We start from the raw sequence: 72,089 nt of genomic DNA on the forward strand, positions 1-72,089 counted from the left end.
GCTCACCAAAGAAAAAGTTTATTCTAAATTGTTTTCTTGTACACTATTTGGTAGTGAGAAATAAGTTATAAAAATGCTATGCTCAAATGTTGGACCCTGAAGTGATTTATTAAAGATCTAGTATGATAAATTATAAGACTTACTTAGTTTTAAATTATATGTACCAATTGATACATACCTTATTTGGAGGAAATTATTTTTTTCTAATTTATGGGCCAATATTGCCAACATTTTTCTCAGTAGTAAATACAAAAGAAAATGAACAGGAAAGACAACCAATCATAAAATTAATATTCAATCAAATTAACCCTATCTTATGATATTTACAGGTGATCCATGACAAAAAAATAACTATAAAATGCATAATATACTTTTGAAAATATTCTTCCAAGTAAATTAGAAATAAACCACTTGTCTTGGCCATGTCATTTGTTATGTTACATATTAGTACAGTTTTAAGTAACCCCTATACTAAAAAGGCAGAAATCATGGCATTTCTTTAGTAGTTGCCTTGATTTTTTTATTTTGGATTAATGGTTGGAATGAATATGTTGTTAGATGAGGGTTGTCTATGATGGACGGGCAAACTGGGGGCTGGTTAAGTCAACCGAATTTTAAAAGCCAGGAATGGGTTCTTTAGTGGGAATTGCCATACTAAATGCCGTGCCTATTTATGCCTTAACTGTATCCTCTCCCGCCTTGCTCAGAGGCTCAATTATTACTCCAGACTGGGGATCAGGCTCAAACTCAGGCTCGGGCTCAGGCTCAGGCTCAGGCTCTGTCTCAGTCTCCGGGTCCAGCTCTGGATGTGGATGAATCTCTGCCTCTGGTGCTGGCACTGGCACTGAACCCTCTGGTTCAGGGTCAGGCTGTGTGGCAGTTTCCAGTGGAGGATTAGGCTCATATTCTGGCTCCAAGACTGCAGTAGTAGTAGGTTCACTGTTGTGGCCAGCATGGATGGAAGATGGCAGAGTTCCTTCTAGCTGGATGCCATCAGCTGAAATTGCCTCATTTTGTTGGGGATGGTGTACCTTTGTCATTGGCCTATAAGAAAGAATCACCAGAAAAACATTAGGGAAGATTCACACTGGGAAATTTCACATGAAGCCATACCCTGTAGCTTTAGTATCGAATAGGCCCTAGACTACTGGTTCTCAACCTTCCTAATACTGCGACACTTTTAATACAGTTCCTCATTTTGTGGTGACCTGCAACCATGAAATTATTTTAGTTTCTACTTCATAATTATAATTTTACTACTGTTATGGATCATAATATAAAGAGTTTCAGTGATAGTCGAAACCCTTTAGTTTGCTAAAGGGGTCACAACCCACAGGTTGAGAACCATAAGTCTAGAACACCTTGTTCATTCTGATATTTTGACTTGCTGTCAGACCAGATGTGTCTGTTCTGGAGTTTAGAAAGGATTGATTTCAACATTATGAAAGTCCAAGAGAGATGCACCACTATTTTAAAAGTAGAAAACTAAAATAAAGAAAAGGTCTGAGAAATTAATAAGGTATTTGAGGGTCAAATCCATGGCTCAGTTGTATCTCTATCTCCAACTCCTTAGTACTTGGCTCCTGATTCCTTTTTTGGAATCAAGAAGATGGGAAATCCAGGGAAGGGCACGCCAATTGATTATCTAATACCTAGTGGCTTATCCATGAATATTTGCACACAGGTAACAGTATATGTACTTAGCAGGTTACATTTGGGAAGATATATGCATATAAATATACATATAGGCACACAATAACAATTCATGAAAGGAATAGGCCATGAATTTGAAAGAGAACAGGGAAGCATATATGGGAGGATTTGGTGGGAGAAAGGGAAGGGGAAAATGTTGCAATTATAATCTCACACAAATCAAAAGAAGTTTAAAAGGAAGAAGGAAGCGAGAGCAGGTAAATGAGCATCGCCTACACTGTGGAATAAATAGCAATGTAATAAGAGCCCAGGCTGTAGGCAAACCAAATTCTGACTTCCCTGTGCCCTATGTACTTCTGCTTTTGTAGGTCTCCTGTATATTAAAATATTCACAATTGTGTTTATTATTGTGTTGGTATAAAAATAAGCATGCTAATATTAGTTCCTAAAACATTGTCTCTGACCTAAAAGGACTTTTTGTGATGAGTATATTAGTTGATATCCATACTTAGAACAGAGTCCAGCACACAGGGTTCAATAAACAGGCACCATCATGCTTTAGGTACAAACAGTGAGAACAAGCAGAGAGTTAACCTTGATAGGTCATGCTGAAAGAGGCACTTAGGGGGAGGTTAGCGGAAGCTCCATCCCAGGAATGCTTGCATTCAGGTTAAGACAACAATGGAGATGTGGCTGGAAGTCAAAAAGGGCTTACTCAAGTTCTGTGCTGGAATTTAAATTCTTCTGCTGCTTGGATTTAACTTTGTTCCGGGCAAAGTACACCACACAGATGATAACAGCAGCTCCTATCAGGGCACCGACCAAAGCTCCGATGATGATCCCAACTTCTGGATCTGGAGGGCACAGATAGATAGTAGGGAAATCAGAACACATCTCCTTCTAACATGCATTCATTTGGGACTGGGGAGAACTACCTGGAAGATTCACAGAGCAAGAAAGTGACAGGTAGAGGTAGAGGGAAAAGAAATCCCCAGGATTCTGCTACTTAGGTTCCTAGTGATGGAAGAAGGGGCTGTGTAGTTTCACGTTGACATGTGTACAAGGGAAGAAAGCCATGCCCACTTGGCAGGCAGGTTTGTTTTTAGAGCAGTATTTAGGGAACAAAGTTTCCAGTGTACATTTATGTGACCAGAGATATGTCATGGCAATCTGGTAACCAGAAACATGGTCTGTTACGGGAAGGAACATTTAAATAATCAGCATTTCCAGGGCTAAGCAAAATCAAAGAGCTTCCCTACAAAGCTTCTCCACACACTCCTTGCTCCTGAAGGGGCTGCCTGGGAAATGATATGCCATCTGGACAAACAAGCATCTGCTCTACTACATCAGTCTATGGAAAAGTTTAATGAGTATAAGACAATCCAGCTGAGCACCAGACCTTCAAGCCCAGAGGTGTTGTCCCTGACAGAACATGTCTGGTTCACAGACCAGACCATCCCTGTCTATTTCCCCTTAAATAAGGGGCAGCAGTTTATATTTTGGAATAAAGAATAAAGTTTGTATTAAAAGTCCTTCAACTTCTTATAAATAAAGGAATCCATGTAGCCAGGCACAGCAGTGCAAGCTTGGGATCCTAGCATTCAAAAGACTGAGGCAGGAAAATCCTGAGTCCGAACCCAGCCTGGGCTATACACAGAAAAAGACCTGTCTCAGAAACGCTAAGTGGAACAGCTATGTCACCAACGCTCAGGGAACACTGCAGAAGAGGGGGGTGGGAAGAGTGTTAATAGACAGGACAGGGAGCTAAGCAGCAAAAAGATGTCTTCCAGATGTAACATAGCTACTACACTCATGAACTCCCTGCAGCTGTGGTTATCTGCACAATAATCAACCAAGATTGAACCCTTTACATTTCATCATGGGTGAATGAAAGACCCATGAGGCTCAACCCTTCCCTGGGAAACTACTGACAATCAGCAGTTGTTGGAGGAAAGAATGTCATTTGACTTCAGTGGTATACCCACTGATAAACTGAGGTTGCTCACGTAAATCATCTTCCACCAATGCTTAGGCAAGACACTCTAATTAAACTCAATAGGCCACACTCCTAAAGAAGACATCAAAGGAGAAGAGGGACGTGTTGGGAAAATGAATTCTAGTGGGAGAGAGAGTCGGTGAGAGAGGGGCACAGGGATGTGTGAAATTCATTATATAAATGGGTGAAAGTATAAGACAATAAAAATAAAACAAAAGGAACACACATGAATAATTTTAAATTTTAAATGACTCTAAACTTTTAATAAAAAAACATTCTCTTCACCCACTCCGGCCACTCTTGATATTTTCCAAAGCTGCTCTTGCCTCCATATTTCTATTATGCTTGCTCTCAGATGGCCTGCCTTTCTCCAATGTTCATTATTCCTTTCTGAATTTCTATGCTCTCTTCATCTCCCACTGCATTCTCCTAATACAATTACAGCACAATTTTAATTAAATATTCAATTTATGAAAATTAAATACTGTTCACAACTCGGGAAACACCCGTACTATGATTCTTTGTTGGACAACATTTTAAAATGTCTCCCCCATTTTACAGAAACAATAGCCTTTGTTAGTACCTTCAGGGGCCAGCTCAGCTGCTCCACATCTGTAACCCTAAGTGTTCCTTTTTTGGTGTCCTATATACTCTGTGTAGAACTACCCTCTAGCATTTAGTACATACAGACTTTGCCCTCTAGCTCAATGATGAGCTCCTGGAGTGAAAGATCCATTTTTTTCTTAACCTCAGGCTCTTCATCAATTATGACCATCTATAGTAGATATCTAACAGGTGACTGAGAAGGAAGAGAAGGAAGTGGGCAGAGAAAGGAAAGGAGGCAAGAAGGAAGAGAAAAGGGAGGGAGGGAGGGAGGGAGGCCAAGCAAATGCTGCAAAGAAGACTAGAGTACTAATCTTAAGTGGCCAAACATCTGCAAGGTGACTCTGGCTATAGAAGGGCAGACAACAAATTGAGTGATAAGTACTGAAAGACAACGGAGATGAAAGAGTTGAAAGTGAGAATGGAGGACAGACAATAAGGCTCTATGAGTTATCAAGTGATCCCAAGAAAGGAAAGGCTTGAGGCTTGACAAGACATCCCTCAGAAGGTTTTGTCCCAGAATTTGGCTTAATCTGTCAGTTCCAGGGCTTAAGAGCCTGGATATCAAAGAGTAAATGAGCACCTTTGAAGAGGAAGAGATTTAGAGGTATCTCAGCTGTACAAGTTAGTAACCGGATGAACTTGGGTAAGTCATTTACCTGTCTAAGGTTCAGTGTACCCTTTGGGAAAATAAGACTAACCATGTATTTATTCTGCTTCCATAAATAGGGTGGTAGGGATGGTGGGCGAGAGTTTGCTCATATAGCACGTGGTTAAGGATCTGGGAAGTAATTTAATACTAATTTTAGTAACAATAAACATTAGGGTTTTTTGACTATAGATGTGACTAGTTATTATTATAAACAGATATTTGTCTTTTATTTTTATTTGTTGTTGTTGTTGTTTTGAGCATCCTCTATGCCAATTTCCATTGTGGTTTCTCTACTTCACATCCCCACCAGCAGAGTGGGAAGCAGTTCCTTTTTCCTCCATAACCTTGCTTAAATTTGTTTGCTTTCTTGATGATAGTCATATAACTGGGGTGAAATAGAAGCTCGCCAGAATTCTGATGTGCATTTTCTGATGGTAAAAACACACTGAACATTTCTTTATACCTTGTTGCCTAGTTGTAATTCTTCTGAGACTTGTCTGTACAAAACATCTACCTATTTATTGATTGGATTATCCCTGGATTTTTTTTTAAAGTTCTTCTTATATTCTGGGTATCAATCCTCGTTGGGCTAAATGGCTGGACATTTCTTTCCATTCTATAGGCTGCATCTTATTTCAGTTCGTTATTTTCTGTACTGTACAAAAGCTTTTAAATTTTATACAAGAGCAAGTTCATTTATCTGTTCTTGCTATTATTTCCTGGGCTACCGAAATCCTTGTCAGAAAGTGCTGCTGTGCCTTATCTTCAAGTATTTCCCTGAGTTTTCTAGCAGCTGACCTTAAGCAGGAAGTCTGTAAGCTGTAAATTTGACAAAGATAACCAAAATGTTACATAAGAAAGAACATCCTAGACCGTTAATAACACCACTGTTTTTATTTATCACACAAGAATGCCTGCTTTCTAATGATTGTGATGCTTAAGTAAACTACTTAGTGAAGGATTTAGTGAATATATTATGTAGATATTAGAGACTGGGATGGCCATTCATCATACCACCTTACCACTAAAGCACAGAAATCCCCAGAGAGGCAAGAAAGACTAGAGAGAGCTCCTAGTAAATGTGCTTGACTGACTCAAGGATAAAGTACGGAAGCCATATGGTCAACTCACGTGAAGACGTTAAATCAATTTCACAGGAACTATTGCCAAGACTGTTGATGGCAGTACACTGGTAATAACCTTGTTCAAAATTTGTTAGATTTCCAATAACTAAAACTCCAGTGGCCGTGTCTGTCAAAACCAAGAAACAGATGTTTAAGATCTCTTGTCATCTCAGTTTACATTGCTTAATTCCAACCTCCTTTCTTACAGTGGGCCTCTCCTGATGGCTAAGATCCAACTAAGTCTCTTGACATACTCTAAAAGTAACCCAACAACACAGACCCTCCCCACTGACTACCTCTCAGATAAATTCCGCATTCAGGGAAATAGACATGCCACAATCATCATGTTAGGAGACAGGCATCATTTTAAGCACACTGCCAACCCACATACACACAAACACATACACACAGTGACATTAGGGGAAGAAATGTTTGAGCTCTTCAGATGAGCAATGGACAGCACACACTGTTAGGCAACCCAAACACCAGTCCAATCCAGAAGTTCTGAAAGAAACTACTCACTGAAGCTTTCTTTTACTGGCACAATGGTGTTCCCCTCAATCTTATACCAGTAATACAAAGGAGACGGTGTTCCAAAGGCAGAAAGGCAAGACAAGGAAATAGGATGGCCTGCTTCTGGTCTTCCTTGAATGGTACAAAAGGGCTTGGAAGGTTTGACTGTAAGGCAAAGTCAAAGATTAAGATTCCCTGCAAGAAAATGACAGTCCGTGACCATTGCAGTCACTTTCTCGCTTTTATGTCACAAACCAACAGAAGATACATTTATTTAGTTTGTTTAGTTTAGTCTTTAAAAAGGGTTTTTGGGGGTGACAGTTTTCTAATTGTACCACCAGATGGGAGTAGAGCACTTCAGCTGCAAGGGCCATCTAGTCAGGAGCCCATTAAGATTCAAATAGTGTCTCTTCTGTCTGCCTCTTCCCCGGATTTATAACCATGCATTTCCTCATTGTATCCTAAAATATGCCTTTATTAAAACAGCCAAATGTAAGCAAACTCTGAGTAGAAACATAGCTTATGTTTTAAAAGCAGTCTTAAATGAAAACAGAGCCCTTTTGAGAAAATAAATTTTGAAATATTCCATCAACATTATATTCTCTATTCCTTTGTGAGGCAGTTTTTCATGTATTCCTCTATAGGTGACCCAAACTTGCTGGGAGGTTTTGAATTTGTCTGTGTTTCTCCTCAGCAGAAATCCATTTTGCATATGTGCTATACGATGCTGCAATCTTTCTGTCACTCAGCAAGCACTTAGCTATGTGCCTCCTATCTGTCTAGAACTGAACTAGGCATTGAAGATTCTAAGACAACTTGATCACAGCTTTGAAATGGGGTTGAGGATCATGAGAGATGAGGTTACAGAACATTGCGGGCCTGCACCTAGGGGGGCTCTGTATTATATGTGTTTTGCACTGGGAACAGTGAGACCATAGAAGGAGTTTAAGAAAGGTAGGGATTATGATTTTTCTAATACCTCACATGGAGTTGTCAGATATTAAGGGTTCCTGAGCCAAGTGAAAAGCCCTTCAAGAGGTTTTAAGAAAATGGAGTCAAGAGAGGCTAGTGGCCAGCCAGTTACAGAGGATGACAAAGAAGGGAAGAGCTATGGTTAGTTCCAGGCTTCTGCCCCTGGGTCCATGATGAGTGCTGCCGCTGGAGATAAAGAATTCAAGTGGAAGAATAAGTTTTAGAGGAAGGGATGAGAAAGAAGAGTGACACTGCAGGCCGTTTGCTACATGCTGACTTTTCAGCTATTTATGACAGCACTTGGATCAAGATGTTCTGTAGATAGCTGGGAGTAACAAGCTTCACATACTCCTCACTTTGTGTCGCTCACTCTGTCCTAGATGACCTACACAGATAATGATCGTAAATTCTACACATTCCAATTAGCATTCATCCTTTTGTTTTATGTTTGGTCAGTTAGTTGGTTGGTTGGTTTATGGGTCTTTTGAGGCAAGGTCTCATGTAGCCTAAGATCACTTTGCTATGTGGCTGAAGATAAACCTTCAATTCATGATCATCTGGCCTCTACCTCTCAAGTGCTAGAATTGCAGACATATGTCCCCATACCTAGCTCTTCTTCCTTATCTTAAATTGGATTATAAAAACTATCCTTCTAACGGTTGGAAGGACTCAAACTTATGACATTTACATTTTAAATGCTTCAGACTATTCATGCCTTTTGTTCTCGTTGGACACAGGATCACAGAGCTAGATCCAATACCCACAGTTTATTGTTCAAATTTCTCTGTTCTGATACAGAGGCTATAACATTTGGACCATTTTAAAAAACATATTAAGCCTAGTCATAGTTAAATGATGTGGTTAAATGACCTACATTAATGCAGGTAAATCAAGTTTTTCCCATCTCAGAAAGCCAACTCTGCAACTTTACATGATAGATATTTGGACAAGTTGCTTAATTGAAACTAAACCTCAGTTTGACTCATCATAAAATATAAATAAGAAGCAGTCTAAGTTCTAGCTAGTGAAGTGCAAATACCACAAACAGGTACTTGTACATGGAATTGGTGATGGCTGTAGATTAGACTAGTTTTTGCTATTGAAATCAATCTTTTATAAGCTCCTGGTCTGGTAAGCTGTCTCAGACTCAAACCCTTGTTACACACAAAGAAGACAGATGTGTATAAGCACAACTCTTCACACTGCTTCACTAGTCTTCAAAAACTACTATCTTTTGTTTTAGAATATTTTCTATTTAGATTTCATTCCTCTCTTCCATAACAATGGCTTTCTGAGATAAGAAAACCTTGATTTACCTTAACCTAGGCCATTTAACCCTATCGTTCAACTATGATGAGGCTTAGTGTCTTAAAAAAAAAATAGCCCCTGTATTAGAACAAAGCAATCTGAACAATAAAATGTGGGTATTTCGACATTAAAAAGTCAGGCACTAGGACTAAATTATGGACAGCAACCTAGAATAACTGGCACTTGTTCATTGATCCTAAATTCAAACCCAGTTTAGGCCTCTTCTTTTCTCCTTCTATCTCTCTCTTTTTATTATTAACAAAACACTAGGTGACTCATTTTGAGGCAAGCTGTAAACCTATATATCTTCTAAAACTACTGAATCAGAATTGAGCTGACATTTCATCCAGTTAAAGTCCCCAAAAGAGCTAGAATGTTTTATTGACAAAGCCATTGATCTACCCTTTGGCTTTATTGCTTTCATCAGAATTGGGATGGAAGGAAAAGGTTCATCTCAAAAGAAAAATGAAAGTGCTTCCATGTGTTCACAAAGCTCCTCTAAATTAATAATTTTCACGTGGCAAACTGCAGAATGGAGATGGTGTTCATCCCAAATGTACACATAATAATTATTCTGAGTTGATCTGGGAATTTTTCAGAGATTGATTTTCCAAAGTTGTCATAACTAATGGAAATCTCTTAAATGAATGGCCAGCCACCAAACCACCTGCTTCTTTGTTCACGTCTGCTTTCTTTATGTGAATTGTAACCTGCCACTTCAGCCTGTGCTCTGCTGGACACTCTTGTGTCCTTCCTAGGCCAGCACAAAAGTCTCTTCCTCTGATAAGCTTTCTCTAGTTCCCCTTCTGAAGTTACTCCCCACCCCACCCCTGTGCCATCACAGCTCTACCTTCAAAACACCCATTGAAAGCTTTTTTGCAATCTGTCTCTTTCACTAGATTGAATTTCTGGAGGACGGCGACTCTATCTTTGACATCTTACTATTTCCATTGCTTAGAACAATAACTGAAACATGTTCTCAGGCTTTAAGAAATTCATGAATGCAAAGTAAATACACAGAATTGATAGCCATGTTGGGCAATAAATGTCCCTCAAAGATGCATTGCTACACTATACCTACCATCACAGCTGCTTACTAATAAACATATATACATTATGGGTATAGTCTAACATTTTGCATAACATACACAAGGGTGTAACATTTAGAAAGGAGACCACAAATGGCACTATTAGGTGACAAGAAGGGATGGAATGCAGGCAAAAGGACACATGAATCTCCAAAGAGAATATAAAGCTAACTGCTTTCCTAGGTTCAACTCTCCTAGATATTTTTCTTTTTTGTACCAAATCAAGTTCATAATAATATAAATGACAGAGATAGGAGAAAGGCCTAAGCAAAGTCCCCTGGGTTTAGCATGGTCGTTCTAACTTGAGTTTTCACTGGGTTTGGGCCTGGGCAAGTGTTTGTATGAATGGTGTCTTAGTCAGGGTTTCTATTCCTGCACAAACATCATGACCAAGAAGCAAGTTGGGGAGGAAAGGGTTTATTCGGCTTACACTTCCATGCTGCTGTTCATCACCAAAGGAAGTCAGGACTGGAACTCAGACAGGTCAGGGAGCAGGAGCTGATACAGAGGCCATGGAGGGATGTTCTTTACTGGCTTGCCTCCCCTGGCTTGCTCAGCCTGCTCTCTTATAGAACCCAAGACTACCAGCCCAGGGATGGTCCCACCCACAAGGGGCCTTTCCCCCTTGATCACTAATTGAGAAAATGCCTTACAGTTGGATCTCATGGAGGCATTTCCTCAACTGAAGCTCCTTTCTCTGTGATAACTCCAGCTGTGTCAAGTTGACACAAAAATAGCCAGTACAATTGACCCCTTGTCAACTTGACACACAAACACATCACTAGTAAGCCTCAACTCTTACATTCTTATTCATCCCCAAGATCTAAATAACTTTAAAAGTCCCACAGTCTTTACATATTCTTAAATTTTCAATCTCTTTAAAATATCCATCTCTTTTAAAATCCAAAGTCTCTTTACAATTAAAAGTCTCTTAACTGTGGGTTCCACTAAAACAGTTTCTTCCTTCAAGAGGGAAAATATCAGGGCACAGTCACAATCAAAGCAAAAATCAATCTCCAACCGTCCAACGTCTGGGATCCAACTCACGATCTTCTGGGCTCCTCCAAGGGCTTGGGTCACTTCTCCAGCCATGCCCTTTGTAGCACACACGTCGTCCTCTGGGCTCCAGATGCCTGTACTCCACTGCTGCTGCTGCTCTTGGTGGTCATCTCATGGTACTGGCATCTCCAAAACACTGCATGACCCCTTCAGTCCTGGGCCTTCAATTGCAACTGAGGCTGCACCTTCACCAATGGCCTTCCATGGCCTCTCACAGTGCCGAGCCTCAGCTCCTCTGCATGACCCCTTCATGCCTTCAAAACCAGTACCACCTGGGTGACCCTTACACATTACCAAGTCCCGCTGCAGAAGGAGTACAACCTTGCCTATCTCTGGAACACAGCCTCTTTGTGCTTTCAGAAAACACTTCCCAGAAGATGTCACCTCAACGATGCTGGTCTCTTCTTAATCACCGCTAATTTCTTAGCTCCAGCTAACCAGCATCAATAGTCCCAGTAATGCAAAGTGTTTGCTTTAGTAGTTCTGGTATCTTGTTAATCACAGCTGATTCTTCAGCCCCAGCTAACCAGAACTACAAAATCTTCACAATCAAAACAGCAATGGCCCTGAAAAGAGTCTTTAATTTTCCCTCTGAAATTTCACAAACCAGACCTCCATCTTCTGCACTGTTCTCAATATTATCTTCCAAGCTCCTACACAACATCTGACAGAGCTCTTAACAACAAATGGATCTTCAAGCCCAAAGTTCCAAAGTCCTTCCACAGTCCTCCCCAAAACATGGTCAGGTTGTCACAGGAATACCCCACTCCTGGTACCAATTTGTCTTAGTCAGGGTTTCTATTCCTGCACAAACATCATGACCAAGAAGCAAGTTGGGGAGGAAAGGGTTTATTCGGCTTACACTTCCATGCTGCTGTTCATCACCAAAGGAAGTCAGGACTGGAACTCAGACAGGTCAGGGAGCAGGAGCTGATACAGAGGCCATGGAGGGATGTTCTTTACTGGCTTGCCTCCCCTGGCTTGCTCAGCCTGCTCTCTTATAGAACCCAAGACTACCAGCCCAGGGATGGTCCCACCCACAAGGGGCCTTTCCCCCTTGATCACTAATTGAGAAAATGCCTTACAGTTGGATCTCATGGAGGCATTTCCTCAACTGAAGCTCCTTTCTCTGTGATAACTCCAGCTGTGTCAAGTTGACACAAAAATAGCCAGTACAAATGGTTACCATAATCTACATATGTGGCACTTTTATTTGTGAGTTCATTATAGTAAAGAGTTTTTTTTTTTAATGTAGTGCTATAAAGAGCCATCTTCAATGGAGTATTGTTAATTCTCCTGCCCCGCTGGTCTCTCTACTTCACCCAGGCCCAGTCAGGGTGTTGTTTATATGCAATGGGATTTGAGAACTGCAAACCAATTTGAAATTTTAGAGATAATTTACTAGCACTACTTCTGGAAGTTTGAAAATCATAGGATAGTTATTTTATTAATAAAAATACAATATTTTACTGTTTTTAGATAAGGAAATCTTTAGATTGTTCAGCATCTTCAGTTTATGGATTCTGGCTGCTTCTAGGAAATAATGACAAAGTCATAGTAAAGACCCAGAGACTCATAGGGCAACAAACCAACCAAAATCTAGCTTAAGGTAGCCTTAGCTTGTGGAAATTCACTGGGAATCCTCTGAACTTCAAATTTAAGAAAATTAACCTTCCTGTGTAGCTTAGCTCAGGGCTATTTCCAAGCCTTTTCTTGACAATTGCTTCTGCTCAGATCACCACAGAGACATAGCAGCAACAGAAAATCATTAGAGGATTAATCCCTCAAATTACTTGAACATTAAAAGGCCCTTTAATCCCCAGCACCTAATTGAATTCTCATAATAAATCAGTAAAGGAGACAGACTTAAAACCTGTCTTACAGTGGCCAGGGAGTGATGGACTACATTGTGTGAGGTTACTGAGAACAGAGAAAGGCCTTCTAGAACCCAAGTTTTCTCATTTCTAGTCTCATGTTTTCTGGCATTCTTGCTTCACTATATTCCCCCATATCTGTGACTGATCTTCTGACCTGCAACATAAGCTGTTCTAGGAATGGGTTCATCTAGTCCTATACCCTAATGCCTAGCACAAGGCTCAGCATAATAAAACACAACTGACTGAGAAACCACTCTTAAACATTACCTGAGAGGCCATTGGTCTTGCGAAGATCATATGCCCCAGTACAGGGGAATGCCAGGGCCAGGAAGCCAGAGTGGGTAGGTTTGGGAGCATGGCGGGGTGGGGGGTATAGGGGACATTTGGGATAGCATTTGAAATGTAAATGAAGAAAATATCCAACAAAAAACCAAAACAAACAAGCAAACAAAAAACCAAAAACATTACCTCCTGAGTAATATGTCCCTCTTTTTCAGGACAGTAGATGCAATGACAGAGTTCACAGTAAGCATCAAATGGTTTCTTTGGGTATCACATGGGTAGCAAGACAACTGTGGATAGTTCTTTTAGCTGTGCACCTTTTTGCCATTTGCTGCTTCTTTAAGGCCCTCAACTACATAGTCAGTGATTTGGCCTAGGGTCTCCTTTCCTAAGATACATACACTCAAACTCAAAACAGGAACAGCAACTAGACCAGTTCCATTTGGGACTACTTGTAAGTGTTTCAAGCCCTTCTTTCCTTTCCTCTAATATTTCCTTCTTTACACTCTGCAACTAGGTCTTTAGTGTTCTCAAGAGTTGGAATGATCCCTCGAAATCAATCAGCCAGTCAAACAAACAAATTACAACAACAACAACAAAAAAAAAACCATTGTGTGATCTCAAGGACAAAAAGTATTTCTCCATCACTACTAAGCTTATTGTTCTGTGCACAAAGGAGGGGCACCATAAATCCTGAATAAATGGACTTCTCCAAGTCTATTCTGAGAGATGATATGATTTGTCCAATGTCATATAATAAATATGTGTTCATCATAACTTAATTCTTATAATGACTTAACAAGTATCATTTTTCCAAATAGCATTAGCATTTCGAAAAGGAAGCCCCGCCCCCTTAATCAAAATTCAAGATCATACTATGTTACAAAGCAAGCTCAAGGCTGGCTATGGATCCAGGAGACTCTGCCTCAAGACAAAATGAAACAAAATATAAAATAATGATAAATAAATGAATGACTAGACAGACAGACAGACAGATTTAAAAAGCGGACTCTTCTGTTTGAAAGAATGATTTCATTGTGAGAAAGGGAATAAATAGATTGACAGCTGTTTCTTGTAGCTAAGTGTGGCTCTAAGTACAAGTTCCTCTTGAAAGAGTTACTGGCGATCATTTGGTGGCTCATTGTGTTCTTCTGAGCTATAGCTGCATACAGGTTATGTTACTTACCCTGTCATTTTAGTGGCCTCTTTTATCTGCTACCATATCTTTTATATGGTAATTTTTAGGTATTACTATATAGATTGAGTTGGAATGCTGTCTCTATTAATAAAAGTTAAATTAATAAAATTATCTCTGATAATAAATGGAGCAGGAAGGACAATTAGCCCCAGAGATATAATTGATCCTGTAGCCCAGGGACTTTATTCATTCACTGTCCTAAGTTGCTTCAAGAAAAGAAAAGGCATGAAAATAATGTCCATACCTAAGACAGTGACGTCAAGGAGGCCTTGGTTTTTGCCCACAAAATCTGGAGGATTGTTGACATCACAGATGTAAATTCCACTGTCTGCTGGCTGCATATGCAATATGGTGATAGATGCATTCCCGGGATTAGTAGCCCCAATTATTCGGTCCTTGAATTGCCCAATAGCTGAAGCCTGTCCACCTTCAGAGTAGTAGATCTAAAATAGAAAAATCATTCATATGAGAACCTGAGAGTATCCAGGACGAGGATAAGCTACCAGGAAGTCCCTTCTATATGTGTTCCTGGGAGCCTAGATTTCTCAGTTTAGTGAGGCTTTTAACTGTCTGACTGTTGTTGATAGCCATTTCCTCATTTGCCTCCCAACAGCTCTGTGATGTCACTAGGGCAGGAACTGCTAAGCTTATTTTGCAGAAGAGAGCACAATTGGAGTTCAGAGGATTTAACTTCTAACCTTGGGCTTGGAGAACATGACACTCACCTGCTCAGTCTGTCCAGTAGAAGCTCTTCATGTAACAGCAGATAAGATACATCTCAAGAGATATTTACCATGTTATGAACTTCTGATTCACATTTGCCCAATGAGACTGCTTTCCCTAGAAGTTTAAATGTTCGTGTCCCTTTCATGCACACACTTTTAGATAAGCACACCTGGATTTTTTTATGTTTATTAGAAATATAAAACTTCAAGGTAGAATATTCCTTGAGAAATCATTTAGTCTCATTTTTTCCTAGTGGTAGGATAAATCCATATAAACTCGTAAAAGGCCAATAGTGCGCTTGGTCCATGTTAGCTACCATCTTCCTCTCCATGTCAAATAGGAGAACTAAGAACTTCAGATGACTCATCATTTTGTTTGGCATCATTACAATGTACTGGATTTGAGTTAAGCAGTGGCATAAACCTAAAGTCTCATTCTCTTGGGAAGCTGAAGGAGCATGATGATTTTGAGAACCACCTAAGTTAGATAACAAAATTGTCTTTTAAAACCCTCTCAAACACGCTCAAGAAATACCAGATCCCAGCATGGAGAGAAAGGGGGGGCATGAAGTCCACCCCTCGCCCACAAGCAATTGGCAATTGATGGCTGCTGGCAGAGGATGAGTCAGTTTTAAGAATACTGTCTCTGATAAGTCAGTCCACCACACTCCAGTGGAAGGTCACCCATTCAAGAACAGGTTGGCAGTACAAACTGGACTTGATGGGTAGAAAAAAAGAGAGGGCACAAAATGGAGTGGCTAGGGAAGGAAGTGGTGGATCTGGGAAAGTGGACAGGGGATGAATATGATCAAAACATACAAAGAGCTCCAAGGACTTAGGGACTATTGAAAGAGGGAGAATCAGGACGCCCCCACGATGAGCCCTCTAATTGGTTATTTAATACCATGTGCCCATCTCTAAAACTATATACATATGATAATACTACATGGACTCGGTGGGTTGCATTTATATATTTATTCATATATAATAATTATGAGAGAAAAATCACTATGAATTTGAGAGGGACCAAGGGGGAAAGGAAAGATGTGGAGAGGTTGGGGGGAGAGTAATGATGTAATACAGTACACATATACCAAATTTAAAAATCACAAAAGATACTATTATATAGCAAAATTATTTTAAAAATAAATTTTCCAATAAAAACCAATTAATTGGATTTAAGAAAGTCCCGAATTCTACTCCCATATCCATTAAATAGCATGTATTTTAGGTATCAGAGGTAATCATGGGCTAAGAGTCATGTGGTACAGAGAAGTCTGGCTTAGGTGTCACATAATCTAGGTTGGTCTACAACTCTGCCTCTGACTATGATGTGGTCACATGAGGTGTCCCCTAGCTATGCCTCCATAGCAACTTGCTGAGTGATAAGAAGCAAAGATAGCTAATCTGTCTAACCTTTAGTTTACACCTGTGAACAAGGAACCAGAGCAATGTGTTCCAAAGGAGGTCATTGATTTTCAATGATGTCTAAACTAATGCCTACTAATTCTAATGTTAAAGAGAAACACATCTAGCATACTAAATATGTAACTTTATGGATATTGTTGCTTAGGTGACATTAAGGTTTAAAGATTTTTTTGTTTGTTTGTTTTTTCGAGACAGGGTTTCTCTGTGTAGCCCTGGCTGTCCTGGAACTCACTTTGTAGACCAGGCTGGCCTTGAACTCAGAAATCCGCCTTCCTCTGCCTCCCAAGTGCTGGGGTTAAAGGGGTGCGCCACCAGTCCCAGTCAGTATAGAAACTATTAACTAAAAAACAAGTTCTGGGAATACACAAATCTGAAAAAAAAATATGAGGCTAGGGCATGAATGACTGCAACTTGAAAATTACTAGATTAGGTAATAAGACCTGAGTTCCCTTCCCAATGTATATACTCTGTGTACACAGTTTGCTAAATTAATATAAATATGTGTCATTCAGTGATTCTAATGTATGTCCTACACACTGGGATTGCTTTCGTCTAATGAGACAAGTTATTTTCATAAAATCTAGATGGTTCTTCTGGCTCATTTAATTCATTAGCCTCACTTTATAGAAGAAACTGAAGCCAGGGGAGGTTTTAAAAATGGCACAAAATCAGCAGTTGAGGGGCTGGGTGGGCTTTCGATGGCAGAGCACTTGCCTAGCATGGATGGTCTTCTGTGCTTCACCCTCAGCAAAATAAAAATGGTGACACACAAGCAAAACCAATTAAACAGAAGGAGAAGCAGTTCCCCTAATTCCTTGCCCAGGGGTCTTTACCTAATCAATCACTTAAAAAGAGAAAAGAGTCAGAAAAAAAGAAGATAGTGAGTATCTAGTAGAACTCAAATGTGCCTTTCCAGTTCTGTGCAGAAAGGCAATATATTTTAAAGCAAGACCAACAGGAGAATTAAAAAAAAAAGACAAAGTGAAAACAATTTCCTCTCTCCATTGTTTTCTCTAACATTATTCTATGTCCTACACATGCTGCCTTATAGTTCATTCATTTATGCTACACCTTGCCTGAACTTAACCCAAGGCAGTGTTTGACTAACCAGAAAGCTACCAGAATAATTCAAGATATTCAAATGAGGTAGGTGTACATTTAACCTCTCAAAAGACTTTACTACATTGACAGGCAACAATCCATCTATTTACTTGCTAATGGGTAGCATGAGATCCTGGTGCATCTTACCTGGAGCCCAGCCCACTGCCATCAAGACAGCCCTTTACAACTTATGCCTCTGGCCAGCTCCTCTACTCCCAAGAAGAAACAGTTCAGCCCTGCTTTATGATGTTTGATGATATCACAGTGAGATGCAACATCAATCCTGTCACAGAAAGTTCTAGAGGGGCAGAGATGAGGCTTCAAGAGGACCTTTTAGGCAAGGACTAGGTCGTAGAAGGGTGCAACTGAGACTGGACATGGTGGCACATGCTTGGAATCAAAACCATCACAAGTACACAGCCAGGCTGACTTACAGGAGAGACTTTGTCTTAATAAACAACAAATAAATAAAATTTGGAAAAAATTAAATGGAGAGGAGCAACTGTAAAAGTCTCCCAGTGGAGCCGGGCGTGGTGGCGCACGCCTTTAATCCCAGCACTCGGGAGGCAGAGGCAGGCGGATTTCTGAGTTCGAGGCCAGCCTGGTCTACAAAGTGAGTTCCAGGACAGCCAGGGCTATAAAGAGAAACCCTGTCTCGAAAAACCAAAAAAAAAAAAAAAAAAAAAAAAAAAAAAAGTCTCCCAGTGGGACCTGAATCAATGGGGAAGTGGCAGGCAAGTAAACAATGAGGTCTCGGACATGTAACGTATCCATCATTCCTTCCATCCAGCTCCTTCCACTGCAGTCTGATCAATATTTCCCTCACAGACAATAGACACTAAAGGGATGAGACAGGAGACTTGGAGTTCAGGCTGTTGTCTGAGCAGGAGGATTGCAAGTGTTAGATAGCCAGACATGTAGATGAAGGGGTTTTCTGCTTGGGCAAGCCCCCTGTGTTATCATTATCCTTGGGAAGAAAACATGAAAAGAATGTTTTCTCCAAACTGTTTATCTAATAACCACTCTACAAGTTGGTTTCACTCTCCACAAAAGAGTAATACTTAAAAATCAAAGCTAAGTTTAAAAAAAAAAACAACTTAAAGCTGAATAATGACTATATATATTGTCAATTTGGAGGTCAGAGCAACTGAGGCCAAGGGAAAGCCTCATGTATTCAACAGGCCACATCCTTGCCAGGGATGAGAGAAGTCCTGCTTTAAGAAAATCCTTGTCAATGTTTCCTAAAGTGTACTTGTTAAAATTATACCCATTGCTGCCTATGCCATGATCATGACTGAAAACCCTGCTTTCTCTCAGTATCTCCTCTTCCTGTCCTCTTTGTTGGTGGCTGGTGGGCACAGTCACAAGAGCCTATTAGTGATTACATCCTCTTTGAGATCACTTAGTTCCTGTCACAGAGGTTCAGGAGCTGTCAGGGGCTGTCTGGACCCTGGAAATATGAGAACAAGCTGGGGCGGGGGTCTACAAGTATGGGTAGGCTTAAGAAGGCCAGAGGGGACCATGGTATTTATTACTGAGGAGCTGGCATAGCCTGTGGAAACAAAATGCTGGCCTAGCCAACCCAAATACAGCTGTTGGCCAAACCAGGCCCTGAAGCCCCCAGTTTGCAAACTCTGATTCATTCTCGTCTATAACAGACGACACTGAGGCCCTAAGAGAGGAAGTGATTTTTCCCAAGTTCACACAGTCAATTTACAGTCAGACCTGGAATCCAAGCCTCAGGATTCCCAACAGTATGCCTAAGAGAGCACTCTGAGTCCTGCCCAAGACAAGGGGGATGATTTACCATCCCCTTTGGGACCATTCCATTGTGAATGCCAGTCTCCCTTGCGCCCTCGTGCCAGTCGCTGCCTGCAGTTCCCTGATCTGGTGCTTCCTATGCTGAACAGTTGTGCCACATGATGCGCTTGGCGTTCTCCAGCTGCACTGTAGGACCTCCTCTCTCTGCACAGCAGCCTTCCTCTGCCTCTGAGGCCAAGTTTCTAGTCACACAAGGCTGTGCAGCTGGTAGCCAGTTGTTGCCTCAAATTTTGTACCACTGCTCTCAAACTAGAGGCTTGATGTATAAGCAAGAGGGCATGAAAGGATCCCATCTGCTTTCTATTTAAGTCGGAGTTGGATTTACTAAATGCCTTTAGCTTCCAGAACTGCTTTCCAGGTTCCTTTGGGAGATATGGAAGCCTGGGACTCCACAGCTAAACCGCACATTCTTTCCTTTTCCCCTCTTCCAGCTCCTTGCTTTTGCTCCTAAAGCAGCTAGACATGGATTGGAAAATGGCAAAGGGCTTCAGTCCCAGAAATTTCTCAGGTCCATGCTATGGAGGCTATGGCTATACACAATAGAAATAGAATACCACAAAAAAAGACTCTCTGCTATTTGCTTGAGATGTCCACCATTTGAGTGACTATTTTTGGATAAAATCATGGAAGATCCCTGCTTGGGCACACTTCTTCAACAGATGAAATGAAGCCCAGAATATATCAGCATTAGTACGAAGAGATGGGTGATTTGTAAGGTTCTCTGATAGCAACAGTAGCACTTTGGTCAATTTGTTGGGTGGCTCTGTTGCATGTATTGCAGAGCATTTAACATCTCTAGCCAGTACCCACCAAAGGTCACTAAGGACTCCAAGTCCAGAAAATCAAATCAATACCCTCTCCATTATTGAATTCCCCTGAAATGATGAAGCACCTCCCCATCGAGATTACAGAAACATTCGAAATAATACTACCTACAGAGGACAGAACAGGTTTTAAAAATGTAAGAAGCGAGTTAGGGAAGCAGAAACCGGCCTGAGTAGGGCCACAGGCCTCATCCAGCCGGATCAGCACCGGGGTAGCTAGAGCGCAGGGTCGGCTGACACCCGCCAGCTACCCACGACCCCCTCCACAGGATTTTGAGACTGCTGGTGAGTGGAACACAGCTTCTGCTCCAGTCCAATCACGCGGGACCTGAGACTGCTTTGGTTGGGGAGGGAGAAATCCGGCCTACATAGGGCCACAAGCCTCTTCCGGTCAGAAAAGCACCAGGGTAGCTAGGGCGCAGGGTCGGCTGACACTCGCCAGCTACCCACAACACCCACCACAGGATCTTAAGACTTCTGGTGAGTGGAACACAGCTTCTGCTCCAATCCAATTGCGCGCTGGACCTGAGACTGCATTAGTTAGGGAAACAGAAACCGGCCAGAGTAGGGCCACAGGCCTCATCCGGCCGGAGGGGTACTGCCAGCTACCCACGACCCCCGCCACAGGATTTTGAGACTGCTGGTGAGTGGAACACAGCTTCTGCTCCAATCTTTAAACAGTGACAATGACAACAACTAACCCCAGAGATTACCAGATGGCGAAAGGTAAACGTAATAATCTTACTAACAGAAACCAAGACCACTCACCATCATCAGAACCCAGCACTCCCACTTCGCCCAGTCCAGGGCACCCCAACACACCGGAAAAGCTAGACACGGATCTAAAAGCATATCTCCTGATGATGGTAGAGGACTTCAAGAAAAACTTTAATAACACACTTAAAGAAATACAAAGGAACACTGGTAAACAGGTAGAAGACAATAAAGAGGAAGCACAAAAATCCCTTAAAGAATTGCAGGAGAACACTGCTAAAGAGTTACAAATCCTTAAAGAAAAACAGGATAACCTAATCAAACAGGTAGAAGTCCTTAATGAAAAACAGGAAAACACATCCAAACAGATGATGGAATTGAACAAAACCATACTAGACCTAAAAAGGGAAGTAGACACAATAAAGAAAACCCAAAATGAGGCAACACTGGAGATAGAAACCCTAGGAAAGAAATCTGGAACCATAGATACCAGCATCAGCAACAGAATACAAGAGATGGAAGAGAGAATCTCAGGTGCAGAAGATTCCATAGAGAACATCGGCACAACAATCAAGGAAAATGGAAAATGCAAAAAGATCCTAACTCAAAATATCCAAGAAATACAGGACACAATGAGAAGACCAAACCTACGGATAATAGGAGTGGATGAGAATGAAGATTTTCAACTCAAAGGACCAGCAAACATCTTCAACAAAATTATAGAAGAAAACTTCCCAAATCTAAAGAAAGAGATGCCCATGAACATACAAGAAGCCTACAGAACTCCAAATAGACTGGACCAGAAAAGAAATACCTCCCGACACATAATAATCAGAACAACAAATGCTCTAAATAAAGATAGAATACTAAAAGCAGTAAGAGAAAAAGGCCAAGTAACATATAAAGGCAAGCCTATCAGAATTACACCAGATTTTTCACCAGAGACTATGAAAGCCAGAAGATCCTGGACGGATGTTATACAGACACTAAAAGAACACAAATTCCAGCACAGGCTACTATACCCAGCCAAACTCTCAATTAACATAGATGGAGAAACCAAAGTATTCCACGACAAAACCAAATTCACACATTATCTCTCCACGAATCCAGCCCTTCAAAGGATAATAACAGAAAAAAAACAATACAAGGACAGGAACCACGCCCTAGAAACAACAAGAAAGTAATCCCTCAACAAACCTAAAAGAAGACAGCCACAAGAACAGAATGCCAACTTTAACAACAAAAATAACAGGAAACAACAATTACTTTTCCTTAATATCTCTTAATATCAATGGACTCAACTCCCTGATAAAAAGACATAGACTAACAAACTGGCTACACAAACAAGACCCAACATTTTGCTGCTTACAGGAAACTCATCTCAGAGAAAAAGATAGACACTACCTCAGAATGAAAGGCTGGAAAACAATTTTCCAAGCAAATGGTAGGAAGAAACAAGCTGGAGTAGCCATTCTAATATCTGATAAGATTGACTTCCAACCCAAAGTCATTAAAAAAGACAGGGAGGGACACTTCATACTCATCAAAGGTAAAATCCTCCAAGAGGAACTATCAATCCTGAATATCTATGCTCCAAATACAAAGGCAGCCACATTCATTAAAGAAACTTTAGTAAATCTCAAAGCACACATTGCACCTCATACAATAATAGTGGGAGACTTCAACACACCACTTTCACCAATGGACAGATCATGGAAACAGAAACTAAACAGGGACACAGAGAAACTAAGAGAAATTATGAATCAAATGGATCTGGCAGATATCTACAGAACATTCTATCCTAAAACAAAAGGATATACCTTCTTCTCAGCACCTCATGGTACCTTCTCCAAAATTGACCACATAATTGGTCACAAAACAGGCCTCAACAGATACAAAAATATTGAAATTGTCCCATGCATCCTATCAGATCACCATGGACTAAGGCTGATCTTCAATAACAAAATAAATAATAGAAAGCCAACCTTCACGTGGAAACTGAACAACACTCTTCTCAATGATACCTTGGTCAAGGAAGGAATAAAGAAAGAAATTAAGGACTTTTTAGAGTTCAATGAAAATGAAGCCACAACATACCCAAACTTATGGGACGCAATGAAAGCATTTCTAAGAGGAAAACTCATAGCTCTGAGTGCCTCCAAAAGGAAACTAGAGAGAGCACCCATTAGCAGCTTGACAACATACCTAAAAGCACTAGAACAAAAGGAAGCAAATTCACCCAAGAGGAGTAGACAGCAGGAAATAATCAAACTCAGGGGCGAAATCAACCAAGTGGAAACAAGAAGAACTATTCAAAGAATCAACCAATCAAGGAGCTGGTTCTTTGAGAAAATCAACAAGATAGATAAACCCTTAGCCAGACTCACTAGAGGGCACAGGGAAAGCATCCTAATTAACAAAATCAGAAATGAAAAAGGAGACATAACAACAGATCCTGAAGACATCCAAAACACCATCAGATCCTTCTACCAAAGGCTATACTCAACAAAACTGGAGAACCTGGATGAAATGGAGAAGTTCCTAGACAGATACCAGGTACCAAAGTTGAATCAAGATCAGGTTAATGATCTAAACAGCCCTATATCCCCCAAAGAAATAGAAGCAGTCATTAATAGTCTCCCAAATAAAAAAAAGCCCAGGACCAGATGGGTTTAGTGCAGAGTTCTATCAGACCTTCAAAGAAGATCTAATCCCAGTTCTTCACAAACTATTCCACAAAATAGAAACAGAAGGTACTCTACCCAACTCATTCTATGAAGCCACAATTACTCTGATACCTAAACCACAAAAAGACCCAACAAAGATAGAAAACTTCAGACCAATATCCCTTATGAATATTGATGCAAAAATCCTCAATAAAGTTCTTGCTAACCGAATCCAAGAACACATCAAAACAATGATCCATCCTGACCAAGTAGGTTTCATCCCAGGGATGCAGGGATGGTTCAATATACGGAAATCCATCAACATAATCCAGTATATAAACAAACTCAAAGACAAAAAACACATGGTCCTCTCGTTAGATGCGGAAAAAGCATTTGACAAGATCCAACACCCATTCATGATAAAAGTCTTGGAAAGATCAGGAATTCAAGGCCCATACCTAAACATGATAAAAGCAATCTACAGCAAACCAGTAGCCAACATCAAAGTAAATGGTCAGAAGCTTGAAGCAATCCCTCTAAAATCAGGGACTAGACAAGGCTGTCCACTTTCTCCATACCTATTCAACATTGTACTTGAAGTCCTAGCCAGAGCAATTCGACAACAAAAGGAGATCAAAGGGATACAAATTGGAAAAGATGAAGTCAAAATATCACTTTTTGCAGATGATATGATAGTATATATAAGTGACCCTAAAAATTCCACCAGAGAACTCCTAAGCCTGATAAACAGCTTCGGTGAAGTAGCTGGATATAAAATTAACTCAAACAAATCAATGGCCTTTCTCTACACAAAGAATAAACAGGCTGAGAAAGAAATTAGGGAAACAACACCCTTCTCAATAGTCACAAATAATATAAAATATCTTGGCGTGACTCTAACTAAGGAAGTGAAAGATCTGTATAATAAAAACTTCAAGTCTCTGAAGAAAGAAATTATAGAAGATCTCAGAAGATGGAAAGATCTCCCATGCTCATGGATTGGCAGGATCAACATTGTAAAAATGGCTATCTTGCCAAAAGCAATCTACAGATTCAATGCAATCCCCATCAAAATTCCAAATCAATTCTTCAACGAATTAGAAAGTGCAATCTGCAAATTCATCTGGAATAACAAAAAACCTAGGATAGCAAAAACTCTTCTCAAGGATAAAAGAACCTCTGGTGGAATCACCATGCCGGACCTAAAGCTCTACTACAGAGCAATTGTGATAAAAACTGCATGGTACTGGTATAGTGACAGACAAATAGACCAATGGAATAGAATTGAAGACCCAGAAATGAACCCACACACCTACGGTCACTTGATCTTCGACAAGGGAGCTAAAAACATCCAGTGGAAGAAAGACAGCATTTTCAACAAATGGTGCTGGCACAACTGGTTGTTAACATGTAGAAGAATGCGAATCGATCCATTCCTATCTCCTTGTACTAAGGTCAAGTCTAAGTGGATCAAGGAACTTCACATAAAACCAGAGACACTGAAACTTATAGAGGAGAAACTGGGGAAAAGCCTTGAAGATATGGGCACAGGGGAAAAATTCCTGAATAGAACAGCAATGGCTTGTGCTCTAAGATCGAGAATTGACAAGTGGGACCTCATGAAACTACAAAGCTTCTGCAAGGCTAAAGACACCATCAATAAGACAAAAAAACCACCAACAGATTGGGAAAGGATCTTCACCTATCCTAAATCAGATAAGGGACTAATATCCAATATATATAAACAACTCAAGAAGGTGGACTCCAGAAAGTCAAATAACCCCATTAAAAAATGGGGCTCAGAACTGAACAAAGAATTCTCACCTGAGGAATACCGAATGGCAGAGAAGCACCTGAAAAAATGTTCAACATCCTTAATCATCAGGGAAATGCAAATCAAAACAACCCTGAGATTCCACCTCACACCAGTCAGAATGGCTAAGATCAAAAATTCAGGTGACAGCAGATGCTGGCGAGGATGTGGAGAAAGAGGAACACTCCTCCATTGTTGGTGGGATTGCAAGCTTGTACAACCACTCTGGAAATCAGTCTGGCGGTTCCTCAGAAAATTGGACATAGTACTACCGGAGGATCCAGCAATACCTCTCCTGGGCATATATCCAGAAGATGTCCCAACCGGTAAGAAGGACACATGCTCCACTATGTTCATAGCAGCCCTATTTATAATAGCCAGAAGCTGGAAAGAACCCAGATGTCCCTCAACAGAGGAATGGATACAGAAATTATGGTACATTTACACAATGGAGTACTACTCAGCTATTAAAAAGAATGAATTTATGAAATTCCTAGCCAAATGGATGGACCTGGAGGGCATCATCTTGAGTGAAGTAACACAATCACAAAAGAACTCACACAATATGTATTCACTGATAAGTGGATATTAGCCCAAAACTTAGGATACCCAAGATATAAGATACAATCTGCTAAACGCATGAAACTCAAGACGAATGAAGACCAAAGTGTGGACACTGTGCACCTTCTTAGAATTGGGAACAAAACACCCAGGGAAGGAGTTACAGAGACAAAGTTCTTAGCTGTGATGAAAGGATGGACCATTTAGAGACTGCCGTATCCAGGGATCCATCCCATAATCAGCTTCTAAACGCTGACACCATTGCATACACTAGCAAGATTTTGCTGAAAGGACCCAAAGATAGCTGTCTCTTGTGAGACGATGCCGGGGCCTAGCAAACACAGGAGTGGATGTTCACAGTCAGCTATTGGATGTATCACAGGGCTCCCAATGGAGAAGCTAGAGAAAGTACCCAAGGAGCTAAAGGGATCTGCAACCCTATTGTTGGAACACCATGATATACTAACCAGAACCCCGGAGCTCTTATCTCTAGCTGCATATGTATTGAAAGTTGGCCTAGTCCGCCATCACTGGAAAGAGAGGCCCATTGGACTTGCAAACTTTATATGCCCCAATATAGGGGAATGCCAGGGCCAAAAGAATGGGAATGGGTGGGTAGGGAAGTGGGGGGGCGCTATGGGGGACTTTTGGGATAGCATTGGAAATGTAATTGAGGAAAATATGTAATAAAAATATTAAAAATTTAAAAAAAATGTAAGAAGCAAAAAAAAAAATCATATGAAGTCACTCAATTCTGGGGAAGGAATTGTCCAAATTGGAGACATGTTGTGGATATGAGGATGGTGAAGGATTTTTTTTATTATATGTGTTGTAAGAAATAGTTGTCTAACAAAACCATGTTAAGCAGTGTCAGTGTGCATTTTGACCATGGGTAAGTGTTGTCTCTAGTTTTAGCAATAATAATGCAGACAGAAAAGGGAAGCATCTATGGACAGAAAGGTACCAGATTTCCCAAAACTTCCTTGTTAGTTCCCTTGTAGCAGGTACATTTTCAGAGATTATCCCCCGAGTGATGGAGTGAAGCTGTCCATATTTTTAGACACAGGACATTTCTGAAAAGAAGACCAAATGGACACTATGTACTCAGGATCAGAGGGCTTATGGAAAGAGCAGTTTCCATGCACCAAAGGGACTTCCCTAGAGAGGACATTGAGACACAGTATCTGGCCCTGGGTCCTGGGAAACACTGGGCCTTAGAGTCAATTGCTTTTTAATGCAATGCTTTTGAAGAGAGGAAGATAGACATGGGACAAAAGCTGGCCACTAGCCTGGTCAGAGCAGCTATAGGCCTTGAAGTCTTTTGGAGGGGGATTAAGAATTCCAGGCATGGAATTGAGAAGAGAAAACTAAAAAACTCTCTAGGTTTTATTTTATTTTTACAAATGTATTTATGTGTGTGAATGTATATCTATGTGTGGTTGTGTGTGCACAAGTGCAGGAACCCATGGAGGCCAGAAAGGGGCATTGGATCCCACGGGCTTTGAGTTACAGGCAATTGTGAGCCATCTAACATCATTGCTGGGAATCAAACTCAAGATTCTGCACTCGTAACAAGCTTTCCTAACTGTTGAGCCATCTCTCAAGCCCATACTTCTCTCATTTTTATTAACACAAACAATACACATCCCAGTACTTATAGGCTGAGGCAGGAGAATATTAAGTTCAAGGCCAGCCTGCATTCTATAGCAAGATCCTGTCTCAAAAACCAAACTACAACAATACAACCTTCCCCAGAGTTATATAGAGCTTACATGAATCTCTATTGCTATCATACAGAAACCCTTCCATCCCACTCCTAAGGCAAGTCTAGTGTTCTAGATTGCAATTAGTGCAGGGGTCTAGTAGTACACCAATGGGTTTTCTTACCTGAGAGGTCCAGCTACATCTTCCCCGAGCGTCTCTTGAATGCATCATTTTTAGACACTGACTGACTGCCTTTTCCTCCATACCCTCAGTTTTGGGGTGCGAGACATGCTGTGTTTGAGCAGAAATGAGTGCATCTGAGAGCTGAATGCTACATGCTATATCGCCATATCAACCTATGAGCTGAATTAAACCACTTAGTGGTCAGACTAGTAACACTTTACTCCCATATACCACACAATGTCCTAGAAACAGTAGTCTCTATTATATATACATGAGTAGGGGTGGAGAGACTTGAGAGGAGATTTCCTGTATCATGGGCTGGCCTTGAACTTGTTAGAAACCCATGAATTACCTTGGTTTTCTGATCCTCCTCCTTCCAACTTCTGAGTTTTATTAGTAAAGGCATGCACTACCATGCCTGGTTTATGCGCTGCTAGGGACTGAACTTGGGGTTTCATGCAAGCATTATACCAAGTGAGCTATATCTCCAGCCTAGCCATCTCAACCTTCCCAAAATATCCCCGCCCCAGCATTCACTAGATGAACTTACAGTGTGTTCTACAGAAGTTTGAATTCCTGGAATTGCTCAAGCAAAGAAGGTGCATGAATAAAAGCTAAATTCTATTTTGAAAACTACAATCTCAACCCAGGATGTTTGCAAAGTCTTAGCTGACTTCATAGGAATGAGTGGTAGCAGAGAAAAGGGTCTGGATTCCCCCTCCAGTCCCTAGGGATCTGGTAGGGAGAGCAACTGGGGGCCCAAGACCAGGAAATTCCTAGACTCTGTCTCGGCTGAGTTATATAGTTAGAGTAAGTGTATCTTGTTGGGCTGTTTTCTCTAGTCCCTCCAATATAGCTGGGACATGGGTGATAATTTTGCAAAATAAATCTTATGAATGGTGATGTTAATTATAATAGCTCATATTCACTGAAAGTTTGCACTAGAACTCTTCCTTGTGTTCCACAAAAAAAACATCTCATTCAATCATTTCATTAAAGCTGTCAGCGAGGTGAGTAGCCCTGTTTTACAAGAGGAAAAACTGGATCTCTAAAAAGTCAAGTGACTTGTCTAGGGTAGTCAAGCCAGCAACTAGGAAGGCAGAATTGACATCTATCCAGAGGTTTCTACTGGGACTCTGAACTGATCCCAAAGAAAAGCCCATGTATGCATGGGTATGAGAAGAGGACAGGGAAGGAAGGGGAGGAGAGGAAATCCAGTTATCTAGAAGTAGAAGCTAAAAGAGGGCTGTGATGGGGATATGGCAAGGGTGGGTAAGCTGAAACGGGATGGGAAAACAAGACAAGGAACTGTGTTTTGGCAAGTGTTTTTCATCCTCCTCCTCCTCCTCCAGGAGGCCTGTTCTTCCTCAGCATGGGCACTGCGCAGGTTTCAAGCATTTTTCTTTTGATCTAGCAGCTCAGGAGAACAGACCTCATTTGATTTGGCAAGGAAAGAATCAATTCATCAAACACTTGTAAAGAGAGGGTTTTTAAAATTCATCTAAGAGAAGTCCTGAGCTCCAGCCACACTCACTATAATTGCCTAAAGCGTTTCCCCCTTGCAGTCTCTTCCTGAGAAAAGTTCACTGCTAGTCATAGTTCTCCCCTAGCTTTTAAGTGGCTAGAGTTCAATTAAGAGGTGGCTCTATTGATGCCAGAATCTGAGGATGCAAAGTGGGGAATTGGCACTCTTGAGCTCAGATTCACTTGGCCTGGTCTCCAGGAAGTGGAGGACATCTTGAATTGAGTACTGAGCATAAGACATCCCAAAAGATGCTGAAGCCTCTCTCAAATCAGCCACCACTTGAAAAACTGAGCAGGACTTCAAGTGTATGAATAATGTGTATGAAAAGACTCCTAAGAAATCAAATTTTAAAAAGAAGAGATCACGTGATTATCTTAATGAAAACAACCTGTGGGGAAAAGAAATTATTTCTTAGTTGACATAAACATGTCCAGATATTTTGGGTGACAGAAATTGGTTGTTATTTTCTTCTGATAGTCCTCCTCCTGCTGCTGCTGTTTGCATGGGATAAAAATGGGAGCAACTTACATTTTTTCAAGTGTTTTCATATGCCTTATGTCAGATCGTTTCCCATGAATACTTTCATCCAACTGTATTTTGAAGAGAGGCATGGAGTGATTCCCATATTGTCTACCATAACCAATATTAAACAAAACTGTTTAATTCTGAATACAGTGTAGCACTGACAGAATCTCCCAGTGGGTGATGTTTTCTGATAAGGAAATGTTCACAATCTCATGTAGAGAAATTTATTACCTACAAAGAGTCAGTAGGAGTTGAATCATAGCTGGCCAAGAAATTGCTCCTCTGAGCTCATGGCTTCCTTCTCCTCCACTTTTGCTTCTAGGCTTCACTCCCTTATCTCTCTACTACTACACCAACCTCCCCTTTTTGGCAAAGCCCAACTCAAGTGCAGCTGGCTATTCCAAACCACCATTGTTGGTCTCTTCATTATTTTGGACCATGAGTTATTCTGAAAAAAACTGTTAACTGTGGACCTTTTCCTTCAAGGGATGTATGGAGGTATGAATGGTCTATGAGTTTGCATACACGTGTGCACAGATATATACACAACTTTATGTAATACAATTTTAGCTCTTGGGGCAATTTTCAATAGGAATTACTCTCAAGGCCAAATGAAGAAAATCTGGTGCTGGGCAGTTTGCCTATGGAATCATCCTTTCACATAGGTGCTCACCTAACCCTCTGTTGGCAACTTCTTCCGAACCTTTTGTCCATCCCTTCCATCCTTTATCTTTTAACTTCATGCTGCCCTCAATTACATGGGTTTCATTACTACCATGGTCCTTCTCCATCAATCTGGGGGATTTCAAAGTGTCAGACTCAATCAGGAACAAGGTGCCAAATCCCTTGCCCGGCAGATCCCAGTTACTAGATTTGGCAGAGCTCTTCAGATCCGTTATGATTTACATGTGAACTGGGATCTTCTGAAAATAATGAGATATTTGTAGAATGCCCTTTAAGAGCTCCTGCTTATTTCACCTATAAGAAGGCCTGTGGCTATTCTGGAATACCTGACACACATGATGCTGACTATACAAAATTGAGATAACTGATGTACATAGTCACGCGACTGTCTTCACTGAACAGCTACCTAAAAACTCCGTGTCTCCAATTTTGTCATTGTTCTCAGTAGCTCCTTCATACTTCACTGTTCCTTCACACTCTATGCCAACAGTTAGTTTCCAGTGAGAACTACTAAGGGAGAATAATTTAATTAGAGAATCCTTACAGATATTGGCTCCTCCATTTCCTTATTGTGGAAGAAAGACCATTGAATTGAAAGCTTTTCCAGGGACTTCTCGGTGGTGGTATAGAGGCAGAGAAGAGTAACATTAGATCCAACAGTCACATTCACGAAAGTGTCTGGGATGGTCACTTGCACCATACTGACCTGACCTGAAATTATAATCATCACATAATTAGTAGTACATACTCACATTCTGATGGCATTTTCATCACAAATACACACATCTTGTGTAGCGACTCTATGATAGGTAGAGAGTAGAGTGAAACATGCAGGAGATCTGAGCAGACAACAGGCATGGGAAAGAGGGTTTCTATCAACAAGTTATTGGCATGAAGATGGTCAAACCATAGGTGATGGTGAGTTAATAGCACTGGGCTGGTAATTCCTATAAAAGTCATATTATATACAGTGTCTTACAGTCTTACCCAGGGAAACTAAAAGGTCTGGGTATGGAGAACAACCAACCCAGATTTCCCATGATCAGAAGTGTTCCTTGAATATAGAGCATTTAATTAAAAAACTGGAGACGTCAGAGCCAAGGCCAAAACTAGGAAAATTCTAGGCAAACCTGGATAAGCTGGTTGTTCTATCCCTAGACCACTGTGGGGGAGGGGGTATTGGGGGCAGAGTAGTGAAAGATCTAAATTATATCCACAGTAGTACAAAGATGCCAGATTACTTATAGACTTTCATCCTTTTATGAGTATGTAGTGGAGTGAACCAAAATCTATATCACAGGTAATAATGCCATCAATCTGGTGACCAGAGGAATATGTGTTGTGTATTTTTTCTCATTTTTTTAAGTTTTAACTTTTAACACAGTAAATGTTGGTAGAAGTATTTCACATGGAGAAAACTTTTTTGAGGGACCTCAGTACCCATTTGTAGTGTTGAAGATGGAAAACAGCTTGTGCATGCAGAATAGGCACTGTACCTCTGAGCTACAGACTCCTCCCCTCATTACTAGCTCACAATTTGGTTGCTTTGCACTATTTCACTTATTTTACATTTAGGTTTTACAGCTGAATATTTGGTCTCTTTTAGTCAATGCTCCACAGGTGCTTGGGGAAGAAACAGGCACTATGCTGTTATTGGGTTGTGTACTCTACATAAGAAGATATAATTCAAAGTACCATGATACATCTAAAATATACAAGATTCTGGGCTCGATAGCCAGCACTGGTAAATAAAAGAGAAATCAAACCACTGTCAATACTGGTGTCAATATTTTACTAGGTCCAGTGGTTTGTGTAAATTTCACTTCCATTTGGGTCCACTTGCCTTCTCCACATTTAAATGTCACCGTCTCGAGTATAAGATAATGGTATAATGTTTTGTTCAATCATCACTTATGATGCACAGAACTCACGAGTTAAAGCAATTGCCTGTATGTGCAAGTATTTCTGCCCTTCCTTTTGTCCTTTTATTCTTCCTAATTCTTCAAAATCCTTCCTTTCATCATCTTCTGTATTTCAGAAGTAATTCCTTTAAGTGTTTTTCAAGGGTAGGCCTGCTAAGTAAAGATATTCCACCCCCTTAGACTGAGAATCTCATAATTTTCCCTTAATTCTTGAGATATAGCTTCACTAGATACAGATTCTATTTTCTGTCATCTCTGCTGAACTACTGAGTGTATCAGCATGTTTCTTCTTTTTATTACTGTATTTTGTTAGTTCTATAATTTCCATTTGGGTTTCTTGGGAAGACAAATAATCTAATTTTACTTAAAAATAATTCAAAGTAGCAGAAAGGAAATTGAGGGTGAAGTTATACATTCAAACAGTCTTCAGGACTGGAAATATGGCTTGGGAGTAGAGTACTTGCCTTGCATGAACAAAGCTCTGATTAGAGAAAGTCTTCAGAGAAATAGATGACTGCAATGTCTGACTTTTATTTGACTTCTTTGTTTCTTAATTTAAAATTAACTGAAAAATATTTGTACATGTGGTATGCATATGTGGTTTGTTTGGTATTCAGATATATTACAGAATAATTATATTATCAATTGATATATCCATCATTTAATGCATTTATCATATTTTGGTAATGAAGACATTTAGAGGTGGCAACCACAGAGCTTGCATGGATCTATGCCAGGCCCTCTGCATACATGCCATTGTTTCCTTTAGCTTGGATTTTCTGTTAGACTCCCAACAGTGCATGTGTATTCGTGGAGGAGGGGTTGACTCTTGACTGCTTGTAGGACTTTTCCCCTCCTACTGGTTGCCTTATCTAGCCTTGATATGAGGGTCTGTGTCTAGTCTTATTGCATCTTGTTATGCTGTATTTGGTTGATATCCCTTAGATGCCTGCTCTTTCCTAAAGGGAAAAGGAGGAGTAGTGAATCTTGGAGAAAGGAAAGGTGGCAGGTGTGTGGGGGGAAGGGGGAGGGAGAGGAAGGAGAGTCTGTGGTTGAGGTGTATTGTGTGAGAGAAGAATAAATTTAAAAGAAACATATTCTCTTAGCCATTTTCAAATACACAGTATGGAACACTGGGCCCCCACTGGAGGAGCTAGAGAAAGTACCCAAGGAGCTGAAGGGGTCTGCAACCCTATAGGTGGAACAACATTATGAACTAACCAGTACCCCCAGAGCTCATGTCTCTAGCTGCATATGTAGCAGAAGATGGCCTAGTCGGCCATCATTGGGAAGAGAGACCTCTTGGTATTGCAAATTTTATATGCCCCAGTACAGGGGAATGCCAGAGCCAAGAAGTAGGAGATAGTGGATAGGGGAGCAGGGCAGGGGAGAGTATAGGGAACTTTCGGGATAGCATTTGAAATGTATATAAAGAAAATATCTAATAAAAAGGCAAAAAACATACAAACAAACAAACAAACCGAGGGACTGTGAATTTGAAGGAGAATATGGAAGGGTTTGGAGGGAGAAGAGGAAAGGGAGAAATGTAATGAAATTATAATCTCAAAACACTTTTATCCCAAAAAAATATATAATATACTAACTATCGTCACTTTATTATGCAATAGGTCTTAAAAATACTCCTCTTGTCTAATTGGAACTTTGAATCTGCTGAACATCAATTTGTGCTAAATACTGGAGAGACAATATTGAACTAGAAGTTCCAATCTCTACCTGCCATCTCTCACAGATCAGTGTGGTAGTGGATGAAACTCAATGACATGGGGAATACAAATCTGATTTAAACATTCCCTGATGTTTTTTAATATTGGAAGACACATATATCTATAATAATTTGAGATCTGTAAAAGCTCAAAAATACATATCAGTATTCAGACAGTATTTTCAAACTATAAACTAAGACATTTTAAAGGATACTACACATTTTCTCACAATAGTAAGGCAAAACTTCCAGAGCGTTTTTTTATTGGCCAGATTGCCAATATTCAGAATCATAACCAATTCTCAAACTTTGACAAAAAGCTAGTTTTCAGGCATCAGTTACCCTTAATACAGTAACAACAAACATCACAGCTTCAAGCTATGGAACTTGGTACTAGTTTTTAATTTTTCAAATAAACTTCATTATATAAACCTTAGCCCATGCTAGGCCCAGTATCTTTCTGCCTGCTGCCTGTGGATCAAGATGTAAAGCTCTCAGCTATTGCTCCAGTGTCATGACTGGCTGATGCTGCCATGATGAAAATAGGCTAAGCCTCTAAAACTGTGCTGGGACAATTTGAGTTCATTCAGGTTGGCTTGCATCCATCCAAACTTTATCAAGGAACACCATTTACACACTGGTTTTAAGCTTTAACCTTTTGGATATATAGAATGTTTGGTTGTTCCAGACATCCCTGTAATTAAGTGAATCTTAGGCAGTTGTATGGTTTCTCTGCTCTAAAGAAATCAATGAAACCAGCAGGATGCCTGCCTGAATGTAGCACAGAAAATGATTTAGTAGAAGTGGATTTGACAGGTCATGAAAATGCTGAGTTTGTTAAGAATTAAATGAGAAAAGAGAGCATAATAATAAAGATGACTTAGTTTTCCCAGATAATATAAAACTCATTCACACAACAGACACAATCCATGTGTCTGAGACAGAAACACCTTTATTTTCTTTTCCTTTAAGTGGAGTTGGATCTTTCTTTCTTTTTTTTTTTTTTTAAAGATAAGAAAAACACGGAGTATTTCAGGTACAAACAACAGCATCAAGCAGAGACTTTGTCTTATTCCTTCACACCTGAAAATTACTCTCTGCTGGAAAATTTAAGGAGTTATGATTGGGAATGAGGTCATGGGAAGAAACTCTGCTCAGACCAAGGAGCACTTACAAATGTATTACATCATCACATAGTGAAAAGTTTGAACTCCTAAATGAAAAATCAAAGGCTAATAAATAGTCTTGTTTGTAAAAACTAGCTCTTCAAGGGTGAGAAGAGATGTGTACAGAAGTTAAAAGGCATAGGTCCCAGAAGACCACAGAGAGACAACTCAATGTATAAATGATCTCATCACGGAAACTGCTTTTCAATGACACTGAGATAAACGGAAAGGAATATTCAAGGATATTCCAAAGAAATCTGATGACAGAAAAATAAATCACTGAGAAACAAGAATCTAAAAACCCAGGTACCTATACTGACACTTTTGATGAGTATTTAAAAATAGTATTTTTCTTATATTTTAATAGGGAACTATAAATATCCTTAACATACTTCCTTCTTGGGGGCTGGAATGATAGCTCAGTGATTTAGTGCATTTGTCATTCTTGAAGAGGACGCTAGCATCCTTTCCACTACCCATATGCTGACTCACAAAGCCATTCCTATTATTCTAGAGGATCTAATGCCCTCTTCTGACCTCTGTAGGCACTAGTCACATACATGGTTCACATATATTCATGTAGATAAAATATTCATGCACATTAAATAAATAAATAAATAAACAAATGTAAACACTTTTTAAAATACTTCCTGAAATTAAATATTTCAGTGCTTTGTGAAACACTAAACATTAATATTTTGTCTATTTTTAAAAGCATCATACTAATCTATAGAACATGGCACATAGTTTAGAGGAAGTGTGCACATGTTGCTTACTCCATAACATCAATAGCATACTAAGAAGCATATAATAAAGTATAGCAAGTGTGGTGGTTTGAATATGCTTGGTCCAGGGAGTGACACTATTTGGAGGTGTGGCCTTGGTAGAGGAAGTGTGTCATTGTGGGTATGGGCTTTAAAACCCTCCTCCTAGCTGCTTGGAAGCCAGGCTTCTCCTAGCTGCCACTGTCTGGCCTTGATGATAACAGACTGAACCTCTGAACCTGTAAGCCAGCCCAGTTAAATGTTGTCCTTATAACAGTTGCCCTGGTCATGGTGTCTGTTCACAACAGTAAAATCCTAACTAAGACAGCAAGAGTCTTCAATAGCCATAAAATAGGATTAGTTGAGTGGAGTGACACCAGCTAAGTGGAGCAGATAATTCTAATAACAACAATCATAATAACAGAGTCAAAATCATTTTGATATCATGGGAAAAGAAACACTTTATCACTGTGAGATATATGCATATATACATATATGTGTGTGGTACGTCCATTTAATTTAAGGCATACTGATCTAGTAGTACTCAAGTAAACTCAACTTTCACTATGACCTTCACAGTCATTTAAACTCCTGAGATGCAGTTCTTCATCTTTGAATAGTTTCTTATGATTTTTGTAAGGATTAAATGAATATTTTAACATTTTGCCCGCTATGAAGAGGATAATATGTGCATAATGAACAGGGCAAATGAGGCACTAACCAGTAAGCAGTTCTACAAACATCAGGAGAAAATTTTTTCTTCCCCTGGATTAATTCATATATTTTTATTTACTTGTTTTCTTATTAATATATTCACCCACTCTACATCCTGATGGCAACCTCCTCTCCTTCCTCTCCTTTCAGTCCCTCTGTCCCACCTTTCCTCCTCTCACTCTCTTCTCCCCTTTTTCTCAGAGAAGTGAAGGCTTCCCAGATATTATTTATATATATATATGCATATATGAAATAATTTTATAATAAAAATAATATTTAAAACTGAGAAAATAAAAAAATCCACATTAACTGAATAATAAATAAATAACAAGCTAAAGACTAAAACACACTTTATGAAAATCCTAGCTCACAATTTTCCTCATTGACTTGACAGAATTAATGAACAAGGCAAAACTGAGTATATGGTTGAAATGTACATGACTGCTTAAGTTTAAATGAATCAACATTCTAAAGGTTTTCAATGTGCCCTATTTTGGTGATGATTATTCATTCATTTAATGCCTATTATGTGGGCAAGGTCTTTGCTCATTTGGAGGATTACTGGACTACTACCATGCTATGGCAGAAATACTGCTCAACTGGCTCAATTTCCTAGGTGCATTTCAAGTAATTTCATCTCTATCCACTTGCATGTAAAGATGCTCCATATTTTAGTTACAAAATGATATAACCAAATGATCCTACAGTTTTTGTGTTTGACTTCAAAACCAACGTGAAAAGACATTTCCTTCTCTCAAATGCATACCTCCATTAACTGAAAACAAGAGTAATATATCTTTCCAACAGGTGACAAATACATATCACCAGGCGCTAAAACCATACTTTAGTTTTTGCACCACAAAGTTTTAACGAAAATTCATTTTTCTGAAATGGAAATTAAGACCTCAGACATCAATGAGAATATTTTGATTAAGATAACATCTTCCTGATTAGCTGCACAGAAATTTGATTTTAAATATGAGTATGAAAATCATTTCCAGATGTCTGGGTTTGGGGGTGATGAATTATTCTTTCAACACATTTTTACTAGGGTCCATGTATCATGCTTGATACAAAAATAGCCTTTTTATGGAACAAATGCAGGTTGAGCACGAAATTGTACATTTATAAGGTATTATTAGTTTTCCTACCGCTATAATACCTACTGATGGCTCCTAATCAGCCAAGGGACTTGGATCTCTGAGATTGACAGGTATAGATTACCTAAATCTTCCCTTGTATGCCTTTCATAAGGAATGTGACTACAGCAGATCACATCCTATCATACCCCATTTTCATACCACCTCCTGTGCAATCAGATTTTGCTTTGGGCCAGCTAAAACATATATCCATAAATACACAGCAAATGTCAAACAATGACAAAAACAAAAACAAAAAAAAGGCACACAGCTGATTTAAGAGAAAATACCCAGGTGTTGTGGCTCACTCTGATTGGGCCATCTACTGAAAGTTACAATCAATATACCACCATTATGCAAAATCATTGTTTAAATAATAGGAAAAGTGAGGTACAAGGCATAGGCCCCATTTGAATATAATATACATTCTTACATAGAAAAAATAATTTACCCAAATCTGAGTGGTAAGATTATATTTTTATTTATAAATTTCTGTATTGTCAAATACAGTAAATATCCATTATATTTATCATCAGTAAAGTTATATAAATGTATATTTATTTGTAATAAAAGTCATTCATGTACGTGTTATGATCCTGTGTCTAATATAGAACAGGGTACGGCTTTACAGAAAGAATTATGTTGACTAAAGGTGTGCTCCCAGAGGGTTGGTACATAAAACTCAGTGTTTGACTCAAGTAGCTAACAACTGAAGAAGATGACAGAGATTTTCCTCATCTATCAAGTAGAAACAAAACTCTAAGATCAAGTAACTACCACATTTTCCACTATATGGCCACAATAGATCATGGGATACATTTAATAGTTCTTTCTGGCGACTTTTGACTCCATATAACATCTTTGTTTAAGCATTTAATAATAGATATTTAAATTTTTTTCTATTAATCACATGACAGTATTTAAATGAACATTTTCCCTATTCCTAAAAAAGTTAGGGAAAGAAAATGGAAACATTTAATCACACCACCCAAAAAGAACCATGATTATTATATTAACTTTGTTTAATTTATTATAATTAATGTTTGTGTATCTTGACTTTTCACTCATTTTATTTTAGCATGTTTTTGTACCATTAAACATGCTTATAAAATTGCATGCTAATGATAGTTTAACATTACACATGACTTAAAAGAGCACCCTTGTTTTATAAACAATATGATTGTAGCTACCATAAACTTAACTTACTATCAGAACAGATTCAAAATATACACATTAGTTTTAAAACCCCAGCCAAGGGACTTTCCAAACCAATTGGGCCTCTCTTGAGTGTAACAAACACTGGGGTGTGGGGCTCTAAAAATGGTGTTTGTTCTGCTCAAATCCCTAAACTCATCCATATTATCCATATTATGGTTTGACTATTCGATCAGTGAGTCTTTCTCTAGTGTCCCCACACATATGTTCATGCCGTCTTCAGGCTTTTCTTGCTCTGGCAAAATGAGTCAAACATAGTGAGCTTAGGGGAAACACTGAACTAAAACAGAAATTTTATCTTTAAAGTGCAAACTTTGCTTTCTGGGTAAAATTGCTTGTTCACCTCTCAAACTAAAGAAAATGGGAAGCATTTCACAAGGTCTGTAAAATAATTTGGCTGCAGAATGACCTCCCAACCATCAACACCGAACACATTTATTAAACAAGAGTTCTGAAAATAGACAGCATATTTACTCATCACAATCTCTTTGAAGTCTAGGAGACAAAGATCTTTGTAAATATCTGAGATTTTAGTCTAAAAGGAAATTGGACTTCCAGTTGCCATTCCTTACCTGCAAGGCAGTTTAAGATCAGAAAGACCTTCCAAAATGCAAACACCATCATGCTGAAAGTTGCTTGGAGCAGCAGGTGCCAGTCCGAAGGCTGCCTGAACTAGGCTGAGTTTCAAATTGGCTTCTTCAGTCACAGCCTGGCTTATCAGCTGGGCATCACCAAGCAAATAGGCCTCCTTACACTTGCTTATTGGGCACTGACTTCTCTCTGAACAAATCTGTGTTTATTTGAAACCCTTTTCCCCAGGGGTGTGTCCCCTTGATATATTTGCTACTGTGTTAATAATAAACCACGCACTTAAATCCTTCCAGCTCTTTGTACACAGATTCTCTTAGGTTACATTGTTTAAAATCAACCCTTTTTTTTTTTTTTTTTTTAAAAAAGCTGTACTTGGAGGACCTCCTCCAGTTCTTCCCATAAGATATCTTGGTCCTGCTGCTTCTAAAGTGAATGGTAGATTCGTCCCATCTCCAACCTGCTGCTTCCATTTTGTTCTAGATATGACGTTAGCCTAAAGCAGCAGCTTCCTGAATGGTCTCCTGGGTTTCTTTCTCCTTCATCCTGTGTAATAATTTGTACCAGTCTCAGGCTAATGTCTCAACTCTAATAAGGCATTTTCAGTAACACTCTCCACTGATTGGACTGTCAGCAAATCCAGGGTCCTTCATCTGGATTCGCAGCTTTTCGTGATCTGGTCTTCATTAAATCTGAACTAGAGTTATAGTAAATGCTGAAAAGATTTATTGCACAAAGTGTTTAGTCAGACAAAAACCCACTCGTTTCAAATGATGTTTTATGAACTTTAATTTACAAGAAAACAATTTCACTTCCATCTTGCTTTAGCCAAGTGAATTCCTCCCTCTTCAGAACCCCCTTCACTTCTATAAAACCTAACTCCTCCTTCCAGACTTCCCTATCCACATCTATGTCTGATGCTAAACCTTAAGGACTTCTGATCCTTAAAATCTTCCATTCCCTCATCTTTATGTCTGAGCACATTCTCAGACTTTGTAAATGTACATGCCAGTCCTCCCTAGGATACCCCTGGCATAAATTCACATTTTGCTTGCAGGCAATTGGTATCGGGCAGGCGATACTAGATTGCTCCCCCATAGTTTCCTATTATTAACTGAGTCTCACCTAGATCCAGCGACTGTGACCTCTTCTAGGGAGAGTGAGCCTCTTCAGGGAGAAAGATCAATTCTTATACAGGAAATTCCTAACTTAAGATAGTGTGTCTCAAAATATACCAAATAACTCATATTCTTACAGAAACAAAACAATGAGTCACAGTCTCTGTCTTATACAGACCTTACTTGAAAACCAGCTTAATTCTGAGTATCATGCCATAAAGAATGGTGGTAAACAGGGGGTGAAAACCAACCAGTGGCAGAGAAAAACACATTTTCCCCTTCCTGGCAGGAATTATGCACAAGACACTTTTTTGCAAATAAATATTGCATGCCCTTGATACCTACTTTCCTTTCTGAGCCCAGCCCCTTAGTCCTGTTTCTAGGCTGTCGTTAAGGGGAATACATTTCCTCAGAGATCTCATACTCCAAATTTCTTTTTCCTTTCTATCTGTAGTCCTCCAGAAAACATCACCATTTGTAAAATCCTAGTACCAAGGCAAGAAGGAACATTGCTACTTATGAACAATTTGCAATCTGTTCGCACTACTGATGATCAATGGCTGGTGTCCTCCACCTAAATTTCTGATCAGGAGAATTAATCAATGAGAAAAATTATAGGTGAAGTTCTGCACCAGAGGACAGTTTTGTAGGGTGGCTCTCTGAAGGTGCACACCAGCTCTTCTGAACCTTTGTTATTAAACCTTGGCTTCCAAATCCATGAAGTCTCCAAAAGACCCACAAGTTTTTATCAAAAGCCATTGACATTTCTGTTCGCATGAAGGTCAAATAGAGAAAGAGAGCTTGTTTAGATATAGCTATTTTCTGTTTTTTCTCCTTTGTTGTCATTGAAATTTTCAATATATGAACACTGTATTTACATCATTTCCACTCCCCTTTCTCCCCTCTACAATTCCTCCCATTCTCCCTCACCATTCTCTCTCAAACTCCTTGTCTATTCTTCCTCTTAGGTATGGTGTTTGTCAACCAGGTGCTTATACATTTCTTCCCATGTTCCATACATGGCCATAGTAGACTAGCCATATAACTGGTTGTCCTGGTTGGTTTTTTTTTTGTCATCTTGACATAAACCTAGATGTATCTGGGAAGATGGACTCTTAACTGAGAGCTCATGCCTTTAATCCCAGCATGTGGGAAGCTTAAATAGGAAGATTTTTGTGAATTCAAGGCCAGCCTGGGCTACAGTCAGAGACCTCATCTCAAACAAACAAACAAACAAACACACATAAGCAAAACCTAGAAACAAGATCCTTTCAAGAGACACAATCATTTTTAACAGAAATTTGATGATGTTACTCGTGTTATTCCATAATTTGATTTTTCCTGCATAAAAAGCATCTCTATTATCTTTGTCTTTATGTCCAATTACATCTGCAGATTTGTCCTATTTGTTTTTAAGGCTACATAATATTTCACAGTATAAGTGCACTATATATTTTTTCTGTACCAATAGAGAATAATAGAATAAATCATTTTCATTTTTCACTACAATAAACAATGGTGCAAGAGACATCTTTTGCTTAGATTTTGCCCATTTATATGACTATTTTTGTCAGTTTGGTGGCTACACGATGTGTAATTGTTTCTATAGATTGGGTCCCTAGAAAAAGATTGCTGAATGAAAGGACATGAGTATTTAAATATTTAATAGACTACAAACTTGTCCACCAGAAATTGTTCATAAAACTACATCTCTATGAAAAGTGTGTAAGAATACACATTTCTCACAACCTTGCTAACAATGAAAATGTCGCTTTCATGTGCACTGTTATCACAGTTAACACTTGATACTGCCTTAGGCTTTCATGTGTACTTCTGTACCTCAGTTCTAGGTTGCTGATGGAGCAGAATGGGCCCCAACTTGAAGTCAATTCTAATGTTCTCTATTTCTCTCACAGCTATATAGCCTCTGAACTCTTGCAAGGTGGCTAGGATTTTTTTTTAATTTTCTCCCATTTTTCACGTGTGTGGGCATATATCGGACATGTGTGTCTGTGTGTGCCTATGTAAGCCCAAGATTAATGCTGAGAATCACCCTCAATTGTTCTTTAAAGTGGCATGTCTGAATTGAAATGTGTGGCAGCACAGCACACACATCAGATTATATATTGAAACAATATCTGGAATCCATTGGATTAAAGAAAACACAATGTTAAAAATCTTTTAAAGGTTTAAAAGCACTGGAATCATTTAAAGACCGTGCAATTCATGTCTCACCACCCCCATCACCTGCATCCTCCTTGACGATGCTCTCCTATTACTCCTCTGCTTCAGCCACACTACTCTCCCATCATAAGGCAAATTCTTGGCAAGTTCCCATTTTTTAGAACATTGATTCTTGTGGCTCACACTACCTATGAATATTTCCTCTCAGATATGAATAGAGAAAATTCCTTTATTATCATTTAGTCTCCACTAGAATTTTTTTTCGAAAGACATCCATTGCTTACTTGCTTTTTTGATATAGAATTTTTGCTTTTATTATTACATTATAATTTTTAAAAATGAATTTTAAGTAACTAGAGAATTAATATATCAGACTTTTCTTTAAACTATGTATTATGAATTTGGGTCATAATTTGTTTTCATACACTTATTTTTGTTCATCAATGTATTTTATAGTTACATACAGTCTATCATTTACTACCTAGTATGAAAACTTAGTTTTTTGTACTGAAATATAAATAATATATAATATAAATATAAAACCCATATAAATATATTTACATGATTATATTTTAAAAGACAGGATTTTGCTATGTATCCCTGGCTGACCTGGAAGTCACTGTGTAGATCAGACTGCTCTCAACTTTTCAGTGATCCTTCTGCATCCGGGGGTCTACAGAGTGCTGGAATTATGAGCTGTTTATAAAGTTTTCAATTTTGACTTCTCACCAGACTTCTAATTACCCTGGACCTTTTTATCTGTTCTACTATACAGTAGTCTCCCCTCATCTGTGCTTTTTTTTCCCTACGATTTCAGTTAATCGGGGTCAACCATACCTCAAAATTACTTAACTATTAAGTTATAGCAATTAAAACCCTCTTATAAAAATAACTTTCATTATATTGTATTATAATAATTATTCTATTTTAATTATTAATTTTAATCCCTTGCCAAGCTTAATTTACAAATTAAACTTTGCCTTAGGCTTGCATGTATAGGAAAAAGCAGAATATGTATATAATATTAAGTAGTATCTGCAGTCTCAGGACACATCAGGGGTCTTAGAACATTATCTTTCATTAAGAAACTACAGTTTTCCCAGCAATAGTATATGATTTAAAAGGGTAAAAACTTATTTCATTCAATATTCTGAAGGTTTAACATGGCACCTGACAAATAGCTTATGTACGGGAACCTTTTATTAAAAGGAAAACTTAAGAATATGGGTTTAATCCATCTGAAATTTATTTCTCTGGAATATGAAATACAGTAAAAACAATTTTAAAACATTCTAGTGTCCCATATAGTGTCCAAACATTATCCGTTATGTAATATTTACTCTCTGGATATAGGTAAATCATTTGAAGCTAAGTCTCATTTATAAGGTAGGTGATCATATTAAGTAATGCTGCTTTGTAGTTAAAAAATGAGCTGTAATTACAGTAGAGTCTGTGTTTGGTTTGAGAGCAGGTTCAGAGGCAATCTCTGAGGTTTCCAAAGAGATCTATGTCATTATGTGGAAGCTACATGTGAATTAGAGACAGACAGACAGACAGACAGACAGAAACAGAACACGAGAGTGGGGAATCCTGGGCTAAAGCGTCTCACATATATTGTTTGTTCACCAAAATAGTTTTGAGGAAATTGAAGTTTAAGGGACTTTTAAAAATATTTTTTCATTCATATTTTTATTATGAATAGGCATAATATTGTCAGTATTTAGGAGTGTACATATTATGTTTCTGTTGAATGAGTCCAAAGAAGGTGTTTCAAAGATCATATAAATGCCAAAGTCACCTGGCTTGGGGACAGGTGCTCTTAACATGTGCTTAAATCACTATGGTTTCAAGGACCTGGTTTTATATTGGCACCAACTGGATGCTTAAAAGAAGAATAGTGAATTCTATCGTTCACATTCATGATCTCTTAAACTTATTTTGAAGGATAACACTTATTTAGTTGCATTTGATGTGGCATATTACAAACTTTAAAATATCATCAACCCCATAACAACAGATTGCCTTATTCCAAGCTAACAATGAGTTACCTTGCAAACAATAAAAAGAAGTATCATGTAGCATGTAATTTTACAGTTTTGTTAACAATGAAATTGGAACTTCAGGGTAGGAACTCCAAGTCAAACTCTCAAGTGACACATCTTGTGGCCGTGTTAAACGAGATGAGTAATCCTTGCCCTGATATGCCCATGTTTAGGGCCTGGGATTTCTATCACTAATGAAACTAATACGAGCTTGCAGTTTTCAAATGTGCACTCTGTGTATCTGAGAATCTTCTAGGAACTTCTAGGAAAAAAAATGCTTATTTGTACTACGACGCAGAGGCACTTTAGGTGGATATTTCAAGAGGACTAGGAGCACTTCTGTACAGTTGAACTTGGGAAATATTTTTTTTTCTTTCTATCCTAAAGGGAAGAACTATGCATAAAGCTCTCCTTTTACAAATCCTGTTATAACAGTAAGAATGAGTCAGCTTCCTCTGAGTAGCCTGAGATTGCTTACCTAGCGATAGGAAAGAGGCTGGAAAGGGTTAGTACCAGGAACTCTATGGTAACTGATAGTGTGACTCAACTTGCTGTGTACATTAAAGGGTTTGGGGAAGCCTACTCCTAAGTAATTTGTATTGACACACTGTACAAACACATGTCATGAAGTCTGCTTTGGAAGAAAAATCACACGTAGGAGTAGTTGCACAGCACCCTTGGGGATAACACATATGTGTACATATCCATATTTAACACAAAGGCATCCTCGACCCTTAGTTGTTTCCATTTAGAAGTCCAACCATGAAAAACAACATTCGAATGCATGGCCTCAATTTTTTTTGATGTTTTCTTTTGGATTTTGTTTGTTTGTTTGTTTGTTTTCTTTTTTATTAAGTATTTATTTCATTTACATTTCCAATGCTATCCCAAAAGTCCCCCACCTGCTCCCCCACCCACCCACTCCCACTTCTTGGCCCTGGCGTTCCCCTGTACTGAGGCAGATAAAGTTTGCACGACCAATGGGCCTCTCTTTCCACTGATGGCCAACTAGGCCATCTTCTGATTCATATGCAGCTAGAGACATGAGCTCTGGGGGGTACTGGGTAGTTCATATTGTTGTTCCATCTATAGGGTTGCAGATCCCTTTAGCTCCTTGGGTACTTTCTCTAGCTTCTTCATTGGGGGCCCTGTGATCCATCCAATAGCTGACTGTAAGCATCCACTTCTGTGTTTGCCAGGCCCCGGCATAGTCTCACAAGAGACAGCTATATCTGGGTCCTTTCAGCAAAATCTTGCTAGTGTATGCAATGGTGTCAGTGTTTGGAAGCTGATTATGGGATGGATACCTGGATATGGCAGTATCTAGATTGTCCATCCTTTTTCTCAGCTCCAAACTGTGTCTCTGTAACTCCTTCCATGGGTGTTTTGTTCCCATTTCTAAGAAGGGGCAAAGTGTCCACACTTTGGTCTTCGTTCTTCTTGAGTTTCATGCGTTTAGCAAATTGTATCTTATATCTTGGGAATTCTAAGTTGCTGGGCTAATATCTAATTATCAGTGAGTACATATAATTTGAGTTCTTTTGTGATTGTGTTACCTCACTCAGGATGATGCCCTCCAGGTCCATCCATTTGCCTAGGAATTTCATAAATTCATTCTTTTTAATAGCTGAGTAGTACTCCATTGTGTAAATGTACCACATTTTCTGTATCCATTCCTCTATTGAGGGGCATCTGGGTTCTTTCCAGCTTCTGGCTATTATAAATAGGGCTGCTATGAACATAGTGGAGCATGTGTCCTTCTTACCGGTTGGGACATCTTCTGGATATATGTCCAGGAGAGGTATTGCGGGATCCTCCAGTAGTACTATGTCCAATTTTCTGAGGAACCGCCAGACTGATTTCCAGAGTGTTTGTACAAGCTTGCAATCCCACCAACAATGGAGGTGTGTTCCTCTTTCTCCACATCCTCGCCAGCATCTGCTGTCACCTGAATTTTTGATCTTAGCCATTTTGACTGGTGTGAGGTGGAATCTCAGGCAGTTACATCCAATACTCTTTGAAAATGGCATACCTGATCAGAATCCTAAAAATGGAGATGCTGAGGCTGAAATGAAAATAACTGAAACATTTCACAACTGTCCAAGTTCATTAAGGGAATCTGAGATTCATACAGGCTACCTAATAGTAACAGTATACTAGATGACAGTCAGCCACCAGGTTATTTCATATGCAGTGGTCACATAGCTTACCACTGGTGGAACAAGGAGTTGTATTCAGGTGTGACTGTTATAACACTCCCTTGGCACCCAGTAAGAGACAGAAAAACCCATCATCAGCACACAGTTCCTGCTTTCCAAGCTCACGTTGTTGCCAAGAAGACAAGACATATACACACAGCACAGAAATTAAAACTAATATATTAATATAGGACTGTGATAGGCTGTGCTGTGTTAGATGACACAGACAATGCTAAGTACAAAAAGGGTAATGTGACCTGTGTCAAAAGATGCTGGTGAATCCCCAACTATCTCCATGGTAGGAAATAGGAATTCTGGGAGGATAAGAACAGGATATTATTTGATTAACTGACATGTAGTAATGGTACATATGAGGTGCGATATATTATTTCTATAAATGCACAATATGCAATAGAACAGAACAGTGTTTTGAAGATGAAGATTTATAATGTTCAGGGAGGGAGAGGTAGTGTTTCTGAGGACAGGAATAACAGAAAGGCAAAGGTCACTTATGTAAAAGTCCTGGAAAGAAACCAAAGGAAGTTGGAATGGGACTCAGGCATGAAGAAGTTCACAAAGTACACAACAAAAGCTGTAGAAAATAGCAAAGTTGGTGAGTCCATTGAATTTACTTTATAGGAGAGATAATCAACAAAAGGCGAGGACCACAGGCCTCATCCGGCCGGATCAGCACCTGGGTAGCAGGAGCTCAGGGTTGCCTGACACCCGCCAGCTACCCACGACCCCCACCGCAGGATTTTGGGACTTCTGGTGAGTGGAGCACAGCTTCTGCTCCAATCCAATTGCGCGGGACCTGAGACTGCATTAGTTAGGGAAGCAGAAACCGGCCTGAGTAGGACCACAGGCCTCATCCGGCCGGATCAGCGCCGGGGTAGGGGGAGCGCAGGGTTGCCTGACACCCGCCAGCTACCCACGACCCCCGCCGCAGGATTTTGGGACTGCTGGTGAGTGGAACACAGCTTCTGCTCCAATCCAATTGCACGGGACCTGAGACTGCATTAGTTAGGGAAGCAGAAACAGGCCTGAGTAGGGCCACAGGCCTCATCCGGCCGGATCAGCGCCGGGGTAGGGGGAGCGCAGGGTTGCCTGACACCCGCCAGCTACCCACGACCCCCGCCGCAGGATTTTGGGACTGCTGGTGAGTGGAACACAGCATCTGCTCCAGTCCAATCACGCGGGACCTGAGACTGATCTGGTTGGGGAGAGAGAAATCCGGCCTACATAGGGCCACAACCCTCTTCCAGTCAGAAAAGCACCGGGGCAGCTGGGGCGCAGGGTCGGCTGACACTCACCAGCTACCCACAACACCCACCACAGGATCTTAAGACTTCTGGAGAGTGGAACACAGCTTCTGCTCCAATCCAATTACACGCGGGACCAGAGACTGCATTAGTTAGGGAAGCAGAAAACCGGCCTGAGTAGGACCACAGGCCTCTTCCGGCTGGACCAGCACCAGGGTACCATCAGCTACCCACGACCCCCGCCGCAGGATTTAGAGACTGCTAGTGAGTGGAACACAGCTTCTGCTCCAATCTTTAAACAGTGACAACGATAACAACTAACCCCAGAGATTACCAGATGGCGAAAGGTAAACGTAATAATATTACTAACAGAAACCAAGACCACTCACCATCATCAGAACCCAGCACCCCCACTTCGCCCAGTCCAGGGCACCCCAACACACCGGAAAAGCTAGACACGGATTTAAAAGCATATCTCCTGATGATGATAGAGGACTTCAAGAAGGACTTTAATAACACACTTAAAGAAATACAGGAGAACACTGCTAAACAGGCAGAAGACAATAAAGAGGAAGCACAAAAATCCCTTAAAGAATGGCAGGAGAACAATGCTAAAGAGTTACAAATCCTTAAAGAAAAACAGGATAACATAATCAAACAGGTAGAAGTCCTTACAGAAAAACAGGAAAACACATCCAAACAAATGATGGAAATGAACAAAACCATACTAGACCTAAAAAGGGAAGTAGACACAATAAAGAAAACCCAAAAGGAGGCAACACTGGAGATAGAAACCCTAGGAAAGAAATCTGGAACCATAGATATGAGCATCAGCAACAGAATACAAGAGATGGAAGAGAGAATCTCAGGTGCAGAAGATTCCATAGAGAACATCGGCACAACAATCAAGGAAAATGTAAAATGCAAAAAGATCCTAACTCAAAACATCCAAGAAATACAGGACACAATGAGAAGACCAAACCTACGGATAATAGGAGTGGATGAGAATGAAGATTTTCAACTCAAAGGACCAGCAAACATCTTCAACAAAATTATAGAAGAAAACTTCCCAAATCTAAAGAAAGAGATGCCCATGAACATACATGAAGCCTACAGAACTCCAAATAGACTGGACCAGAAAAGAAATACCTCCCGACACATTATAATCAGAACAACAAATGCTCTAAATAAAGATAGAATACTAAAAGCAGTAAGAGAAAAAGGCCAAGTAACATATAAAGGCAAGCCTATCAGAATTACACCAGATTTTTCACCAGAGACTATGAAAGCCAGAAGATCCTGGACGGATGTTATACAGACACTAAAAGAACACAAATTCCAGCCCAGGCTACTATACCCAGCCAAACTCTCAATTAACATAGATGGAGAAACCAAAGTATTCCACGACAAAACCAAATTCACACATTATCTCTCCACGAATCCAGCCCTTCAAAGGATAATAACAGAAAAAAAACAATACAAGGACAGGAACCACGCCCTAGAAACAACAAGAAGGTAATCCCTCAACAAACCTAAAAGAAGACAGCCACAAGAACAGAATGCCAACTTTAACAACAAAAATAACAGGAAACAACAATTACTTTTCCTTAATATCTCTTAATATCAATGGACTCAACTCCCCGATAAGAAGACATAGACTAACAAACTGGCTACACAAACAAGACCCAACATTTTGCTGCTTACAGGAAACTCATCTCAGAGAAAAGGATAGACACTATCTCAGAATGAAAGGCTGGAAAACAATTTTCCAAGCAAATGGCATGAAGAAACAAGCTGGAGTAGCCATTCTAATATCTGATAAGATTGACTTCCAACCCAAAGTCATTAAAAAAGACAGGGAGGGACACTTCATACTCATCAAAGGTAAAATCCTCCAAGAGGAACTATCAATCCTGAATATCTGTGCTCCAAATACAAAGGCAGCCACATTCATTAAAGAAATTTTAATAAATCTCAAAGCACACATTGCACCTCATACAATAATAGTGGGAGACTTCAACACACCACTTTCACCAATGGACAGATCATGGAAACAGAAACTAAACAGGGACACAGTGAAACTACGAGAAATTATGAATCAAATGGATCTGGCAGATATCTACAGAACATTCTATCCTAAAACAAAAGGATATACCTTCTTCTCAGCACCTCATGGTACCTTCTCCAAAATTGACCACATAATTGGTCACAAAGCAGGCCTCAACAGATATAAAAATATTGAAATTGTCCCATGCATCCTATCAGATCACCATGGACTAAGGCTGATCTTCAATAACAAAATAAATAATAGAAAGCCAACCTTCACGTGGAAACTGAACAACACTCTTCTCAATGATACCTTGGTCAAGGAAGGAATAAAGAAAGAAATTAAGGACTTTTTAGAGTTCAATGAAAATGAAGCCACAACATACCCAAACTTATGGGATGCAATGAAAGCATTTCTAAGAGGAAAACTCATAGCTCTGAGTGCCTCCAAAAGGAAACTAGAGAGAGCACACATTAGCAGCTTGACAACACACCTAAAAGCACTAGAACAAAAGGAAGGAAATTCACCCAAGAGGAGTAGAAGGCAGGAAATAATCAAACTCAGGGGCGAAATCAACCAAGTGGAAACAAGAAAAACTATTCAAAGAATCAACCAATCAAGGAGCTGGTTCTTTGAGAAAATCAACAAGATAGATAAACCCTTAGCCAGACTCACTAGAGGGCACAGGGAAAGCATCCTAATTAACAAAATCAGAAATGAAAAAGGAGACATAACAACAGATCCTGAAGACATCCAAAACACCATCAGATCCTTCTACCAAAGGCTATACTCAACAAAACTGGAGAACCTGGATGAAATGGAGAAGTTCCTAGACAGATACCAGGTACCAAAGTTGAATCAAGATCAGGTTAATGATCTAAACAGCCCTATATCCCCCAAAGAAATAGAAGCAGTCATTAATAGTCTCCCAACTAAAAAAAGCCCAGGACCAGATGGGTTTAGTGCAGAGTTCTATCAGACCTTCAAAGAAGATCTAATCCCAGTTCTTCACAAACTATTCCACAAAATAGAAACAGAAGGTACTCTACCCAACTCATTCTATGAAGCCACAATTACTCTGATACCTAAACCACAAAAAGACCCAACAAAGATAGAAAACTTCAGACCAATATCCCTTATGAATATTGATGCAAAAATCCTCAATAAAGTTCTTGCTAACCGAATCCAAGAACACATCAAAACAATCATCCATCCTGACCAAGTAGGTTTCATCCCAGGGATGCAGGGATGGTTCAATATACGGAAATCCATCAATGTAATCCAGTATATAAACAAACTCAAAGACAAAAACCACATGGTCATCTCGTTAGATGCAGAAAAAGCATTTGACAAGATCCAACACCCATTCATGATAAAAGTCTTGGAAAGATCAGGAATTCAAGGCCCATACCTAAACATGATAAAAGCAATCTACAGCAAACCAGTAGCCAACATCAAAGTAAATGGTGAGAAGCTTGAAGCAATCCCTCTAAAATCAGGGACTAGACAAGGCTGTCCACTTTCTCCATACCTATTCAACATTGTACTTGAAGTCCTAGCCAGAGCAATTCGACAACAAAAGGAGATCAAAGGGATACAAATTGGAAAAGATGAAGTCAAAATATCACTTTTTGCAGATGATATGATAGTATATATAAGTGACCCTAAAAATTCCACCAGAGAACTCCTAAGCCTGATAAACAGCTTCGGTGAAGTAGCTGGATATAAAATTAACTCAAACAAATCAATGGCCTTTCTCTACACAAAGAATAAACAGGCTGAGAAAGAAATTAGGGAAACAACACCCTTCTCAATAGTCACAAATAATATAAAATATCTTGGCGTGACTCTAACTAAGGAAGTGAAAGATCTGTATAATAAAAACTTCAAGTCTCTGAAGAAAGAAATTATAGAAGATCTCAGAAGATGGAAAGATCTCCCATGCTCATGGATTGGCAGGATCAACATTGTAAAAATGGCTATCTTGCCAAAAGCAATCTACAGATTCAATGCAATCCCCATCAAAATTCCAAATCAATTCTTCAACGAATTAGAAAGTGCAATCTGCAAATTCATCTGGAATAACAAAAAACCGAGGATAGCAAAAACTCTTCTCAAGGATAAAAGAACCTCTGGTGGAATCACCATGCCGGACCTAAAGCTCTACTACAGAGCAATTGTGATAAAAACTGCATGGTACTGGTATAGTGACAGACAAATAGACCAATGGAATAGAATTGAAGACCCAGAAATGAACCCACACACCTATGGTCACTTGATCTTCGACAAGGGAGCTAAAAACATCCAGTGGAAGAAAGACAGCATTTTCAACAAATGGTGCTGGCACAACTGGTTGTTAACATGTAGAAGAATGCGAATCGATCCATTCCTATCTCCTTGTAGTAAGGTCAAGTCTAAGTGGATCAAGGAACTTCACATAAAACCAGAGACACTGAAACTTATAGAGGAGAAAGTGGGGAAAAGCCTTGAAGATATGGGCACAGGGGAAAAATTCCTGAATAGAACAGTAATGGCTTGTGCTGTAAGATCGAGAATTGACAAGTGGGACCTCATGAAACTACAAAGCTTCTGCAAGGCTAAAGACACCATCAATAAGACAAAAAAACCACCAACAGATTGGGAAAGGATCTTCACCTATCCTAAATCAGATAAGGGACTAATATCCAATATATATAAAGAACTCAAGAAGGTGGACTCCAGAAAGTCAAATAACCCCATTAAAAAATGGGGCTCAGAACTGAACAAAGAATTCTCACCTGAGGAATACCGAATGGCAGAGAAGCACCTGAAAAAATGTTCAACATCCTTAATCATCAGGGAAATGCAAATCAGAACAACCCTGAGATTCTACCTCACACCAGTCAGAATGGCTAAGATCAAAAATTCAGGTGACAGCAGATGCTGGCGAGGATGTGGAGAAAGAGGAACACTCCTCCATTGTTGGTGGGATTGCAAGCTTGTACAACCACTCTGGAAATCAGTCTGGCGGTTCCTCAGAAAATTGGACATAGTACTACCGGAGGATCCAGCAATACCTCTCCTGGGCATATATCCAGAAGATGTCCCAACCGGTAAAAAGGACACATGCTCCACTATGTTCATAGCAGCCCTATTTATAATAGCCAGAAGCTGGAAAGAACCCAGATGTCCCTCAACAGAGGAATGGATACAGAAATTATGGTACATTTACACAATGGAGTACTACTCAGCTATTAAAAAGAATGAATTTATGAAATTCCTAGCCAAATGGATGGACCTGGAGGGCATAATCTTGAGTGAGGTAACACAATCACAAAGGAACTCACATAATATGTATTCACTGATAAGTGGATATTAGCCCAAAACTTAGGATACCCAAGATATAAGATACAATTTGCTAAACGAATGAAACTCAAGATGAATGAAGACCAAAGTGTGGACACTGTGCCCCTTCTTAGAATTGGGAACAAAACACCCAGGGAAGGAGTTACAGAGACAAAGTTCGGAGCTGTGATGAAAGGATGGACCATCTAGAGACTGCCGTATCCAGGGATCCATCCCATAATCAGGTTCTAAACGCTGACACCATTGCATACACTAGCAAGATTTTGCTGAAAGGACCCAAATATAGCTGTCTCTTGTGAGACTATGCCGGGGCCTAGCAAACACAGGAGTGGATGTTCACAGTCAGCTATTGGATGTATCACAGGGCTCCCAATGGAGAAGCTAGAGAAAGTACCCAAGGAGCTAAAGGGATCTGCAACCCTATTGTTGGAACAACATGATGTACTAACCAGAACCCCGGAGCTCTTGTCTCTAGCTGCATATGTATCGAAAGATGGCCTAGTCGGCCATCATTGGAAAGAGAGGCCCATTGGACTTGCAAACTTTATATGCCCCAATATAGGGGAATGCCAGGGCCAAAAGAATGGGAATGGGTGGGTAGGGAAGTGGGGGGCGCTATGGGGGACTTTAGGGATAGCATTGGAAATGTAATTGAGGAAAATATGCAATAAAAATATTAAAAATCAAAAAAAAAATAAAAAACAAACAAACAAACAAAAAAGACTATTGAAGTATTTTTTAAATGTGTCAACACTAATAAGGCTAGTATATTTCTCCTGTGATATTCAATACCTTCATTCATATTCACCTTTGAAGTCACGACTATGAAGGGTCAGAACCTAGATGAACTACACTGACATTTGTGGTGCCTTTGCACTTGCCATGTATTAAGTGTGATGGTAATTCTGCCAAATAAAGATATTATATTCAACCAAAAAAAAAATCAACAAAAGGCCTGTTTTGTTTTCTTTTGTTTTGTTGTTTTTGGGGTTTTTTTATTTGGGTGTTTTGTTTTGTTTGCTTGCTGGTTAGTATGTTAGATGTTAATTCTGCATTCTGGGTTTTTTGTTTGCCTAAGTGTGTGTGTGTGTGTGTGTGTGTGTGTGTGTGTGTGTAACTGCATATATGTGTATATGCGAATGTGCATGCACGTGTGCCCTTGCATGTGGATGCCATGAGGCAGCTTAGTTCTACAAGTACTAATGTCCATCTATTTATTTGTTTATTTGTTTGTTTGTTTACTTTGAAACAAGATTTCTCACTTGTCTGGAATTTGCCTAGCAGGCTAACCTGGGTGGTCAGTGAGCCTCAGAGATCTGCCTTTCTCTGTCTTCTTGATACTAGGATTAAAATCACATACTACTGTGCCCTTCTTTTTTCATGTACTGGTGCTGGCTAGTTTTATGTCAACTTAACACAAGCTGATGTCATCTGAGAGGAGCGAACCTCAGTTAACAAGAAGTCTTCATAAGATCAGGCTGCAGGCAAGCTTGGGAGGCATTGCCTTTATTAGTGACTGATTGGGGAGGGCCCAGCCCATTGTGGATGTTGTCATCTCTGGGCTGGTGATGCTGAGTTCTGTAAGAAAACAGGCTGGGGTATCCTCATCACATCCCTTCCCTTAGAGCTCCAGAACCCCAGTCGAAGAGGAGGCAAAATGAGAGTGGGAACCAGAGGGGATAGAGGATATAAAGAGAGGAAGATGCTCTAAATCAACTAAGCAAAGCTCATATTAACTCACAGACACTGAAGCAGGATGCATAGAGCCTGCATGGGTCTAGACTGGCTTTTTCATATATGATAGCTGTCAGTTTAGTATTCTTGTGAGATTCCTGAGTATGTGAATGAGCACCTTATCTGGGGGTTATTTTCCTTCAGTTGGTTTGCCTTGTCCCACTTCAATATGATGGTTTTTGTTTTTATCTTACTATATTTTGTTTTGTTATGTTTTGCTATTATCTGTTAGAAGTCTGTTCTTTTCTAATGAGAGACAGAAAGGGAGTGGATCCAGATGGGAAGGAAGAGGAGGAGGAACTGGGAGGAGTAAAGGGAGGGGAGAAAAGAATTTATTTTTGTTAAAAGGAACGACTACAACAATCATAAAGTAGGCTGAGCAAGCCATGAGGAACAAGTCAGTAAGCAGCACCCCTCCACTGCCTGTGCATCAGCTCCTGCCTCCAGATTCCTGCCCTGCTTGAGCTCCTGTGCTGTTTGAGTTCCTGCCCTGATTTCCTTTGATAATGAACAGTGGTGGATGTGTAAGCCAAATGAACCTTTCCTTCCCAAATTGTTTTTGGTCATGGTATTTCATCACAGCAATAATGACCCTGAACTAAGGCAAGCTTTCTGGGGGATTGAATTCATGTGCTCATGGTGGCAAAGCAAGACATCAGGCTCTGATTTACTCCCCCAGCGACTGTACTGGGGTTTGGATGGTTTGCTTTTGCTGTGTTTGGTTTGTTCTAATGAAGCAGCAATATAATAAAGTGACAAAGAGCACTGAGTCTATACAGGATCTGTCACCAATTGCTGGGCCACGTGCAAGTTACTTAACATCTTTGGCTTCCATTTTCTTAATCCTTAAGATAATATAAAATAAAGCCTACTTGAATAAGAAATACAGAAGTTCTTATTTGCAAAATGCGTAGGACAGTGTCTATAGATATTAGATGCTATCAACATGGTTGTTGTATAATTATAAATGCGATTCATTTTCAATGCAGAAATGTGAGAAATTTCTAATGTTTCTTACAAATATTTTTCTTTTGTGGGTAATAGAATACAAGGATTAAAAGAAAGTAGAAGCAGATACCAAGAAGGAAAGGAATCAGTTGAAGTGGGGGAGGAACCATGACAGGCAAGAAGGGAGGGGGATGGATGAAAGGAAGGTATAACAACACATAGAAAGGTACCATGACTAAATCCATTGCTTTCCATGCTAAATAATATAAATCTAAAAAAAAAAAAAAAGGTTTGGTTTCTGGACCTGGTTTATCTCCCTTAATATAGGCCAGAGTTAAACCCAATGGTCCACAGAACAAACAGAAAAACAAAATAAGATATGAACATGATAGAATAACATGGTAGAACAGTAAGAGGAAGAAAGTCTGGTGGGAGTGAGGGGAGAAAAAGAGAGGTGGAGGGATATGTGTGACCATAATGTATCATATACATGTGTGAAATTGAATAAATTCATAAAAAATATTTAAAGAAAGCAAATTAAATGTTCAACCAGGTATTTTTAATTAATCAATTAATTCTGAATTATTCACTTTACATCCTGCTCTTTACATACTGCCCCCTCCCAATTACCCCTCCCACAATCCTTTCCCCATCCCCCATCCCCTTCTCCTCTGAGCAGGTGGAGACCCCTTGGTATCCCAGCACTTCAAGCCTCTGAGAAGCTAGGTGCTTCCTTCCCCTCTGAGGCCAGACAAGGCAGCCCAGCTAGAAGAACATATCCCACAGACAGGCAACAGCTTTTGGGATAACGCCTGCTCCAGTTGTTCAGGACCCACGTGAAGACCAAGCTGCACATTTGATACATATGTACAGAGAGGCCTAGGTCCAGTTTTTTGGTTAGTGGTTCGGTCTCAGAGAGCCCCGAGGGTCCAGGTTAGTTGACTCTGTTGGTCCTCCTGTGGAGTTCTGTACTGGCTGGTTTTGTGTGTCAACTTGACACAGCTGGAGTTATTACAGAGAAAGGAGCTTCAGTTGGGGAAATACCTCCACGAGATCCAGCTGTAAGGCATTTTCTCAATTAGTGATCAAGGGTGGGAGGGTCCATTGTGGGTGGTGCCATCCCTGGGCTGGTAGTCCTGGGTTCTATAAGAAAGCAAGCTGAGCAAGCCTGAGGAAGCAAGCCAGTAAGGAACATCCCTCCATGGCCTCTACATTAGCTCCTGCTTCCTGATCTGCTTGAGTTCCAGTCCCGACTTTCTTTGGTGATGATCAGCAATGTGGAAGTGTAAGCTGAATAAACCCTTTCCTCCCCAACTTGCTTCTTGGTCATGATGTTTGTACAGAAATAGAAACCCTGAATAAGACAAATTCCCATCCCCTTTGGACCACAATCTTTCCTCCTATTCTTCCATAAGAGACCCCAAGCTCCATCCACTGTTTGACTGTGGGTGTCTGCATCTGAGTCACCTGCTGGGTGGGGCCTCTCAGAGGACAGCCATGCTAGGCTCCCGTCTGCAAGCATAACAGAGTATCATTAATAGTGTCAGGGATTGGTGCTTGTCCATGGCATGGGTCTCAAGTTGGGTCGTCAACCAGGAATTTGTATTCATTCTGAGAATTTCATGCAATCTATTTTGACCATATTAATCACTCTCCTGACTCCTTCCCATGTCTACCTTCTCATCCTTACTTGCCCAACTTCCTGTCCTTATTGTATCAATCACACCTAGCTCTTCGTGGGCTGCCCACGAGTGTGTGGCCAGATACTAAAGTGTGGTCAACATACTGGGGGCCCCACCTTTAAAGAAAAACAGCTGTCCCTTTCACAACAGATATCAATTGTCTCAAATGGGATGAGACGTTGAGCCCATTCTATACTAGGGGCTTTGTCTGGCTTGAGCTTGCTCAGGTCTTGTGCATGTTGTCAGCACCGCTGTGAATTCATGTGTAATATACAGTAGAAGGAAAACACTGTTTACTTGTAATCACCCACTGCTTCTGCTTTTTATATTCATTCCAAGTCCTCTCCCATGATGATCCCTGAGCCTTGTAGGAGGCGTGTGATATAGATATCCATTCAGGGCTGAGAATTCCACAGTCCCTTATTCTGTTCACTGTGATCTGTTGGAGGTTTCTGTGTTAATTGCTATATACAGCAAAAAGAGGTGACTATGATGAGGGCTGAGAGATAAACTAATATATGAGTATAATAAGTCATTAGGAGTCTGTTTAATATATATCCATTTAAGAGAAAGAATTGTAGTAGTAGGTTGTCCCCTAGAGTGTATGATCTGTCTAGCCATAGGTTCTTGGCTCTAATAATGGAATACATTGTGGATTTCATCTTGTGAAGCAGGCCTCAATTATAATCAGAAAGTAGTTTGTTGCTCTCTTGACATATGTGTCATTATTGTACCAGTGGGGATATCCTGCCAAGCTAATTGCTACTATAGCTCACAGAGTTCACAACTGGGTAAGTTGAACATTCACAGCACCTTCTAGCACTGTGGAAACCTGTCCAGTAGAGATGAAGCTTTCAGGTGAGTACCAGCTCAATTTCTCCACATTCTATGGTACAAGTACATGGTATATTTCTATAGCTGGAGGTCCATGAGAACTTTCTGACCAATGATTCAAAAACATGTAAATAATTCCTGGCTCTTGGAACACACACACACACATACACACACACATACATACACACATATATATATGTATATGTATGTGCATGTATATGTGTATATATGTATATGTCTATATGTGTATATGTATGTATATGTGTATATGTGTGTATATATATGTATGTATATATGTGTATGTATGTATACATATACATACACACACACACATATATATGGGAATATATATATATATATATATATATGTTCCCACAGTATTATATTTCCACATGGCCTTTTCAAAAGCTCTGTAATAACTTAAATATCACTTATAAACTGGGAATGGTGGTACAAATCCCTTTACTTTGGAGGTATACACAGAAGGATGCTAAGTTCAAGGTCACCCTTGGCCACATAGCAAGTTGAAGGCTAGTCTATGCCACATAAAACCATATCACTCATATGCATACATGCACACATCCACAGAGGCAAGAAATATTTGTCTTAAAACAAATAAGTGAACAAACAGAACATAAATGGGCCATCCAGGTGGGTTGCAACATGGCAAGGATGAGTCTAGCTGAATTGTGGCTGCTACCTTTAAGACAAGTATGGCTCCCACAGATCCAGGTAGTTCTTCATGCCATTCGATGTGACTCATGACTTAAAGTAAAAGGAACATCCTGGTTCCTACTACACTTCAATATTTACAAAGAGACTTCACAAAGGAAGTTATTTGAGCCTGGAACCTGGGCTTGGCCAAATTCACCAGCTGTTTGAATGCCTTAGAGCGTAAAAGGAGTTTCTGTCCTCCTTCAACTGAGGTAAGTCTTTGACTCCAGGTTCTAGGCCACTGGGTTACACAAGCACCCTAGTTGCAAAAGCCACAGTCTCATGTCTTTTCTGCTCTGTTTAGTACCTCAGATAAGAAGGACTTATGGGTCCCACAGTGCTTTGTGGCAGCAACACAGGAAAAAGCCAGAGCTGAGATCAGCATGAACATGTGGCCTTCTTCTGAGGTGTCAGGCCCTGACAAATTGTGTCCTCCTCCATATGTCTATTCCATTTAGTGGATTCAACTGTGCCTTGAGGCCCAAAATACCCACAGCTCAGAAATCTTTTGCACAGTAGCATGTTCCAGAGAAAACTGCTAGATCAACCAAGTTTCTCTTTAGAGGAACCATCTGGTAAAACTTATTCCCAGGCAGTGAGCTTGAGAGAGAGAGTCATACTTGAGGCTCTCTGCAGGAATTCTAATATTCTAAGTCTGTACCCTTTACCTTCAAAGAAATACACTTCTTCTGCTTTCTAGGTGAATGAATGAGGTGTATTATCCCTAGAGAGCATCCTATCCTTGTCTGTGAGACATAACTAATGAGTCTGTCAGAATATGCAGGAGAGGAGCCAGGGAAAGGGAGGTTAAGGAGAAAAGACTTTGGGAGATCAGTTGAAGTCCAGATCTGTTCTGCTTTTGAATAAACAGTCCAGCTATGCTTAGCCACAGGTGGGGCAGCCTGGGGAGAGGCTTAGCAATCAAGTGATCCACCATGAAGAAAGCATGACCGGACAGCATTGGAACACGGAGCTCAGGTCTTTCATGTTACAGGATGCCAGTCCCAAGACTCATCATGGCTTATTGTTAAGGCAAAGCTAGAGGAGTAGAACCTAGGTCTCCCCACTGAGACCCATACGACTTACTGAGAAGGAAAGAGAGAGGTTCACAAGTGGGAAACTTGAGTGACTTATTCTAAATTCCAGCGTATCAGATGAATAACAGGTCTGGAGCCCTTTCCAACTGGGTGGAGGTACATAGTCTGTTCCCAGCCCCAAGCAGCAGGAGAGAACTTTGGCCACTCTCCACCAGCCTGTGATCCTCCCAAGGCAAACAGCTCCTGCTCTGCTCTGCTATCTACATCTGAGAGCCTGTTGTGGGTGGGAGGGCTCTGGGGAGGAGACATCTAAGGGCCCCTGAAGCCCCCATTCCTCATTCTAACAAGGCAAACATTCCTCATCCCAATGCTCAGCTAGGCTTTGTGTTCAGTGGCAGTAGACTGACGGTCAGATGATCTGACCCTTTGCTTTCTCTCTTGGCTCTTCTCTCAACCACACTCTACCCTTTTCTCTTTTTATAATCACTCTGGCCTCTTTGTGATTCCTCAAACATGAGAAACGTGCTTTCACCTCAAGGCCTTTGTGCTGGCTGTTCCTCCTCCCCCCTGATATGCTCTTCCTTAGTGGTGTTCACGAGTTAGCAGTCTCAAAGATCCTGTCCTCAGGTCCCCTCTCTGCAAGTTCAAAGTCTTTTCTCCTTACAGGTATTATTGCCATCTTACATTATAATACACACTGTGCTTAGAATCTTCCTGCTGTGTGAGAGTCCAGACATTTTCTAGTGTGGTCAGTCCTGTATTCCCATGCCTCAAAGTAAGATGGCACACAACAGGTTCTTCAAACTTTTTTTTTTTTTTTTACTGAATGGATGTATGAGTTTCTAGAGAAGGGGATTTCTGTGGGGTGGTTCTTTTGTGCATTTTCCAACAAGTACATAACATATTACTAATTTTTCAAACAAATATTTCTTACATCGTCTTCTGACTCAGGCTTGTGCACTCAGTGTAGTGGGAAAAAATGAGTAGACAGAAAATGACAAAATGGTACAATAAACACTACATTGAGTTTCAGAAACACAGAGGAAAAACCTGTGGAAGCTTTTCAAAGGTGAAGAAATGCAACACATTAGGCAGAAGTACACTGAAGTGAAGATGTGGAGAAAGGCAATCATAGTAGAAGACACAACATATATAAGAATATTCAGGGTTATATGGCCAACAGCTTCAACTGTACTGGCCATGAAGGGTCAGTAAGGAGAGATATAAGAATGAAGGCTAGTGACCAAGAAAAGGCTGTACTTTGAGACCCTGGACTGCTATTCTAAGTATAGTGCCCCCCTCCTATCTATACAGAATATGTCTGGAGGCCTCCAGTGGATACCTAAAAAACAGAGATAGTGTCAAGTTCTAGTGCTATGATTTGAATATGTAGTATTCTCCAAAAGAATTATGTTCACGTCTTGATCCTAAGCTGACTGGTCCAATCACTGAAAGTGGGTAAGCTCATAAGAGCTCTGCTCTGAACAATGGGTCCATCTTTGGTGGATTCATAACCTGGTGACATTATTTGGAAGTGCCAAAACTCAAGAGGTAGTGTCTAGTCTGAGAAAGTATGTCACTGAGGACATGTTCTAGAAAGACATACCTTATAACCCTATCTGTGTGTTTGTGTGTATTCTTACTGATAGAATTTTCACATTTATTTTCTTTCTGCATCCGGTCTATGAGGTGAACAGCCTCTTCCAGAGTCTCTTGCTGCTGTGATAGATAGTCAGCTTCGCTTTTGGCCCAAAGCAATGAAAGCAGCTGACAGACAGCTTTGAAACTGTGAGTCAAAATAAATCATTACCCTTTTAAGTTACTTTTCTCAGATATTTTTTCATGGTAAGGTAAACACAAATAATGCACTTATATATGCTGTGCTCTTGCCCTATACATACTTCTATGCTGAAGTTTAATTCATGGGGTTTCAGAGTTGGCTCAGCAATTAAGATCTCTTCCAGTGGACCCGAGTCTGGTTCCCAGCACACACATAAGGTAGCTCTCGAACACCTCTAACTCCAGCTCCATGGGTTATGATGTCCTATCCAGCCTCTAGGAGCATCCATCCACACATCCATGTGACATACAATCCCACAGACACATGTACGTGAATAAAATTAATCTCCATTTTAAAGTTTCATTTATAAATTACACACACTAAGAGATTAACAATACTAACTAGAAAAAATAATTATGCCAATATAATGCTCTCAAATTACTTAAAACTTAAGGATTTGTGGACTTCTGGTATTTCGTGTGTCGTCATTTTAGAACATAGTTGACTGCAGATATTTGAAATACAGAATATTAAACTTTAGATGAGGGATACCACTGTGGAAAGTTAAGCTTCTAAGGCTGAATGGCAAATGTCAAACTCACAAGGATATGGCCTAAAGATGTGCACAGCTAAACCTGTAATATTTTTTTCTTTTGCATTTAATGGATGGCATTTTAATAATCAGGGCTACCCCATTGGGCATGAGCCCTCTCTTTTGTTGTTGCTTTGGTGAGACAGATTCTTAGTTGAGGAGTCAACTCAGAGTCTTGCCAAGAAAGTAGGAAGACCTGAGTTTGGAACTCTAGTGCCCTCATAAAGGGTTAAAGCAGGCGTCTGTAATCTCAGTACTTTTGCAGCAAGGTAGAGATGCCCATGAGATGTTCACAGACTATTCCACTGTACCTACCCATCCACCTAAGATGCCTCTGCATACCACTTCTCTTGCCCTCATCTCCTCCATCTGTAGCCATAAAACAAGTCACGGGTATGAAATGGGGGAGCAGAAAATATAGAAAGACTTCATTGAGGCAGTAGTATAACAGCTGGACAAGATTTGCCAAGAAAGATACGGATGAAAAGACCTAGTAGAAGAGGAAGCTACAAGTATATTCAGTTTTCAGTTTTCAGAGGAGCATCTCTGTGCCAGGACTTCATTATGTCTTAAGAAGCAGTAACTTTGCAAGTCAAAGTACAAAGGTTCAAATAAGCAAGGACCAACAAAGGTACCACAGCAAACATGTACCTACATTCATACATATAGTAGCTCTCTCTCCCTCCCTCCCTCTCTCTTTCTTTCTTTCTCTCTCCCTCATATTCACACACATAAACTCACCATATTGGCACACATAAACTCATTCTCTCTTGCACCCATATCCACACACATAAACACACTCTCTCTTGAACCCATATTCACACACATAAACACACTCTCTCTTATACCCATATTCGTATACCTAAACACACACTCCCCACCCTACACACACAAACACACAACCAAGACAGGGTCTCATTGTGCAATCTAGGCTTTAGTTGTGATCCTCCTGCCTCAGCCTCCCAAGTATTTGGATTACTGATAGAAACTACCACATCAGGCTGACTTATCTTAAAATGCTACAATATCTCACAGCCAGGTCTGTCCTCATGGCTGGAACTACCAGCATCTGAGTAGTGGTTTCTGTTAAACAGGGTTCTTGCAGGAAGTGCCAACACTTGGTACTTGGACCTCTGTACTTTAAGCCCACAATGTTACTCAGGACATGATGAATGCCTTAAATAAAGAGTATACTTCACGAAACTTTACAATGAACACACTTGGAGCACTGTCTCATTCTAGAAGGTTCTTCCCCCTGTCTTGTAGCTCTTATACCACCTCCTCCATGATGATTTCTTTATTTCCTGCATCCTCTCCCCCACCTTCACAGCTCTCACCTGTTCTGTGGCTACAAGTGAAGGAAATGAGGACAACTGGGGTGCAGTCTTGGGGGGGGAGCACTAAGATGGCTGCAGTTGGGCTATGGGCAAAGGAGAGTATCTGAGGTTTGAACACTGGAATGTGTGCATTCAGGGGAGGGTGCACAAATGGCTCAATGAAAAAAAAAAAAAAGAACCGAAACTCTTCTGAATTTCAAAAAGTACACGGGGCCCAGTGACTTCAGCCAGACAGTGAGTTAAGTCTTTCCACTAATCAAAAGCTGCAGCTCCCATGCTACAATAAGAAACCTGGAACACATGCATGTTTTTTTTTGCTTGCACCTTTGTCTCTTTATTTTCTGGCCTTTTTTACTTCTGCCTCTTCACCATCTGTATGGTCCCTGGCTCATTCAGCCAGAGCCTTACAAAGGTTCTGAGAACTTGTTTGAGGGCAGCTGAAGTGGAAGTACACCAGTGCTTCCCCCATCCCCAAAAGACTCTTGATCAACCACAACGACTGCCTGTGAAGAACTCACTAGTACTTTGGCTCAAAGAGTTACCAAAGGTCAAGGTGCTTGCTCCCTTGATGTGTGAGACCCCCGACTTAGAGCGTTTCTCCCTGGAAGGTAAAGCCCCTGGATGTTCCCCAAGCTTGTTTTCCCTGATCTCTAAAAATACAGCCAGAAAGAAGCTCTTTGTTCTCTATAGCCAGCAAAAAGCCTTTTTGTTTCTGTGCCTTATAGCCAGAGATTCGATAATTGTAGGAAGACCTACAAGGACACGGAGATAGAGAGGAGCTGCAGCTCACTCCACCCCCACCCCACCCCCGCCCCAGAGAAAGGAGCTGTAGCCAACTCTCCTCCCAACTCTCCTCCCAACTCCTCCCAATTCCTCAGCTATCTGTTAAAAGCCCCCTATTGTCACGGCTTGGGGTCGAACTCCCCTGCCCTGCATGGCTGAAAGAGTTCATCCTCAGCCAGCTGATAATAAAACCCCTTACAGTTTGCATCGGGTGTGGTTTTCTCTCAAGTCTTTGAGGTGCCGGCCAGCTCATCCCGGGACTTGAGCAGAGTCCCAGCTTTGGGGGTCTTACAGATGCACAGGGACTGAATAAGCCCTGCAATCTCTGTGTCACCTCAACTCTCTTTATTCCTGAAGGCTTGGTTCCATGACTCAGACTGAGGCTAGACTGACCTTCCAGTCAACCGAGGTTTCACATAAGCACAGGCCAAGCTAAGGAATGTTCATCCTTCTGCTGTGGGGGCCCCTACTGAGTCAAATAGTAAGTTCTGTTCCCATCCATGTGCACTAAGTGCTTTGTTGTAGCATGAAAATTACAGGATTTCATTCTCTAAAGAGTTAATGGATTTATGAGACTAAAGCCACAGTCTCTAATTCTCTTTTGCCTTTTGTGGGTGTGAGAGAGACAGGGGGTTCTTACTTCATGACCCTGGCTGGCCTAGCACTTACTACATAAGCCAGGCTGACCTTGAACTCACAGAGATTTGCCTGCTCCTGTCTCCAGAGTGCTGGGATCAAAGACATGTGCCACCATAGCCAACTCCTTTTGCCTTTTGAGCTTCTCCAAATTTTCAGTTCTTAGGGAGCCGAGAATGAGCTGACAGTCATAGGCTAGGACAAGGCCTTTTTCCTTTCTTTCCCATTGGTGCTGGCTTAAAATGAACTAAATGGTATGACTTCATTAAAGGCGGTTGTGAACTTCATTGGGCCATTTGGGAGTCTCCTGACGTGTAGAGTTGTCTGGATTTGCATGGTGCCACCGGACAAAGTGGAAATAAGAGAGCTAATTTACTATGAGTGTCTGTCCTTTGTTGGAAATTAAAAAAATAAAGTAAAAGCAGAGAAAAGAAATGATTCAGAAACGTTCTCATGTGCTGAGTCATCTCCAATCAATGGCAGCATTGCTCTCCCCACAGTCCTTTCTACCAAACTCTTTCTGCTCCCATTACCTGACTCCATGCTGACAGCCTTCCTACTGGGACCTCTGTCTCCTCTTTCCCTCACTCAGGGTTTTTTCCCACCTTTTGATCTTTACTAACACCCTCTGCAGATATCTCAATCTTATAAAAATCAAAGAAAGTCTTTTAAAGGCTATCTGTAAGAGCTGTCAACTGGTTCACTGCCCACGGAATAATCAAAGCCTGTCAACAAAGTCATATCAAGTCTAACCTTAAGTTTAGGGACTGATGGAGAACAACTTTAAAGGAATATTGATATTAATTTAACACCCTGACAGCAGTCTACACCTTCTTTCACTAATGACCTGAAGCCGTTAAATAACAGATGCTATTCAGAAGCATAAAATGGGCTGTCAGAGCGAACTCATTTGTGACTTACAATGCGTTGAATCCAGCTCTCTCTGGTCAGTATTTTATAAACAGCATAGTAAACACAGAAAGCAACACATGTCTCATTAAAAATCAGCTGAGAAAAACAAAAGGCCCTACACAAATGCCACAAAGATGGACACAGCTACTTGTAGAGAGGAGACACTGGATCTACAACTCCACTGCTTTAGCAAGGAACCACAAAAAAATCAGCTTATGTTGCCAGGTTTTTTTTTTTCCTAACTTGAGATAGGGTCTCACTGTGGAGCCCTGGAGGCCTGGAACTCATTATGTAGACCAGCTGGCCTCGAACTCACAGAGATCCACTTGTCTGTGCTTCCAGAATGACATGATTAAAAGTGTGCTTCCTGGTGGCGGGCTAGTATTGCCATATTTAACAAACAAAACTAAAGGTAAAATTTGAATTTCAGACAAATGAGTAATAATTTAGCAATAATATTATGAAACATTTCATACACTGTTATCCTGAGAGGATTTATTGATAATGCTATAGTTGATTAACTGGACAGCCTGTATTTCATCTGACAACCTGACCCTGACCACTCAATTTGAAACAAAGTGATTTGCTTCTCCAAAGAAGGCACTCCCTATTATTCCCAATCTTCTTCAGATCAGCAAGGAAAAACATCTCCATTCATCCATGGGGTCACGAATTCATAAATAGTCATCTGATCTAGTTTTGAGTGGACTAAACCATACTCCTCATCATTAGCTCCTTCTAGTTTGCCATGATTTACAACTGAATAGCAATTTCAGGGGTAGACTTACCAGTGAAACAAGCCTTTCCACTCTTCAATCCTTTGCCTGTCCAATCATATATGCTTGGTTGAGTCCTTCACTTCCTTATGGACTCAGGATCTCTCCAATTCCCATGTTTCCCTACGCCATCTTATGGCTGCTTCCCTGAACTTCTCATGCTTTTCCCCCTCTTTGTTTCATTTCCCAAGGCACAGCTTCTGTTACTGTCATGTTGGAGAACACTGGATATTTACTCCCCAACTCTGCTGTTCTGTTTAATAGATATCAGTCCTTAATATCCTTACTTAATACAGCTATCACCAAGAATCAACTGGAGAACATTTTAACCCTTACAAGATCACTTATCCCTAGTCTTAATCCTTGTTCATACTCCCAGGCCCAGGCTCCAACTATTCACTTTATGCCCTCTCTATATCTGCCTATTCAGGAATTGAATGTGTGGCATCACATTAATATGGGGCTTTTGTATCTCGCTTATTTCACTTAATGGCACTAAAATGAGCCACATCTGAAGTTGTGGCAAGTGTTACTACCTTTTGCTTCTTTTTACATTTTAAGTAGTTTGTCCCTAGGTGTATGTATATGTCTGTGTGCCTTGTTTGTGGAGGTCAGAGGACAACTTGCCCGAGGCAGTCAGTTCTCTTCCCACCATGTACATCAACCTCAGCTTGTCAGACTTGGGAGCATACTGTGCATTCTTGAGCCTCCTCATAACTCCTCTCAACGTTTCAGCCATAATCGCAAAACTTTTGAGATTTTTTGAAGGTTTTTTTTTTGAGCCTCTACCTTTGTTCATTAGCAGTCTGACCTGACAGACCTGCTCTACCTCTTCTGCTTTTTTTTTTTTTTTTTCATTTTTGAGACCTAATGTCTTCTTTTGTTTTGTTTTATATATTACTTTTTTTTTACAGTCCAGCCATTGCCCCCCTCCTGGTGCCCCTCCCACAGTTCCATAGGGATATGAGCCACCAACCGGGTAGCATACAGTAGCTGGTCCCAGGTCCTGACATATATACAGCAGAGGACTACCTGATCTGTCTAATCATAGGGATCCTGACTTCAGTCCAATGGTTGGGGGTATAAGTATCTGTCTGTCTCAGTCAGCTGCTCATAAGGCCTCTCTGAGGATAGCATAGTAGGGTCAGGCCTTTGTGCCTCCTCATGAGGTGGATCCCAAGTTGGGTCAATCACTGGACCCCATTTCTCTTAGTCTTCTCTCCATTTCCATCCATGCAGTTCTTTCAGACAGGAACAATTCTGGGTCAGAGTTTTGAACGGGAAATAGAAACCCCATTCCTCACTTGATGCTCTGTCTTTCTGCTGAAGGAGGGCTCTACAAATTTCCTCTCCCCACTGTAGGGCACTTCATCTAAAGACCCCACCTTTGAGTTCTGAGAGTCTCTCACCTCCCAGGTCTCTGGTACATTCTAGAGGGTCCTCCCAACTCCCATCTCCTGAGGTTGCCTGTTTCTATTTATTCTGCTGGCTCTCAGAGCTTCTCTCCTGTCTCCCCCCTCCCCCAATACCTGATCATGTTCCCCTTTCCCCTCCCTTTCCCCTCTTCCACCCAGGTCCCTCCCTCCTTCTGACCCCTGTGATTGCTTTCTTCTCCTTCCCAAGTCAGATTGAAGCATCCTTACTTGAGCCCTTCTGCTTGTTAACCTTCTTGAGTTCTGTGGATTGTACCATAGGTACACTGTACTTTTTTGGCTAATACCCTCTTATTAGTGAGTACATACCATGCATGTCCTTTTGAATCTGAGTTACCTCACTTTAACCTTTTAAGAGTTTATCTTTTAAACATAGCTATAAAGGGATGTAAAGTTTGTAAGTGTTGTGCGTGCACACATGTGTGTTTGAGAGAGATCTTTCTATGAAAATAAGGCTGGCCAAGAACACAAGGTCCTCTTCCCTCTGCCTCTTGAAGGCTAAAATTGCAGACATGTACCCCACACCCAGCTCCTTCTGTGATCTTAATCATGCTACCTTCTGTAAACCACGAGGTCTACAGTCATCATCTCTTGGGTGGTTCCTATAGGAACGGAGAGCTGGGCCTTCACAGATTACTTATTCCAGAATATCTCAACCTTGACCCTATTAACACTACTGACTTCTGAGGTAGCATACTTCTTTTTTTTTGGGCAGGAGGGAGGGGTCTATCCTGTATATTGGCTGACATATTGCAATAAAGGAGTCTCAACTCACTGGAAGCAAGCCTGAATTAATAACAAAGAAAATAACTGTCCATTACCAAATGTCTTTGGGGGGGGGGGAACAAAATGGCCTCCATCTGATAACTGCTTATCCACACAATCTTTGGTGATGAACCTCAAGCAGATTATTAAAAGGATTTAAATGCAGGGCAAAGGTCTAGATCAGAGTCAGTCTTTAAAACTTTATCAGCAGAACATAGTTGTGGAAGCCACGACCTTGGATAATATTATCTAGGACTACCACTGAACATAAGAATACACTAGAGAGAATTGGTTTTTAAAAGGAAGTTAAATAAGAATTCAGAGAATTAGGAATAATAGCAATTAAAATGTTACTATCATTTACCATATGCTAATGCTAATGCTAAACACTTCACAAATACCACCCCATTCAATACCAAACAAAACTTGATAATGTAGGCATTACCATTCCAATTTTACTGAGGTGAAAATTGAGGCTCAAAGACATGTGTAACCTGATCAAGTCCATGGCAATAATTGTTAGCAATGACAGGATTCAGATTCAAATTTGTTTACTTTTGCAGTTCAAATACTTGTTGCAATAAAACCTCATTGTCCTGAGATCCAAGGGATGCTAGAAGACAAATTCAGCCTAACAGTTTGGTCAGGGGCAGATAAACACACACACACACACACACACACACACACACACACACACACACACACACACACACACAAACAAACAAACAAACAAACAACAAAAATACTTCAGCAGTAAATTAGCTACAAGGCTATCTTGGTATATACCCTGGAAATGACAGTTTTAAGGAGAGACAGAAACTTAGCCAGACCCTTCACAATTGGGACCAGAGAGGAACAAAATGTTCAGATTTGACCATAAGGACCAAGGTAAGGCTAGAGAGGTTAGTGTAACCTAGTATCTGAGAAGCTGTGTCTTCTCTGTCTTCCAGTCTCTGTCTTCCTGTCTCTGTCTCTTTCTCTTCCTCCCTCCTCTCCTCCCTCTCTCCCTCTCTTTCTCCTCCTTTCCTTTTCTTTCCTTCTTTCTTCCTTTCTCTTTCTTTCTTTCTTCTTTTTGATTCTTTTATTTTTTTGCTTTTTTATTGGATTTTTTTTCTTTATTTACATTTCAAATGTTTTCCCCTTTCCAGGTCCTTCCTTAGGAACCTCCCTATCCCATTCCCCCACCCCCTGCTTCTATGAGGGGGCTCCACCATCCACCCCCTCCCATCTTCCCTCTCTGGCATTCCTCTACACTGGAGCCTCTCCTACCACTGATGTCCAACAAGGTCATCCTCTGCTACATATGCAGCTGGAGCCATGGGTCCCTCCATCTGTACTCTTTGGTTGGTGCTCCAGTCCCCAGGAGCTCCAGGGGGACTGATCAGTTGACACTGTTGCTCCCCCAATGGGAATGCAAACCCCCTCAGCTCCTTCAGTCCTTATTCCAACTCCTCCAACCAGGACCCCATGCTCAGGCCAATGGTTGGCTACAAGCATCAGCCTCTATATTTGTCAGGCTCTGACAGACCCTCTCAGGAAACAGGAGTATCAGGCTTCTTTTAGCAAGCACTTCCCAGCATCCACAATAATGTCCGGGTTGGTGTCTGCAGATGGGATGAATCCCCAGGTGGGGCAGTCTCTGGATGGCCTTTCCTTCAGTCTCTGCTCCACATTTTGTCTCCATATTTCCTCCTGTGTGTATTTTATTCACCCATCTAAAAATCACTGAAGCATCCACATTTTAGTCTTCCTTCTTCTTAGGCTTCATATGGTCTGTGAATTGAATCTTGGATATTCTGACCTTTTGGGCTAATATCCACTTATCAGTGAGTACATACCATGTGTGTTCCTTGTGACTAGGTTACTTCATGCAGGATGATATCCTCCAGTTCCATCCATTTGCCTGTGAAGTTTTCTTTAAAGCAAGTTATTACTCTTTGTTTTCCCCTTTATTGAAAATAGATGGTTTTGTCCACTCCCAGGCGCTCCAACATGCTCAGGATCAGAGGATCAGAGGTGAGGAGGACACAACATCTGTCCCCCACACTGGGAGTAACTGGGACCCAGGCACATAGGAACTCTGCACTGGTTCCTTCTAGT

The 72,089-nt window shown here is 40.4% G+C and overlaps 1 protein-coding gene across 2 annotated transcripts; it reads right to left on the reverse strand.

Annotated features, from left to right (window-relative positions):
• Nucleotides 1-452: 452 nt before the first annotated feature.
• Vsig1 (V-set and immunoglobulin domain containing 1) lies at nt 453-27,935 on the reverse strand. Of its 2 annotated transcripts, none has more exons than XM_021153420.3 (6): nt 27,866-27,935; nt 14,570-14,768; nt 6,551-6,706; nt 6,036-6,155; nt 2,369-2,507; nt 453-1,044 (listed from the first exon to the last, which is right to left on the reverse strand). In XM_021153420.3, exons 1-6 carry the CDS (start codon nt 27,911-27,913, stop codon nt 672-674), a joined length of 1,035 nt encoding a protein of 344 aa, XP_021009079.2. In that variant the 5' UTR covers nt 27,914-27,935; the 3' UTR covers nt 453-671. The 2 variants fall into 2 exon arrangements, with proteins under 2 accessions (XP_021009079.2, XP_021009081.1); XM_021153422.2 differs by lacking the exon at nt 27,866-27,935 and adding an exon at nt 17,727-17,786.
• Nucleotides 27,936-72,089: the final 44,154 nt, after the last annotated feature.

Source organism: Mus caroli, unplaced genomic scaffold (assembly GCF_978045245.1).
Source record: "Mus caroli unplaced genomic scaffold, Mus_caroli_1 scaffold_5, whole genome shotgun sequence".
NCBI lineage: Eukaryota > Metazoa > Chordata > Mammalia > Rodentia > Muridae > Mus > Mus caroli.

Coding starts and splice junctions, on each gene's coding strand:
- Vsig1 (XM_021153420.3), bottom strand. CDS start 27,913: ATGATGCATTCAAGAGACGCTCGGGGAAGATGTAGCTGGACCTCTCAG. Junction 6,707..14,569: donor CCTTGACGTCACTGTCTTAG/GTATGGACATTA, acceptor TTTGCCTTACAG/TCAAACCTTCCAAGCCCTTT. Junction 2,508..6,035: donor AATTGATTTAACGTCTTCAC/GTGAGTTGACCA, acceptor TGTGCCCTCCAG/ATCCAGAAGTTGGGATCATC.